This window comes from Silene latifolia, chromosome Y (genome assembly GCF_048544455.1).
Source record: "Silene latifolia isolate original U9 population chromosome Y, ASM4854445v1, whole genome shotgun sequence".
NCBI classification, from domain to species: Eukaryota; Viridiplantae; Streptophyta; class Magnoliopsida; order Caryophyllales; family Caryophyllaceae; genus Silene; species Silene latifolia.
In genome coordinates this window covers 347,835,530-347,907,618 of record NC_133538.1, presented here as the reverse complement: position 1 = coordinate 347,907,618, position 72,089 = coordinate 347,835,530, and the positions used below count along the sequence as shown (strand labels likewise).

Sequence of the window (72,089 nt, the reverse complement as noted above, 5' to 3'; positions counted from 1 at the left end):
ATGCTTTGTACGCGAGAGCTGAGGTTATGACTACGGATGACATCGTTAAGATGTTGGAACACCGGACGCTCTTACGAGACCCCGAAGAGAGTGAATGAGGACAAGGATAAGAGTAAGGAGAAGGAGGTTGATCATGCTAAAGTCAGCCTCTATATTGCGAGGTTTAACCCGAAGGAGTACAAGGGAGTTGAGGAGCCTAACCATCTTGATAGTTGGCTGAGGGAGATGGAGAATATACTAGATTTAGTTCGTTGTCCGATGAGATGAGAGTGGATCAGCCGCATTTTATCCGAGGGAGGCAGTGGCAAGTGGTGGGATTCGGTGAAGGTGAGTGCTAAGGAATTGTATACCAACCAAGGGTTACCTGTTATACCTTGGGAGGAGTTTCGTAGGGCTGTGAGGAAGGAGTTTGTGCCGGAACATGTGAGGAGTAAGTTGAGGGAGGAGTTTGATAAGTTTAAGATGACTACTGAGATGTCTGTGGCTGAGTACTACAGGCAGTTCAATGAGAAATCTAGATATGCTGAGGACATGGGTTTGAGTGATGAGAATCTGGCTTTGAGATTTGAGAGCGGGCTAACCACGAAAATTATGGATAAGTTACCCGTGGGAGTCCTTACTGATGTAAAGGAAGCGTATGAGAGGGCGGGGAGAGCTGAGAGACTAGTGGAGATGGCGCAGGAGAGGTCGGGTGGTGAGAAGAGGAAATCGGAGAGCGAGGGTGGTGGCCAATCTAATTACAAGAAAGGCAACCACAATCAGTCTAAGGGGTTTTCTTCTGGATCAGGATTTAGTGCTGGGGCTTCCTTTGGGCGAGGCCGAGGGAGTGTGAGTAACAGTGGGAGTGACTGCTTTGGATGTGGTGGCGTAGGCCACAAGAGACATGAGTGCACGAGTGCACCGGATCTTTCCGAGAGACACGCACGAGCTTCGCGAGCAACGCACCCGGTGGATCATGGCCAAACCGGGAGGTCGAGCTACCAGAGTGGAGGCAACCGCAACGGCGGTAACTCATATCAGAAGACACCGATGAACAACAACAACAATCAAGGGTCGGGTGCTAAGCCGACCGCATCAGCCAGTACTGTCCAGGGAGGTGGGCAGAAGACCAGTGGCAAGTTATTCATGATGGACAAGAAGGCAGCTGAGGAAGATGCGCATGTTATCACCGGTACATTCCTTGTTAATGGTATTCCTACGTTTGTTTTGTTTGATTCGGGGGCTTCTCAGTCGTTTGTGTCTTCGAGTCATGTAAAACAGTTGGGTTTGAGAGTATATGAGTCTGTTAATGAGCAAGTTTTCATACCGTCGGGTGAGTCTGTACCATGTGGGAGGTTGTTTAGAGATGTATCCTTGATAGTTGGGCAAGTTGATTTCCCTGTAGACTTGCTAGAGTTTCCTTTTAACGGCTTTGAGATGATAGTTGGGATGGATTGGTTAGGAAAGTATAAAGCTAAGATAGACTGTCATCAAAAGAAAGTGTCCTTGAGAGGTCCTAAAGGTGTTAGTGTGTCTTACCGGGGGTTTCTAGTCAGACCCAAAGTTAAGTTGATTGCAGCTGTCACCTTGAAGTCTTATCTGAGGAAGGGATGTCCTTTGATCTTATGCCATGTGAGAGATGACCGGATAGAGAGTCCGACAGTTGATGAGATACCAGTGGTGGGAGAGTTTGCTGACGTTTTTCCTGATGAGATTCCGGGGTTACCACCGAGGAGAGAGATAGATTTCACCGTTGAGTTGAAGCCAGGGACGGGGCCAATCTCTAAGGCACCGTACCGTATGGGTCCTAAGGAGATGGAGGAGCTTAGGAAGCAGTTGGATGATCTGATAGAGAAGGGATACATTAGACCAAGTGTATCACCGTGGGGAGCACCAGTTCTATTTGTGAAGAAGAAAGATGGAACTTTGAGGTTATGCATAGATTACAGAGAGTTGAACCGAGTGACGATAAAGAACAAGTATCCTTTGCCAAGGATAGATGATCTGTTTGATCAGTTGAGTGGTGCAACAGTCTTTTCTAAGATTGATTTGAGGTCGGGGTACCATCAGGTGAAGATTAGAGATGTGGACATACCGAAGACAGCTTTCACGTCGAGGTATGGCCATTATGAGTATGTGGTGATGCCGTTTGGGTTGTCTAATGCGCCGGCAGTGTTTATGGATTTGATGAATAGGATCTTTAGACAGTTCTTGGACCAGTTTGTAGTGGTGTTTATTGATGATATCTTAGTCTATTCTAAGACTAAGGAAGAGCATGAGGAGCATTTGAGGATCGTGTTGCGGACATTGAGGGAGCATGAGTTGTATGCTAAGTCCAAGTGTGAGTTCTTTAGAGAAAGTGGCTTTTCTGGGCATGTGATATCTAAAGATGGGGTAGTCAGAGATCCGGCGAAGATTGAGGCGTGACAAAAATGGGAGGCACCAAAGAATGTTCTTGAGGTTAGGAGTTTCTTGGGTTTAGCCGGATACTACAGACGGTTCGTGAAAGATTTCTCCAAGATAGCTAGACCGATGACATGTCTTGATGAGGAAAGAGAACAAGTTTCGTTGGGATGAGAGTTGTGAGACGGCATTCCAAACATTAAAGGAGCGTCGACCACGCTCTGTCTTAGCATTGACCGAGGGGAGCGAGAATTTTGAGGTTTATACCGATGCTTCAAGAATGGGCTAGGTTGTGTGTTGATGCGAGAATGGTAAAGTGATTGCCTATGCTTCTAGGCGATTTGAAGCCCTATGAGGAGAATTACCCTACTCATGATCCGAGTTGGGTGCGGTGGTGTTTGCTCTCAAGATTTGGAGACATTACCTTTATGGGGCGACCTTTAAGGTATTTTTCGATCACAAGAGTCTCAAGTACATCTTCACTCAAAAGGAGTTGAACATGAGACAGAGGAGGTGGATGGAGTTGATTGGCGATTATGACATGGAAATCATCTACCATGAAGGGAAGGCCAATGTTGTTGTTGATGCTTTGAGTAGGAAGAGTGTACATTCCTTGTGTACAAACTCTATCTTTGATGAGGTTGAGGATGAGGTAGCGAGCTTTGGGATTCATATGATGCGAAAGGAGATACCATGGGTGATATGACAATACATATGGAGTTTTATGATGACATTCGAGGTAAACAGGCTTTGGATCCTAAGATAGTTGAGTGGAGAGCGGGAGTAGAGAAAGGGACAGTGTCCCGGTTTTCTATTCATAGAGATGGTAGTTTGAGGTTTGATGGTAGGTGGTGTGTTCCTAATGATGAGGAGTTGAAAAAGACAATCATGACAGAGGCGCATTGCACACCATATTCGTTCATCCGGTGGAGACAAGCTATACAAGGATTTGAAGAAAACGTTTTGGTGGCCTGGATGAAGAAAGAGACAAATGAGTTTGTGTCCGTTGTTTGACATGCCATAGAGTTAAAGGGGAACAGAGAAGACCACAAGGTAAGATTCGGTCTTTAGAGGTGCCTGAGTGGAAGTGGGAATCCATTTCCATGGATTTTATTGTGGGTTTGCCAAAGAGTCAACAAGGTAACAACATGATTTGGGTGATAGTGGATCGGTTGACCAAGTCCGCTCACTTTGTTCCAATGAAAGATACATGGACTAAGGCACAATTGGCTATGGCCTATCGAAAGAACGTGCTTAAGTTACATGGAGTCCCTAAGGACATAGTGTCCGACAGAGATGCGAGGTTTATATCGAGGTTTTGGAAGGAGTTGCGGGAATCGTTGGGAACAGCTTTGAAGATGAGTACATTTCATCCTGCGACAGATGGGCGATCGAGAGAACAATCAAGACTCTTGAGGATATGTTGCGAGCTTGTGTGATGGATTTTGGTGGTAGCCGGGAGCAGAGGTTGGACTTGATAGAATTTTCTTACAATAACAGCTATCACACTAGTATTGGTATGGCACCGTTTGAGGCCTTGTATGGGAGGAGATGTAGGAGTCCAATCTGTTGGGACGATAGTCTTTGAGGCAAAGGTTTTAGGACCAGAGATGGTGCATGAGATGGTGGAACAGATTAAGATGATCGGGGAAAGGATGAGAGCAAACGCTCGGGATCGACAAAAGAGTTATGCGGATCTACATCGGCGGGATATAGAGTTTCAGGTTGGGGACAAGGTTCTTCTGAAAGTGTCTCCAATGCGCGGAGTTATGAGATTTGGGAAGAAAGGCAAGCTAAGTCGGAAGTTTATAGGGCCGTATGAGATCTTAGAGCGAGTTGGAGAGGTTGCTTATCGTTTGGCTTTACCTACCGCTTTGGAGAGAGTGCATAATGTGTTTCATGTATCGCAGTTGCGGAAGTATGTGAGTGACCCGTCACATGTGTTAGAGGCAGAGAGCTTGGAGCTAGATGAGTCTTTATCATATCTTGAGGTACCTAAGTAGATCCTAGACCGAAAAGTTAGAAAGACTAGGAGTGGTGAGACAGTTTTGCTTAAGATCTTGTGGTCTAACCACGAGACCGAGGAAGCTACATGGGAGGCCGAGGACATCATGAAAGAGCGTTACCCTTTCCTTTTTGATCAGGTATGTATGGTTACGGGGACGTAACCTTGTTTCTTTTAGGGGGGTAGGAGATGATCGCGAGAGTTCTTAAGAGTTTTATACACCTTTTATATGTTGCGTCGGGATGTTTGTCTTGGGTTTGTAGCATGTTTTGATTTGGCTTTTGAGTCGGGAAGGTTGAGGGAGTACCTTTGTTTTTGTAGTGGTTTGAACTTCGGGGACGAAGTTCTTTTTAAGGAGGGAAGACTGTAATACTCCGTATTTATAGTCTTGGGGGTACTCTATCGAGTAGCCCTTACTCTGTCGAGTAAGGGCAAGTTGCGCGCAGATAAATAGTTTCGACTGTTGGGCACTCGATCGAGTAGCTGGGGCACTCGATCGAGTAGGGGGATACTCGATCGAGTACCTTGGGTACTCGATCGAGTGTCCCATTTTATCGGGGAGTTTTCTCGGGTTTTGTTAATTACGCGATTAAGGTATATAAACATATTCGGCATTGTTCTAAATCACTTTTTACAAAACCTAAAACCTGTTTAAGAGAGAAAGCAACTTGTCTTCTTCCTAATCGCGTTCTTGACAATTCCGGAGTTCGACGACGGTCGGTTTGCATCGTAGTTCGTGTCGTTGGATTCCTTGCGTCGAGGGTAAGCTTTTAATGTGATTTATATAATGTTTTGTTAAGATTAGTGAAACCCTAATTTAGGATTTGGGGGTTTTTATGAATAGTAATTGAATAGTAGTATCTATGTGTTGTATGGTAGGAGGAGAGTTCATAGAAGAGGCGTTTTGAGACAAATTGTAGATACCGTCTGCGTGTTGTGCTTTCCAGGTAGGATTTCCTACTCGGTATTAGTCCCATAATGGGATATTGGTGATGTGCTGTAATTAGTTGTTTGATATGATGATTGTGATTGTAATTGTGATTGTGGTTGTGGTTGTTGATGGTTCTCGAGATGCGTTCTCGGCTGAGTGGGGTCACTTGCGGGAGTGATCTCACGCCCTAGTTTCGCCTTACAGGAACCCGCCACGAAGGGATGTGCACATTAATGAGCGGGGTTATCGCTCGTACGATGAGCGGGGCTTAGGTGGGAACAGGCCGCGTCCCCCAGGCGTAATGGTCCAAAGTGGACGATCGGTGATTGAGACGGTTGGTTGGATGTGTGTGTGTGTGGCGGTTCAAATTTGTCTGTTTGTCTTGTTGTTGTTATCTATATTGATTGTGTGATTAGTACGACCGGTGTTGTTTTGTAAACTGCGGTGATCCATTCGGGGATGGTGAGCGGATATTGAGCGGTATAGAGATGATACTTTTGGGATAGGCTGGGATGGCCACGACATGACGATAGAGTCTTCCACGTAGTTTAGTTTTATTTATATTTCATTGAGAACACGTTAGTTTGGAATAATGTATTATACTTTCAGTTTGGTTTCGAGGATTGTATTCATTCATTAAACTATTATAATAAATGTTGTTTCTGTTTTGTCTATTTGATTATCATACCTCGGGCAACCGAGATGGTGATGTCTTCATACCTGAGTGGTCCTGGTAAGGCACTCGGAGTATGGGGGTGTTACAAATGGTATCAGAGCGACGATCCTGAAACCTGTAACCAATGAACTTAATGAACATAGAGGGTCAATTAAAAAGAACCCGGGGTAAAAGTTGTAGGAGCTAGTGCAAAGGCTTGGGAGACGTCCTAAAGTCGCAAGGGGTCGCCCTACAACTTTGAACCGTCACGGGGAAAGTGTTTGTCGAATATATGTGTGCTTGTTTAACTTGTGCAACAAAGTGATGAAGTGTGTTGGTTGTTTGGTGTTGAAGTAGGAGGTTGAGCATGTGAAAGAAAAGTAATGTATGGTTGGAATAACATGTTGAGTGTTTGCAATGTGGCTTTCATAGCATGATGAATTGATTTTTGTTGATAAGTAGAATAGATGCGTAGCATATAATTTATGATATCATGCGGTTTTATAAAGTTTAACATGTTAGTATATGACGTAACATGCATGTAGCCTTTACGTATTAGTGATACTTGATCGAGTGAGACTAACTCGATCGGGTGGGTTTCTGGCGATTTTGAGTCCAGAATCGCGTTTTGGGGCACTCGATCGAGTAGCTAGGGGTACTCGATCGAGTAGGGGGTCACTCGATCGAGTAGCCTAGACACTCGATCGAGTGGGTGAGAGATCGGAAGGTCCATTTGGTTCGGAGTTTGGGTACTCGATCGAGTACATGGGGGCACTCGATCGAGTAGCCCGTTACTCGATCGAGTGGGTTTGGATACTCGATCGAGTAGGTCCTATGCAGCGCGTTATCGTGTTTTGAGGTTTAGTACGCGTGTTTATGTTTATCCCTTTCTTCTATAGCTTCAAGATGCCGCCCAAGAGAAATGCTTTGTACGCGAGAGCTGAGGTTATGACTACGGATGACATCGTTAAGATGTTGGAACACCAGACGCTCTTACGAGACCCTGAAGAGAGTGAATGAGGACAAGGATAAGAGTAAGGAGAAGGAGGTTGACCATGCTAAAGTCAACCTCTATATTGCGAGGTTTAACCCGAAGGAGTACAAGGGAGTTGAGGAGCCTAACCATCTTGATAGTTGGTGAGGGAGATGGAGAATATACTAGATTTAGTTCGTCATTGTCCGATGAGATGAGAGTGGATCAGGCTGCATTTTATCTGAGGGAGGCAGCTGGCAAGTGGTGGGATTCGGTGAAGGTGAGTGCTAAGGAATTGTATACCAACCAAGGGTTACCTGCTATACCTTGGGAGGAGTTTCGTAGGGCTGTGAGGAAGGAGTTTGTGCCGGAACATGTGAGGAGTAAGTTGAGGGAGGAGTTTGATAAGTTTAAGATGACTGCTGAGATGTCTGTGGCTGAGTACTACAGGCAGTTCAATGAGAAATCTAGATATGCTGAGGACATGGGTTTGAGTGATGAGAATCTGGCTTTGAGATTTGAGAGCGGGCTAACCACGAAAATTATGGATAAGTTACCCGTGGGAGTCCTTACTGATGTAAAGGAAGCGTATGAGAGGGCTGGGAGAGCTGAGAGACTAGTGGAGATGGCGCAGGAGAGGTCGGGTGGTGAGAAGAGGAAATCGGAGAGCGAGGGTGGTGGCCAATCTAATTACAAGAAAGGCAACCACAATCGCCTAAGGGGTTTTCTTACGGATCGGGATTTAGTCTTTGGGGCTTCCTTTGGGCGAGGCCGAGGAGTGTGAGTAACAGTGGGAGTGACTGCTTTGGATGTGGTGGCGTAGGCCACAAGAGACATGAGTGCACGAGTGCACCGGATCTTTCCGGAGACCGCACGAGCTTCGCGAGCAACGGACCCGGTGGATCATGGCCAAACCGGGAGGTCGAGCTACCGAGTGGAGGCAACCGCAACGGCGGTAACTCATATCGAAGACACCGATGAACAACAACAACAATCAAGGGTCGGGTGCTAAGCCCGACCGCATCACCGATCTTGTCCGGGAGGTGGGCAAAAGACCAGTGGCAAGTTATTCATGATGGACAAGAAGGCAGCTGAGGAAGATGCGCATGTTATCACCGGTACATTCCTTGTTAATGGTATTCCTACGTTTGTTTTGTTTGATTCGGGGGCTTCTCAGTCGTTTGTGTCTTCGAGTCATGTAAAACAGTTGGGTTTGAGAGTATATGAGTCTGTTAATGAGCAAGTTTTCATACCGTCGGGTGAGTCTGTACCATGTGGGAGGTTGTTTAGAGATGTATCCTTGATAGTTGGGCAAGTTGATTTCCCTGTAGACTTGCTAGAGTTTCCTTTTAACGGCTTTGAGATGATAGTTGGGATGGATTGGTTAGGAAAGTATAAAGCTAAGATAGACTGTCATCAAAAGAAAGTGTCCTTGAGAGGTCCTAAAGGTGTTAGTGTGTCTTCTTACCGGGGTTTCTAGTCGGACCCAAAGTTAAGTTGATTGCAATTGTCACCTTGAAGTCTTATCTGAGGAAGGGATGTCCTTTGATCTTATGCCATGTGAGAGATGACCGGATAGAGAGTCCGACGATTGATGAGATACCAGTGGTGGGAGAGTTTGCTGACGTTTTTCCTGATGAGATTCCGGGGTTACCACCGAGGAGAGAGATAGATTTCACCGTTGAGTTGAAGCCAGGGACGGGGCCAATCTCTAAGGCACCGTACCGTATGGGTCCTAAGGAGATGGAGGAGCTTAGGAAGCAGTTGGATGATCTGATAGAGAAGGGATACATTAGACCAAGTGTATCGCCGTGGGGAGCACCAGTTCTATTTGTGAAGAAGAAAGATGGAACTTTGAGGTTGTGCATAGATTACCGAGAGTTGAACCGAGTGACGGTGAAGAACAAGTATCCTTTGCCAAGGATAGATGATCTGTTTGATCGGTTGAGTGGTGCAACAGTCTTTTCTAAGATTGATTTGAGGTCGGGGTACCATCAGGTGAAGATTAGAGATGTGGACATACCGAAGACAACTTTCACGTCGAGGTATGGCCATTATGAGTATGTGGTGATGCCGTTTGGGTTGTCTAATGCGCCGGCAGTGTTTATGGATTTGATGAATAGGATCTTTAGACAGTTCTTGGACCAGTTTGTAGTGGTGTTTATTGATGATATCTTAGTCTATTCTAAGACTAAGGAAGAGCATGAGGAGCATTTGAGGATCGTGTTGCGTTTAGACATTGAGGGAGCATGAGTTGTATGCTAAGTCAGTCCAAGTGTGAGTTCTGGTTAGAGAAAGTGGCTTTTCCGGGGCATGTGATATCTAAAGATGGGGTAGTCAGAGATCCGTGAAGATTGAGGCGGTGACAAAATGGGAGGCACCAAAGAATGTTGTTGAGGTTAGGAGTTTCTTGGGTTTAGCTGGATACTACAGACGGTTCGTGAAAGATTTCTCCAAGATAGCTAGACCGATGACAGCTTTGATGAGGAAAGAGAACAGGTTTCGTTGGGATGAGAGTTGTGAGACGGCATTCCAAACGTTAAAGGAGCGTCGACCACGCTCTGTCTTAGCATTGATCGAGGGGAGCGAGAATTTTGAGGTTTATACCGATGCTTCGAAGAATGGGCTAGGTTGTGTGTTGATGCAGAATGGTAAAGTGATTGCCTATGCTTCTAGGCGATTGAAGCCCTATGAGGAGAATTACCCTACTCATGATCTGGAGTTGGGTGCGGTGGTGTTTGCTCTCAAGATTTGGAGACATTACCTTTATGGGGCGACCTTTAAGGTATTTTTCGATCACAAGAGTCTCAAGTACATCTTCACTCAAAAGGAGTTGAACATGAGACAGAGGAGGTGGATGGAGTTGATTGGCGATTATGACATGGAAATCATCTACCATGAAGGGAAGGCCAATGTTGTTGTTGATGCTTTGAGTAGGAAGAGTGTACATTCCTTGTGTACAGCTCTATCTTTGATGAGGTTGAGGGATGAGGTAGCGAGCTTTGGGATTCATATGATGCGAAAAGGAGATACCATGGGTGATATGACAAAGACATATGGAGTTTTATGATGACATTCGAGGTAAACAGGCTTTGGATCCTAAGATAGTTGAGTGGAGAGCGGGAGTAGAGAAAGGGACAAAGGTGTCCTGCTTCTATTCATACAGATGGTAGTTTGAGGTTTGATGGTAGGTGGTGTGTTCCTAATGATGAGGAGTTGAAAAAGACAATCATGACAGAGGCGCATTGCACACCATATTCATTCATCCGGTGGAGACAAGTTATACAAAGATTTGAAGAAAACGTTTTGGTGGCCTGGGATGAAGAAAGAGACAGCCGAGTTTGTGTCCCGTTGTTTGACATGCCAAAGAGTTAAAGGGGAACAGAGAAGACCACAAGGTAAGATTCAGTCTTTAGAGGTGCCTGAGTGGAAGTGGGAATCCATTTCCATGGATTTTATTGTGGGTTTGCCAAAGAGTCAGCAAGGTAACAACATGATTTGGGTGATAGTGGATCGCTTGACCAAGTCAGCTCACTTTGTTCCAATGAAAGATACATGGACTAAGGCACAATTGGCTATGGACTATCGAAAGAACGTGCTTAAGTTACATGGAGTCCCTAAGGACATAGTGTCCGACAGAGATGCGAGGTTTATATCGAGGTTTTGGAAGGAGTTGCGGAATCGTTGGGAACACTTTGAAGATGAGTACGATTTCATCCTGCGACGGATGGGCAGATCGAGAGAACAATCAAGACTCTTGAGGATATGTTGCGAGCTTGTGTGATGGATTTTGGTGGTAGCTGGGAGCAGAGGTTGGACTTGATAGAATTTTCTTACAATAACAGCTATCACACTAGTATTGGTATGGCACCGTTTGAGGCCTTGTATGGGAGGAGATGTAGGAGTCCAATCTGTGACATTAGGCAGATAGAAAAGACAAGTAGATAGTAAACCGTCTCCCTGTGGAGATCGACCCTACTTACCGCTGACTTCTGTTAGTTGTACTTAGGTATTTTATTTTTGGTACGAAACGACAGTATCAAATTATGGCGCCGTTGCCGGGGAGGCAACTATTTATTTATTTGTTTAATTCTGTCTGTTTTTAGCCTCAGGGGATTTTTCCCTTGAGGCAGTTCTTATCTTTTTCCTTTAGTGCTGTTTTGATAGGCCTTACAGGTACTACCTAGACAGTTCTAGGTGAAAGATCGTCAAAGGAAAGGCTTGAGTACCTTTGACCCGTCACCTATGTCGCATTATATGGCACAGCAGGTGATTTACTGCGGGAGATGTGGTGCTGCTGGGCATGATGCAGTTTTTTGTTTGGCAGAGAATGACGAAGTTTACGCGTTCCAACAGCGTAGTCGAGCTAGTCAAGCAGCTGTAGTTGTGCCGCCACACCCACCCTATCAATGGCCACCGCAACAAGATCCTCCTGATATACAAGAAGAAGAAATTGCGGAGCTGAAATCTCTATTGGAGACACTTGCATCTCAAATGCAAGTGAGGCAAGATTATGATAAACGCACTTTTTCGCGACTTGATAAGCTCGAAACTGACATTGCTCAGTTAGTAGCTGAGATGCAAGAAGAAGAGGTATACCTTGCTGAGAGCGGTTTTTCCCCTGAGGAAACCGTGTTGCCCAATGCTGAGGATGACCTCTATGACTCGGATGACGAGTTTCTATCATATTTCAATGCCTTATGCGAAGATTTCAGCCTTGTCCAGGAAATATCACTCGATCGAGTGACTTATATTAGTCGATCGAGTGAAATTTCAGAAGAATCAGTCGATCGAGTAGTTCAAATCACTCGATCGAGTGAAAATCAAGAGGAAAGTGCTCGATCGAGTAATAATTCTACTCGATCGAGTGAGTTGGCCATTGGGAGCTATGATTCATCATGTGGGTTTGATTTAGATGACGATTTTGACGATGATAACGGTTACGATGAATCCCCCTTATTCAAAACCGAGTTAGATGCACTTGAGGCTGAGATTTACGGGACGAATTCCACTGAGGGCGACGAAAGGACAGCTGAGTCGGTATTTGCTCCTAGCACGGATGAGGTATTACATTCTTTTGTCAGTGATTCCATTGTTGAGAGCAACCAACCTGAGGTAGTAAACGATGATTTTATTATTGTTTGTTTTAATAGTATATTGCCTCGTTTGACTCGCGCTATTTCTTTTAATGCTATACCCCCTTCCATGTGGACATATAAATTAACGAATTTTCACCATACATGTCATCTCAAAATTGCTAATCTGAATCGGGACCCTAATATATCGTCTATTGCTCCCGCGCTCATTTATTTTGTGGATAATTTAGGAGCTCACATAGGAAATTTGTTAGACTTAAACGGTTGTTTAAATTTATTTCCTATTTCTTCAATCCACTATGGTGCTACTTATGCTTCTGTGTAGCACATGCGCAGATGTATGATCTCATGCTGCGCGCTTTGAGCTGTTTTGATTATGACTAATTAGAGAGGCTCAAAGAAAAGAAGGTCGAGCTGGGACCTGACTGAAGCTAGCGCTACCCGGGAGGCAACCCGGAGATTTGTTTTAATTTCTTATTTTATTTCAGTTGTAATAAATGGTCTTCGTACCATAAACCTATATCAGTATGCTTGCTTAGTTAGTTTGCGGGCTGTTTTTCATTGCGTCTTTGCAGGAATTCTACTCGATCCTTAAGCTGCAGAAAGACGAGTTACTCGATCGAGTAACTTTCTACTCGATCGAGTAAAAAAAAATTACTCGATCGACCACTTTTCTACTCGATCGACTACTATTCCTCTCGATCGAGCTGTTTTGGACGCCCATTGCTTGGATTGCTTCTTGTGACGATGTTTCGGAGCTATTAGTGACCTCTCACGTTGCTGCTGGTATGGGGAGGTCCCTTTATTTGCGCATTTTGTGAGCTTTTCCGTATTTACTCTCTTTCTCCTCCAGTTTGCATTTCCTTTCCATGTTTTGGTACAATGGGGGCATTGTACAGTTTGGTTTGGGGAGGTTATGCATCCATATCCGTGTCTGCATTTTGTTTTCATTGCATTTCAGTTATCACGTTTAATTTATGTTTGCATTGTTGTTTATTTTTGTTAAAAATTCAAAAATTCCATAAAAATTAAATAATTGTTAAAAATTCAAAAAAAATTCATGTTTATTTTTGCATATAGATTTCCATGATGAAATTGCCCTATATTTGTCTTTTTGCTTAAGCCTTGCAATAAACTATATATTCTTTTAGCTTTGTCTTATTGCATATCTACGAGTTAATGTTTAATTTAGCTGAACGAATAGACTTGACCTTAAATTTTGGCAACCTACTTATAATTTCTAAGGAATTAGAGCCTTATAAACTGGTGTCATTTGTGACCAGTTTCATGTAGGATTGTGAGTAGTTACTCCTTGCATATCATGTATCATCAATTTGCACATATATGAAATTCAATTGCTTTTTGCCTACATACATTCGGGTTAGTGGTTGGTGTCACATGCAGGGAGGTGCTTACATTTTCCCTTTCTTTCATTTTTACCCATTAAACTCCACATTAGCCAAATTTGCCTGTTGACCCTTAGCTACATTCCAAATTTAGCCTGCCTTGTCAAGCTAGTTTAGATTGTTCTGCGGTATATTGTCTATTGTATCAAGTTTGGCTTGTATCTATTAATTCGGAGTTGGTAACTTATGAAGAAAAGGAGGATGATGAAAAAGACGTGAAAAAGAAAAAAAAAAGAAGTTGAAAAATAAAGGAATTCGAAAATGAAAAAGAGAAAAAAAATTCGAAAAAGAAGAAAAGAAGAAACCGAAAAAATTAGAAAAAGAAAGGAAAAATTTGAAAAAAGAGATGTTGTTTGTTGATTAGTCGGTTTCTGCTCCTATGTTCTATCTTATATCATTTGAGGAGTGTTTCTAGTTCGGTTTGGTGAGATTTTATGCCAAATGAAGGGCATGTGCTTAATTCATAATTGAGTTGGAAACGGATGTTGATATATGGTTTTGTTTAGGTACTAGCTTGGCCGCCTATACCTCCACATTTCCATAAAATGTTTTACCTTTTCTTACCCATTGCCTCACTTTACCATATTTTTGTAAGCCCTCGGCTGTGACAGGACCTCGTTTGGTTGGGATGTGTGTACCGTAGCTAGAATTGTCTATCATATTAGTTGCATGCATGTTTATGTGGGTTGTAGTCTAGGTGAGCGACTATTTTTCTTTCTCTCTTATATATATATATATATATGTTCACCCTTTGCTTCATGAGAGAAGAGTGACCCGTGAGAGTCCATTGTTAAAGGTCTTGCAAGGTCGACGGTTTAGCTACTTTCATAAACATCCTATAACTCGTTTGCATTTGATGGTTTGCTATAAGTGCTAGTTTGCTTGCATTAAATTGGCTTAAGTGGGCATTTGTAGCTAGCTTTGAGTTATCTTTTTCCGTTCCATTAGTTGCATTTTAGTTTACTCGGGGACGAGTAAAGGTTTGGTTTGGGGAGATTTGACACGTGCATTTTATATAGTCTTTTTAGCCTATTTTATGCACGTATTTCTATGCTTTTATCGTGGTTTTATGCTACGAAATGCCCCGAATATGCTACTTTGGTTTGTTTTGTCCTAATTGCAGGAATGAACCGGAAAGTAGTGAAATCAAGCCTTTTACCGTCCGTTTAGCATGCATTTGTAGGAAGAGTGAATTTGGAGCAGGAATGTAGCTATCTTGAGATGCGCAAAGAAGGAAGATAGCTAGGCGAGCAAAGGAAGAACTTCAAATTGCTAGTGCCTACTTTGAAGAGCTATATTTCGAGTTCTACGACAGATATTCAGGTGATTCCAATTGGAGATGTAAGCTTGTCCTCTTAGCTTTCCAATGCCACCGGAATCACCCTCTTTGCCCAAGTAACGAAAAAATGGAAGCCGTTTGAAGTTCAGTGCGCAAAGAAGGAAACTGTTGTTGGAAAGTACTCGATCGAGTAGAATTTTGCTCGATCGAGTCCTTTTTCTACTCGATCGAGTAGCTGCATTTATTGATTTACTCGATCGAGTATATTTTCTACTCAATCGAGTGGTTTAAGCTTTAGTTACTCGATCGAGTGGTTTTAAATCACTCGATCGAGTGGATTTGCTATGGGTTGGGCCTTTTAAGCTTTTTTCCGTCATTAGGTTAGTTAATAATCTTATTTTTCTTATAAATAGGAGGGATTTCGACATAATAAGGGGGCTTCTTCTCTCTAATTATTTTGGAACTTTATCATACACTGTTACTTTGCTACTGTTCTTTCTTCCGGATCTATTTTAGTAATTAATTCTTCCCCTTTCTTTTTCTCTTTAATTTATGCTTATGATTATTGTTCTCCCTTTATTTTTTGTTTCCCCCTTAATCATGTCTAGCTAATTTCCCTTAATATGTTAGGATTAGGGAAGCCGTGGTAGCGATATGATAGGACCAACTTAATTAGATTAGTCTTGCGATAAGAATTGTATTAGGCAATATAATTGTTATTAGGTTGAATGAATGCATGCAGGAGACCAATTTATCTAGTTAACCCCGACCTGGATCGAAAGATTGGAAGGGAAGGCTTGCTTAATTACAATAGGTAATACCTAATTTGGGTGAAAGCTAAGTTAGGAGTCCCTAGGGCGGTTTAAGGACCGAAAGGTGACGACCATAGCTCTTCTTATCAACAGTTTAATCGACTCAGTTGACCCGATAGTGTAGCTGCCACGGTAGACCGACTCCTAGCATATTCCTCTCCCTTATCTGTTAATTTCTCTTTTTTCTTTACCTCTTGCTTTAATCTCTTAGTCTAGTCAAAACATTTCAAACCCCCAATAGTGACATTAGGCAGATAGAATAGACAAGTAGATAGTAAACCGCCTCCCTGTGGAGATCGACCCTACTTACTGCTGACTTGTGTTAGTTGTACTTAGGTATTTTATTTTTGGTACGAAACGACAGTATCAGCCGTCATGTAAATCTCATCCATGTTTTGCTTTGTTCCTTGCCCATGTTGTTTCGGGTTTTTAAATCATTATGCATAGCTTGTTTTGGGAGATTGCATTTGATGGGATATGGTTTCTTGCTTGAGGACAACCAAGGGCTTAGCTTGGGGGAGTTTGATAAGTTCAAATTACATACATTTTTACCCCTTATTTTAGCTCCATTTTATATGACATTATGCACTAACCTTAGTGATTTTGAGCTAATATTGTATTTCTAGTTTCATTTTCATGTTCTATCATATTTTGTAGGTACTAAAGCTTTAAGGAGCTTAATTCCACATATTTACAAGCACTAAGATACAAAGTTATGTTGAAGAGAGGAATGGACCAACAATGAAGTAAAGCATGGACTTGCATGAGCAAATATGGTGGATTAATTTGAGAAATGCACAACACAAATCAAGAAATAGCAAGCCCAATTACAAGTCCACAAAATGCTCAACTTAGGATTCTACATGGGATGCTCATGAAGATGCTCTTTGGATGTTAAGTATGCAATTAACCGGAGAGTTAAGAAGAATTAAGGAGCAACTTTGGATTCCACATAACATTTAATCAAGCATTAAAGAGAAAATACCCGGGCAATGGTAACCCCGATCGGGGTTGGGTGTCCCCGATCGGGGACGTGGGATTCTCAATTGTTTGCGTTACACACTCAAGTCCTATATAAAGGAGCCTTGACACAAGCATTGGACACCATCTTTCTACACAGTTTTACATAGCAATTCTCTCTAAATTTAGTAGTTAGTTTAGGTTAGCTCTTAGTTTAGTTTAGTTTAGTTTAGATTTACTTTATTTTATTTACATTTCCTATTTACATTTCAAGTTATAAAACAATTTACATTTACTAGTTATTTATATTACAAGTATTGTTCTTCCATTTCCATTTCCATTTCAAGGTAATTCTATTCCTATTTTCATTATGTTTTCCATTTCAATTGTCATTAGTTTAGTTTACATTTACATATTGTTAGAGTAGTTTCTTTTGTCTAGGGAATGAAGGGAGCCATGCATAAAAAGTATTTGTAACATGATAAACTAGGATGATATAATTTTGTCTAATTGTTTCTATCACATGTTTGCATCGTCACGTTTAATCTTTGTTTAAAGGCCTTATTCATTGATTAAGTTTGTTAATTCATTCTATAAGTCAAGAGGCACGGAATCGGACTATACTAAGCATGTGTAGTAGGACGACCTAGTAATAAACGAGAGTTTCTCTAGGACCCGGTCAATGGTTGACACTAATATCGTGAGATGGGTGTCTCTCAGCCTATACAACGATTCATCAACTCTTATGTTCAATTTAAGCATTTACATAATTTGCATGTCTGACCCGAATTCCCTAGACTCCTTTTATCATATAGTTTACATCTTAATATTTGCTAATCATCAAACCAACCAACAAACCAATTCAAACGTAATCGACCTTGATAAAATTCACCCCATAACAACTAATTTATAACTCCCTTCCCTCTGTGGATTCGACCCCTACGTACTACATTAATTTGTGTCTAGGGTATTTATTTTTGCATAGGTGTGCGATAGCCTATCATTGTGCGATGGAGTTTGGTGGGAGTTAGGAGGATAAACTTGATTTGATTGAGTTTTCATACAACAATAGTTATCACACGAGTATTTGGATGGCACCCTTTGAGGCTTTGTACAGAAGGAAGTATAGGAGCCCAATTTGTTAGAATGATAGCGCTGAAGCTATGGTTTTATGACCAAAAATGGTACAAGATATGGTTGAACAAGTACACTTGATTTGACAAAAGATGAAAGCAGCTCAAGATCGGCAAAAGAGTGATGCGGATTTGCATCGCAGGGATATCGAGTTTGAGGTGGGTGACAAGGTCCTTTTGAAAGTGTCACCTATGCGCGGCGTTATGAGGTTTGGCAAGAGAGGGAAGTTGAGTATGAAATTCATAGGTCCATTTGAGGTTTTGGATCGGGTAGGTGAAGTAGCTTATCGGCTAGCTTTACCACCATCTCTTGATCGGGTGCATATGTATTCCATGAGTCACAACTTCGAAAGTATGTGAGTGATCCATCTCATCTGCTTGAGGTGGAGAATATTGAGCTGGATGAAGCTCTTAGTTATGCGGAGGTGTCAAAGGAGATATTGGATCGTAAGGTGCGCAAGATAAGAATTAGTGAAACCATCTTACTTAAGGTGCCATGGTCTAATCACAATGTTGTAGAAGCTACATGGGAGCTGGAAGAGGCAATGAAGGAGCGTTATAAACATCATTTTTATCAGGTATGCTTGGTTGCGAGGTCGTAACCTTTGTCTTTTAAGGGGGTTAGGAGATAATTGCATGTGTTTTGGGTAGATTTGAAGTCGGTATGGCTGTGTTTCGGTTTGTGTGATCTTTTAGATTTGTATGGTTAGAAGGTTGGGTTATGCATGGTTGTATCAGGTATGGTGTGAACTTCCGGGACGAAGTTCGCTTTTAAGGAGGGAAAACTGTAATACCACAGAATTATGGACATAGTAAACTTGGTCGAATAGGCTGTACTCGGCCGAGTGATTCGTCGAGTGCTTTTAGACAGGCTACTGTTTTGGGTGCACTCGGCCGAGTTGTAAGGAACTCGATCGAGTAAGGCGTAATCGGCCTGACGAGTTATTTTTCACGGGTTGATTAGGATGATAAAGAAGTCATATATTTCGCTAAGCACGTCGTTAATCATTTTTCTGAAACCTAAAAACATTTCTAATCTCCTCCCTAATCATCTTAATCATATCCTAGCATCTTGTGGGTGGATTCTTAAGCATTTGGAGTCCGTAGTTCCATGTTTTACCGCATTAGTAAGTACTTGTTATCTCTAATTAGTTTTAATCACTTTTGTTTAAAAATAATTAAGCCCTGGAATTGTTCAATTAGGGATTTATCTTGATGCTGGAATTGTTGTGTATGAATGTTAGGTGAAGATTTCGTAGAGGAGTAGTTCTAACTTGCGTGATTGTTGTTGTCTGTGAAATTTGCGAATAAGGTAGGGTTTCTCTACTCAGTCTTCTGTCTAATTGATTGTGTGTAATGTGATAATGTGTGAATTTCTTGTTGTGATAACATGGTAATATTTGATGGTATTGGTGATTGGTGATGTTGGTATTGATTGTGAAGCTAGATGGTCTTCGCCCCTTCTGGCTCCTATAACAAGAGGGATATGCACATTAATGATCTGGGATCGCTCATTGCGATGAGAGGGGCTTAGGTGGTAAGGCCGCGGTCTCCCACTGGCTGTGTGGGTACCTATTGCGATGGGTTGCCTGGCATATCTGGGCTACGGCTCAGTTAATGATACTTGGAGGTTGGAGTTTGTTTTGTTGCAGGATTGCAATTGGATGGTTATTGTTCTTGTTATAGAATGTTTTATTGTGCAGTTGACTGGCCCATTTTTCTGTTGTTGCAAAACCTGCGGTAATCCATTGGGGGTGTTGGAGCTACTGTCCTCCACAGTTAGTGTGATAACGTATATATACTCTTATAGGTTCACAGGGTATACTTAGTATTTTATCAGTTGATTAACGTTTATTAATAACGGTTGGCTTGCTAGAAGTTTGACGTTATTATCATACTGATGGCGGTGATCAACTGGTCCTAAAAGTCACACCTATGTGATGTGTTTGAGAGATGTGATTATATGAAAATATAATCACATTGATGCCTTATATGACTAAAAGGTTAGTCCATGTATTTGACTAAAAGGTTAGTCAATGTGATGATGAGTCGATTATTTAATTCAATTAAATAATATCAGCTGAGACGAATTAATTGTTAATTCGTAAAATTGAATATAAACTGTTATATTTAATTAATGTATATAATGTTATCTTAAACGAATTAAGATGTTAATTCGTAATTAAACGTAAACGGTTATATTTAATTAGCAAATTATAAATATGCGATATTTATAGTTAATGTATATTTTATACGAAATTGTCATAATAAATGTTGACAGACCGGAATTAATAAATCGACTACAAACGGTCGTGTGTGGACTTATTAATATGTGACGACATATATGACAATTGATTGATATACACATTTTATACAAATATTATAACAACCAAAATAAGAAGATTTTCTTCTTATTCCTTTTGTGTTGTTACCCGGTTTAAGGAAGGAAAAAAGGAGAAAAAAAAGATCTTCCCTCTTTCTCTCCTTTACACGGTTATAATAGGAGAAGGGAGATCATTTTTCTCTCTTAATTTTTGACCTAATTCTATCATCACAAAAACCCTAAAAACCATTAACAATTAGGGATCTCTTTCTAGCAAGAACGAGGGCATTTCTCAAAGTATTTTGGGTGCAACGATTAGGAGAATATTGATCTCGATATTTGTTCTTCGGCCTAATTGCTAGGACCAAAGGTTGATTCTAATCTCTACTCTTTTTGTTTATGCAATTTCGTTTATGACTAGCAATTTCATAATTATAATTTCGTTATAATCCGTTTTCTTGATGAAGTATACCGATATTTCCTACAGGTGGTATCAGAGCATAGGCCACGAAATTATTTTATATGATTTTCATAAATGGTTTTAAACAAAAAAATTTGAGAAAAAATTTTCGGCCGATTCAAATTTTTTTTGCCGAGATGATTTTTTTTTTTTTTTTTGATGCCTTGTTCCATTTTGATTTATTGATATTGTTGTTTTAATATGTTAAGATGATAATATGATAAATTTGTAGATGTTTTGATTTAATAAGAATTAAATTGAAATGTAAATGGAAATTGTTTTGTTTGATGATGTTCATTTGTTTTTGCTATATAGTTTTGGCATACAAGTTAATTTAATAATGTTCAAATCAATTGTGATGAATCAAATATTCATATAATCGATTTAATCATAATTTAGATATTCATTTTAAGAGATAAAATTGAATCATCTAGTTTGGATCCATGTTTAAATTAAATGTTGATGATTATGCCAATCTTGTTCTAGTAGCAACATTAAACAAATTTGTTCTTCATAAAAGTTTTTTTTCGAAAAGGAAAGGAAAAAAAAACTGTTTTTTTGTTTTTTTTTTTTGGCAGAATGCCGAGAGCAGGAAAAAAAAAACTGTTTTTTTCCATTTTAGGGCAAATGCCGAATTGAAAAGAAAAAAAACTGTTTTTCGTTTTTAGGGCAAATGCCGGATTGAGCTGAGAGCATTGAAAAAAAAAACTGTTTTTCTTTTTAAGAAATGCCGAGAGAAAAAAAAATTCTGTTTTTGTTTTTTTTTTTGGCCAATAATTGTTATACATTATTTCTATAATGTATGATTGTTTGTTGTGAAAAGGTTCACAAATTTTAGATACCCAATTATTTTAAAGAGGTTTAAAATAATGTTGGATTAATTCATATCACTAGTTAATGTGAATTAAGATTGGAATTATTGTGAGTAATTGAGGAATTGTCACATAGTTTTGATAATTTTAAAATAGGTGGTTTGGATAAATTACTCTACATAATTAAAGAATTATGTCTTGAATTATTAATTTATTGTTGATGGATTTTTATTTAGTTGTATGAATTGTTGAATGGTTTTATTTACGTATTTTTGCAATCGGTGTAATTTTGTATTACCTAGTGTGGCCTTAGTTGATTATGTTTGCATAATGATGGAAACATAATCTTGATGTAATTTTGAGATCTCGTATCTCCTTTGGTTTTCTTTAAGTATTATGTTTTTGAAATTAGAATGTAAATAGGTTTATTTTGTAATTTATTAATTGTAATTTTGAGAAGACTAAAGATGGAGATTGGATTGCTCACTCCCGCTACATGGACCAAGATGGAACATCAAGACAAGCTTCTCGGGTCCTAGGAAGGATTCCAAAGTTGTATTTATGTTCATTTTGGTAGATATGCCACACTAGGACTTTGTTTTTGTTTTACGTTTTTCCATTCTCGTTGCTTTTCTTCACATAATATTTAGTGCATCATATTCCGCCTAAACCAAACCACCTACTAAAATGCATGAAAATTGACTCATATAGATTGAATGTTAGTTATCATGGACATAAATATGTCACACAATTTTAAGCCATCATCTTAGTTTATTCATTCTCGCATGCTAGATATTAGTTCACTTAAAATGAATTAAAATAAAGTGGGCCTGGTGAGACTAGTTGCTCACAACGCAAGGCAAAGAGCAAGGGCGGTGACGTTGAGTGCCACCATTGTCACAAGACTGGGCATTGGAGGAGGAACTGTCTCGTGTACCGTGAGGACATAAAAGCAGGCCGCGTAACTCCTGTTGTTATGTCATCTTATATTCATATGATTGAGATTAACCATGCAAGTTTCACAACTTGGGTACTTGATACTGGTTGTGCTTCTCATCTGTGTAATCATTTGCAGGGCCTAAAAAACATCACACCTCTCGCAAAGGGTGATGTGGACCTGCGAGTCGGGAATGGAGCAAGAGTTGCTGCAGTCTCAAAGGGAACATACGTAATCCAGCTCCCGAGTGGTTTTGAGTTATATTTATATAACTGTTACTATGTACCCAGTTTATCTAAGAATATTATGTCTGTTTCCGTAAATGATAAAGACGGTTTTTCATTTTCAATAAAGGACAATAGCTGTATTTTCTCTTTTAATGAAATGGTTTATGGCAAAGCAGTTTCCATGAATGGAATTTATATCTTAGATCAAACCACAGATATATTACATGTGAATAATAAGAAATTAAAGGTTGGTGACAAAGATCAAACTTATCTATGGCATTGTCGAATGGGACACATAAATGAAAATCGTGTAAAGAAACTCATTGAGAATGGGACTATCCCCACATTTGATTTCTCTTCATTTGGCACGTGTGAATCATGTCTTATCGGGAAAATGACTCGAATTTCCTTCAAAGATGTTGGAATTCGCGCTAATGACCTATTAGGACGCATACATACTGATGTATGTGGACCTATGTCAATTACCGCAAGAGATGTCTATAGATATTTTATCACTTTCACGGACGATTTGAGTAGATACGGATATGTCTACTTAATGAAGCATAAAAGTGAATCCTTTGAAAAATTCAAGTAATACCAGAAAAAGGTTGAGAACCAACTGGGAAGAAAGGTTAAAGCACTCCGTTCATATCGGGGTGGCGAATATCTTTCAAATGAGTTTGATCAACACCTTAAAGACTGTGGAATAGTTTTACAGTTAACTCCACCTGGAACACCTCAATTAAACGGTGTGTCCGAACGGAGAAATCGAACACTACTTGATATGGTTCGATCTATGATGAGTCACACGGTAGTACCTGATTCATTATGGGGTTTTGCTCTTTTGTCAGCTGCTCTTATACTTAACCGAAGTCCGTCTAAAGCTGTCGACAAGACTCCATATGAAATGTGGAAGGAAACGGTCCCTAACTTGTCCTTTATTCGGGTTTGGGGCTGCGAGGCTTATGTCAAGTGGAGACACGAGGATAAGCTCAGCCCGCGATTGGTCAAGACATACTTTATTGGTTATCCAAAAGGAATGTTTGGTCATTACTTCTATTCGCCTACTGAACATCGAGTTATTGTTGCGGCTAGTGCAAAGTTCTTAGAGAAATAATTTCTCGAGAACAAGTCAAGTAATAGAACTTTCGAGCTGTCGGAGATTCAAGAACCAACAACCGAGGAACAGATGGAGGAAGTTGTTCCTTCAACTAATGATACAGTTAATATTCCTCAGGAACCTAGGAGGTCGGGTAGAGTTTCTAATCCTCCAGACAGATACATTGGTATGGTCGAGGAAAATGACGTTTTGCTCCTAGAGAGTAATGAACCCGCTACCTATAAAGGTGCCATGACTTGTTCCGACTCTAAGCTATGGCTTGATGCCATGCAATCCGAGATGGACTCCATGTATGAGAATGACGTATGGGATCTGAATTACATTATATTTTTTTTGGTCTGTAATCGCCTACGTGAGCTCATAACTCTGGCTATTATATTGTGAAGTTGATTGATGGTGGGTTCAACGAGCCCTAAGTCAAACGGTTGGCTGATCGATCACAGTGCGAGTTATAACGATACCTCGTAGGACATTCTGACAATGTAATGGATTCCTAAATGTTTAAAACATTCGGTGTCAGGTCGTCGATTGGACGTCCATTGTGTTCCTAGAGTCGATTCTTTTGACTATCGATTGTCTCTTGAGATTAAGGCCGTTTTGGGTGACTTTGGTTTCTTTCTCATGGTCGACCGTAACAGGAGGCTAAGTAGATTTTTACTTTGGGTCATTTCATCTTTGTGCTTATATCTGCAGGATTCGAGTTGAAGAAAATATCCAACCTTTATCAGGTTTAGTCATTTCTCAGGGCCACTCGAGGAGTTGTAACTGAAATGCATGGTCATGCTCGAATGATGATTCGTTTATCAGTTAAGTTACTCTCCAGTCGGGAAAACCACTCTTGATATTGATCACTTATAAAATACGACCTTTGTGAATACTGATTTTGCAAATTGTTTTACATTGAGTGGGAGAAATTTTAGGATATGAGAATCGGTTATCACACATACACTTGTGAGGGCAAGTGAGAGATTGTTGGAGCTAGTGTCCTGTACAGTTAGTGTGATAACATATATAAATCTCTTATAGGTTCACAGGGTATATTTAGTATTTTATCAGTTGATTAACGTTTATTAATAATGGTTGGCTTGCTAGAAGTTTGACGTTATTATCATACTGATGGCAGTGATCAACTGGTCCCTAAAAGTCACACCTATAGGATGTGTTTGAGAGATGTGATTATATGAAAATATAATCACATTGATGCCTTATATAACTAAAAGGTTAGTCCATGTATTTGACTAAAAGGTTAGTCAATGTGATGATGAGTCGATTATTTAATTCAATTAAATAATATCAGCTGAGACGAATTAATTGTTAATTCGTAAAATTGAATATAAACTGTTATATTTAATTAATGTATATAATGTTAGCTTAAACGAATTAAGATGTTTATTCGTAATTAAACGTAAACGGTTATATTTAATTAGCAAATTATAAATATGCGATATTTATAGTTAATGTATACTTTATACGAAATTGTCATGATAAATGTTGACAGACCGGAATTAATAAATGGACTACAAACGGTCGTGTGTGGACTTAGTAATATGTGACGACATATATGACCATTGATTGATATACACATTTTATACAAATATTATAACAACCAAAATAAGAAGATTTTCTTCTTATTCCCTTTGGGTTGTTACCCGGTTTAAGGAAGGAAAAAAGGAGAAAAAAAAAAGATCTTCCCTCTTTCTCTCCTTTACACGGTTATAATAGGAGAAGGGAGATCATTTCTCTCTCTTAATTTTTGACCTAATTCTATCATCACAAAAACCCTAAAAACCATTAACAATTAGGGATCTCTTTCTAACAAGAACGGGGGCATTTCTCAAAGCATTTTGGGTGCAACGATTAAGAGAATATCGATCTCGATATTTGTTCTTAGGCCTAATTGCTAGGACCAAAGGTTGATTCTAATCTCTACTCTTTTTGTTTTTGCAATTTTGTTTATAACTAGCAATTTCACAATTATAATTTCGTTATAATCCGTTTTCTTGATGAAGTATACCGATATTTTCCACAGGGGGATGGTGAGAAGATATGTAGCAGGTTATGATTGCTAAAGCACTCTCGCGGGACGGATGGGATGTTGCTGAGTCTAGTTTTTGTCATAGCCTCCGCTGATCGCTAGTAGACTTTATTTTATGATAGTTGGTTGTATACACTTTTCAGTTTTGGAGTTTTTGTTTGGGCTTGTAATCGACAAAAACTTTTTTCATTTTAATTACATGTTTTTTTACGGTCTATTTGATACATTCTACGTCGGGCAACCGAGATGGTAGCACTCCCATTCGCTAAGGTAGGCCTTGGTAAGGCACGTTAGTAGATGGGGGTGTTACATAGGGTTTAGAGTATTAGGGTTCTTTCTAATGTGGTATGTGGTACTATAAATATATCGTATTGTTGTTATTAGAAACATCAATAATAAACTCTCTTTATGAATTATAACTCTCTATAATTTATAAATGTGTAGGTAACAAATCCCGTCAAAATTAAATTCCTATAAGCGGTACTCATGATCTAGTTCAAATCACGTCATTATTAAATTTGCCCTTTGCGGCTCCCTTTACACCACAACAAGTTTTAGATATGTCCTTAATTACAACGATCTTATGTTTAAATCTCATAAAACTTTTTTCTTGGATGTTGAGAAAACCGGCACCAGCTACTTTTAGTGCGCACCAGGTTATAAACCCCCAAGTATACGTGATAGTCTGCATATCACATATATTAGATTAAGCATCCCTGTTTACCAGGTTAATAGAGTCGAGATCTAGAAGAAGCCTCAGTAAACTTCAGGTATGTACAAGCTAAGATTGTTCTTGGTATAAGAATTCTGGCATAAGATTTGGATTATCCTATGCATTCTTTATTCTCCATTTCTAAAACCACATTTGCATGAGTATATTTGTAGGATTATATAGATGCGAAAGCAGAATTTTAGGAAACAATTTCCTAACATCTACCCTAGGATCACAATGCATAAGATAATATAAATCATAATAAAAGGCGAAAAGAATTCCACAAATAGCTTATAAAAGAGATGTGAGAGCCCCACTTGTTCCTCCTCTACTCGATCCTCAAGCACAACCCGGAAACTCACGTCTGCTAGAACGGAAGAGATGGATCACTATCGTTCTGTTACTTTTATGGGTGCTTGAGGCAGACGATTAACGGGATGTTTTCCTTCAGATCCATGGATGGGAAGATTGATCACTCCGTCAATTAAGATCGAGGTCCCTACACATTCAGGATGGGAGGCTAAAATATTCACCGAATAAGAGGTTTGTTGCCGTCGGGTGAAACAACGCCTAAATTTTGTCAGTTATACATATATGACACAGAAGAAGACATTGAAAATCGAAAATACGCACTCAAGTATGTGATATACGAGACTAATATGTTAGAATATTAGTTTAACGAATTATTTCTAAAGATCGATCTTTTGATATTTAGTTACCCAGTATAAAAAAACACACCTTATTATTAATTACTTATAAATGCAGCCACAATACTCCAGAGCGATTTAACTATGAGCTTATAGAATTGCTGCAAAAGATGGTCGACGAACATAATCCTATTGCAAAGACATTTAGGATGGCTAGGGACAGATTGTCTTCCGATGAAAATGTGGAGGTGAGCATCAAACTCATCTCTAGAAGAGACAGAGAAGGGAGAACATATAATCGTCCAACAATTTCAGTGGTAGCAACATTGATCGAGGGTGATTTAGGTCTAAACATGGATAAACGAGATATTATTGTACAAAAGTCATGCGGAAGTTTACAACGTATATCTGAGCTACACCCGTCATTCATGGCCCTCTAGTATCCTTTATTATTTCCTTGTGGGGAAGACGGTTACTGATTGGGAATTTCTCATGCTAAAATTCCCTTGGAAATAGCAATTCTGAAAATCCGCGTGATAAATTTACACTTAGAGAGTGGTATGCATTGCGTATTCAAGATAGACCACTGTCCGTTGAGTTTCCAACTCTGTTACAATCCGGTAAAGTTTATCACCAGTTTGTAGTTGATGGATTTGCATCGGTTGAATCTCATAGACTAAAGTTTATACGCTTCAAGCAAGATATTTTACGCGTGGACAATTACAATAATCTTAGAAGAAGCTGTTGAACTAGGGGACATTGAGCCATCTTCCGCCGGTACTCGTCTTATTGTTCTTTCTTCTTTGGTGAGAGATGGGCCATATATGAGAGTAAACAACCTTGATACTATGACCATTTGTAGGTGGTTCGGTTACCCTGATCTATTTATCACGTTTAGGTGTAATTCTACGTGGCCGAAAATCACCTGGTTTGCTAGGAAAAGGGGCCTTAAACCTGAGGATCGTCCTGATATTTTGTCTCGCGTATTCAAGATTAATCTTGAAGAGTTGATGATTGATTTAAAAGAGCGCCATATCGTTGGTAGGGCCAGAGCAGTTACGCAATCTTTCATCTGTCATGTTTAATTTTTAGACATATTTAATCATGCCATAATATATAATCTAAAATGTTTGCATAATTCTATCACAGTGGTATATACTATTGAATTTCAGAAGCGTGGTCTTCCACATGCTCATATCCTTTTATTCTTACGCCAAGAAGACAAGTTCCTCGAGGCTGCAGATATCGATAAAATCATTTCTGCGGAGATTCCCGATCCGGTTGAAAATCCTGTGTTACATGTTGTCGTTTGCACACACATGATTCACGGATCGTGTAGGGACTGCAAAGCCGCAATCACCGTGTTTGGTTGGGTCTAAATGCTAAAAAAACTTTCCCAAAAAGTGTACCAAAAGAACCACTGTTGACAAGGACGGTTATCCTGTGTATAACAGAAGTAAAAGAGGAACAAAAATATATAAGGACGGAGTGGCACTTGACAATGGATCTGTCGTTTCATATAACCTGCAATTGTTGTTGAAATATCATGCACATATCAATGTGGAGTGACGTAACCAGTCTCAAGCGATCAAGTATCTTTTCATGTATATAAATAAGGAATTTGATCGAGTGACAATGCAGTCTTCTTATCGACGCCGCAATGACCAATTTCCTTGACAGGTGGATGAGATTAAACGATACTACGATTGTAGGTACCTTTCAGCATGTGAGTTTGTCTGGAGGATATTCGCGTTTGACATTCACTATAGGACCCCCGCAGTCGAAAGGCTGCGGTTTCACCTTCCTGGCGAACAGAGCATCGTGTTTGATGATGAAGATCCTATTGACGAGGTCTTAGAGAAATCATCGATGGGAGTGTCAAAGGTTCTATCTTGGATAAAAATTAATAGTAGTGAAGAGGAAGACTTGCAGATAGCTAAGGACTTATTGTACTTTTAATTAATTTGTGTGGAATAAAGATTAGCGAGAGTGGACCCTTAGCAAACAGAAGTTTAAGATAGGCAGGTTGCAACATGTGCCGCCGACTTGCGGTGAATTTTATTTCATTAGAACCATGTTGGACCATTTAAAGGGACCCAAAAGTTACGAGGACATAAGAAGGGTTAACGAAACTCTACATGCCACGTATAGGGAAGCGTGTTATGCATATGGCTTGATCGGTGATGACAAAGAGTACATTGATGCGATAGAGCAAGCAAGCGAATGGGCCTCTGGAGTTTATCTTAGAAACCAATTTGCGACTTTATTGTTATCCGGGACGTTGTGCATGCCAAATAGAGTCTCGGAGAAAACTTGGTTTCTTCTAGCGGATGATATTACAGACAACGTAATATTCTTAAAAACCTAGGTACTGCTTTAATATATTGCTTTGTTTTTACTTCATTTAATTTACATTATTTGCACATAATAGTTATAAGGTTAAATTGATTACTACTCTCTTATATAATTCACTTTTTGAAACTTATTCCCTTATATAATTTTTTTTCGAAACTTACTCCCACTATATGTAACTTTCTTCAAATATTTCTCCCATATTAATGCTTTCGTGTCATATATAAAAGAATATTCCGTCCAAAATTTGAAATTTGGTACTAACTCTTGGTGCTTATGAATGTATTGTCCTTTGCCTTATTACATGACCAATTTAAATTAATCTCCATCTTCCCAAATTCGTTAAACAGTGATAGATAGCTTAAGGGATTTAACAAATTTGGGAGGAAGGGAGTTGATTTAAATTGATGATATAATAAGGCAAAGGGCAATACAATCATAAGCAATAAGAATTAGTATCAAATTTCAAATTTTGGACGGAATATTCTCTTTTTTGTGACCGTAATAATTAAATGGGAGCAATATTTGATAAAAGTTACATGTGGTGGGAGTAAGTTTTAAAAAAACTTATATAAGGGAATGAGTTTCAAAAAGTGGATTATATAATGGAGTAATAATCAATTTACCCTAATTATAAATACGTTATGATGAAACCTTTTGGGGCCCAATTTCCCTACAACTGGGCCGAGGAACCAGAAGTCAGTTAGGGCCAGGAAGGGTAGCTGGCAGGTTGCGGATAGTAGAATAATGGGAAGTAGAAGGAAAACGCGTGGGCTAGGCGGCACCCGGTGGATGCTTTGGAAAGCAAGCTAGTTAACCCTAATAGGGTTAATCACTGTAAAAGCAAGGGAAAGCATGAAAGGGAGATTCATTCAACATCCAACACAAGAATTACTGCAACTACAAACTAGCAATTAGCCGTCAGCCCTAATTGTACCCGTGACTTAATTATACGATTGCTAGTGAACAAAATGGTGGGATTCCGTCTCCCCCCACGGTTGTTTCCCTCTTAGGGTTTTTCCGCGTCACCAAACTTTGTGTCTTTCTCTCTTTCAAGTTCAATCTCTTTATGTACTTCCCATACAATCAATCACGTCATACAACCAATCAAGCGATTATAGAATAAGCCTACTTTAACTCACCCTCAACCAAAAAGCGGTAAATACACGCAAACAGTTTGGCGCCCACCGTGGGGCAAGGTAGTCGTCATCTATAGTCGTCACAACGCAGCGCCATAATGTTAGGGAACAAGCAAGGAAGTCCAGGTCCAACAACTAGGCCTGAGAAAAGTCAGACATCACCCGTGACATCAAGCCTGGTAACCACGGCAACAGCGGTTCCATCCTGAACGGAAAAGGGGGCAGAATCCACTCAGGTGGAGCCAGTAATCTCTCGCCAGGAAACGAGACCCGTCAATCACGCTAAACACCAACAACCACCACCTAGCATAACACAAACTATGGTGGGCACGCTGGATGCCCTAAGGCAATCCATGGAGAGTTCGAGGGAAGAAAAAAGAAGCATGAGGGTCGTGGCTGCAAAGGGGAACAGAGCAATGTGGCCCAGATAGATGTAATACGTTGTTATACCTTGGGCACCACATCTGCAGATAGAGATAAATTCAGCAGAGCCAAGCAGCAACCGCAACGCACCAGGCGGGCCCATTCCTCAGCCAGAAGCCACTATGCCCGTTCTCCTCAGACCTGGTAACCAGGCTAGATTTGAGAAGCACACCCGCAGGCAATAGCATTGTCCCAACAGGGCTAGGGTTCCTGACACCAGATACCACCCAGGCAAATCTGACGAATGTTAATACAGCACCCACATCAGGTAATATCCCCTCAGGTGATTTGTTACTACGAACCGTGTACCTTTTGTAGCATTCGACAATCAGCAGGTCGTCGGGTGGTAGCAAAGGGCCACGATGACACCAACGCCAGGTTATTACCAGGCCAAGGAACTAGCACCTGAGCAAGGTCATTAACAGGCTGTAGCGGCAACACCTATGCCAGGCTATTATCAGGCCATGGCAGCGGCAACACCCGTAGCTCCACAACAGCTGAATCTGGCGGCACTGTGGACTGGGAGCAATATACAGGGCTCCCGACAATTTATACACAATCAGTACGCCGGCTACAACACCTATCTGGAGTAGCAATACCAGGAACTGCGTGCTATGATGAACAAAATCCCAAGGATGCCCATCCCTATGAAGATGATGGTGATAATAACAGTTGGGGCCATTAAGGAAGCTTGCATGTGTAAGGGGTTTGGCTCAACATTGTGAAGTGCCGCCTTGCAATGGTTCGTGAGTCTGCCAAACAAATCTATAGCTTCCTTCGCTGAACTGGTCAACGCTTTCACGCAACAATTTGTCAGCAGCGGGAGACAAGAAAATCAGACTAGCGACCTGCATTGGACGGTACATGCATTTGAAGAAACTCCAAAGGACATTGTAAGCAAGTTTAACAAGGAGAAGATAGCAATCAGTGAATGTGATGTGCCGATAGCCATAGAAGCGTTTCGCCATGAGTGTAACACCCCGTTATTTTCCTATATATATTTACAAATGTTGCTTTCTTGTATTTTGTTCATTTTGCGACTCGAAGTCAAAAATCTTAAAAATATATTTTATATTTATTATGACTATTTGCATGTGAACATAAAACTATTTTGAGCTTTTTAAAATAAATCGATTTTGGGCTATTTTAAAAGTGGTTATTTATGAACCCGGTTTTGATCGCCTTGGACTTGAACCCAATTCAATATTAATAATAAAATAATAAAATAATAAAATAATAATAATACACACTCCTATGAGATGTGTAATACGGCATCCCTTGAAATTTAGGACACGGGACACGTTATATAAATTTAATAAAATATATATTATATAATTATAAACGTTCGATTTTATTTTTATAAAAGTATTTGATATTAAATTTAAATAAGTGAAGCTAAAACTTGCCTTGATTATAACTCATTTTCATTTACTATCCAAACGAATCTTTTAATCAATCTCTTTCGACAACTCATTTCACTCTTAAAGAACATCATAGTGCGTGATGCGTCGTTTTGAGTGTGATTTTGGCTTGGTTGTCTCGTTCTCGGTGGTACCGGTCAATGCTAGGTCGTCGTTGTTGGCTAAGCGGCTAGTTGTTGGTGGGTTTTGGATGTCGAGTTTGAGGAATAAGTATGTAAAGAAGTCAATGTTGGTAGTATTGAAGAGTTGGTCGATTCCAATAGTTTGCAGGTAGTGTAATTTTTTTGTTTATACGAGAAACGGATTGAAATTATAAAAGAACAAAATTGGTGATGGCATGAGCTAAATAAACGCACATGGCTATGGAATAACATGGGCTTTGCAAGTTTGTTGTTTTTATGAGGATTAAAATAATCAAGGTTTCTATATTGCGATTGACATTCGGGTTAGCACTATTACTTATCTTTGGAGATGAGCTTTGGATTATATTCTGGATTTATGTGAGTGGTATTGTTTTAGATTAACGTCTCTTTGGTTTTAGCGAGTGAGGAAGTAACCTAAGAGCATCCGCAAAGGAGAGAAATCACCTCTTCATTTGCCTTCTCTTTTTTCAAATGAGCAACCCCATTGTTGCACCAACCTTCCCATAAAATGGGGCTCCACTGTTTTTAAGGGAGGTCCAAAAAAAAAAAAAAAAACAATTTCTGTTACTTTTGGGAAGGTTCCCAAATTTTTGTGTGTGAATTGGGGAATCTCATTGTTGCATAGATATAGTTATGAAATGGGGAGAGTAATGGAAAAGTTAGTGTAAAATAAGGTGGACGAATAAGAAAAGGAAAGTGAAACTATGGGGAGCCTCACCTTTGCGGATGCTCTAAAGTCCCATTGTTTAGGCATGGTGTAACTCTTTGACAGAACGTTAAAGATTGATTTACGAAATGATTCATATATAGAGTGAGAGCTTAAGTAACTACCTTTGATTGCAAAATTATATAAACGTTTCAGGGTTATCTTAATGTTGAATAATATAGTAATCGGATAATTTCTATACTTGTAGCCTGTGGTTTTGAGGTAAAGAAGTTTTGGATTAAGCTAGGTCGGATTGACCGTCTCAAGACTCAAGATGTAAGGACTTTTACCCTTTTTTCTAAAACTAAGGGGGTGTGGTTGGAGCTTTTGGAATGGATTCAATCCATTCTAGTGTTTGGTTGGGGTGATTTGGAATGGAGTTAGATAGCCAATGAATTCTAACTTCACCCCAAGCCCTTGGAATCCCATACCCATCTTCCTACCTTGGATTCAAACTCCATTCCTCCCTTCTATAATTTATGGTGAACCAAACAAGATTAGGCAAGTATGGATTTAGAACTCCATACTACTATACTATCAAACTCCATTCTATTCCATTCCAACTTGTTGAACCAAACGACCCCTAAGAGCATGCTCGGTTTAACGTTTATACTGTTTTGTAATATTTTAACATCGATGAATTTTTACTTGTACTTCTAAATTTTGAATATTACACATTGGAATGGTTTCGGCTCAGGCCGCTTTGGAAAAATTTGGTTTTCATCGGGTCTAGAAGGTTTAAGGTCGTCTTTGAAGCTCCTGGGATTACGTTCTGAAAACTAAACTCTTGGCCCGAGTTTCATTTGAGTTTCATTTTGAATATATCTCTTGTTTTTACTTTGGTTTTGAAGCTTTGTTAATTTATAACATTGTTTGTGAATTTGTCAATATTTGTTATTTTCTTAAACTCCACTTTGCTGACGTCCTTATGTTTTGGTTGTTCCCCCGCTGGAACCTGTACGTGTCTGTGATTTTGGGTACAGTTGATAGGTACACTTGAGATGCTGCATGGTTGCATATTGGATCTGGGAGTAGTGCGAGCGAGGAAGGATTTTGAATAAAGAACTTCGTCTTAATTTACTTATACATCCTTATAGGATTTATTGATTTTGGATCTTCTTTATTGTTTGGGATTTTGTAAGACTTAATGTCTACCGCTGCAGTTTATAACTTATTATTTATTTTGATATTGTTTTCAGACATATACTTTGGTTTTCAAATATTATCTCTATATTTACCTTGCACTTAGCTTTGTTAGCTAAGTGTGGAGTGACAGCTATGAATTTTCCATCTTTGGTTTATCCTTTTTGGACATGAAAATTCAGAGCTGTTAGAGTTGGTATCAGAGCAAAAGGTTTTCCAATACAAAGTTTTACAAAATTTGAAACAAACAAAAAAAATTAAATTTGAAACAATTTGAAACATTAAAGATTTACGACTTTTTCTTAAAAAAAAAAAATGAGAGTGGGGTAGAAGCAGAAAAAGGATTACGCATCTGAAGTAATACCTCAGACCTTGTAGTTTTTGAGCATATACATATTTTTTCTGAGCATATTACCATTTATTAATATAATTTTTGAGCAATATTATATTTTTTTAGTGTAATGTTTTAGTAAATGTGCTCAAAAATTTTATACTAAAGGAGAACTTAAAAACTTTAAAATAAAACTCAAAAAATAAACAATAAGAGGTACTACCTCAGACGTATAATCTATGAACTGAGGTAGGAGGGTAGTACTACATATGCATTAGATTAATTTATTATTACTTGTAAAATGTGGATTAATGATGTGCTAATACTCTTCGCTAGTTGTATGCATTAATGTCATGACAGTAATCGTGAAAGTTGGGTAGGACCTAAGACTATATTTATGGGTAGGTTTAACAAGGATTAGGTCTTGAATAAAGACAAAAAAGTAATTAAAATGAAAAAGTAAAATAAAATAAACATCAAGAACTAGTGCACCTTCAGTCGTTTCAAACGGTCCAAAATGACCTAGTTTACCTCTACTCTAAGAGCATACATATTGAAGAGTATGTCATCTTCCTCTTATTTTCTCTCTTTCCTTCTATATTTTTGACACCTCATTTCCCATTATCTCCATCCTCCTCCTAATTTTCTTCTATTTTTTCATACATCAAAGTGGATCCTCTTATTTATCCTCTCTTAAATTTTTAATGACCAAAAAATAAAAAATAAAAAAATTATATGCCATATGGTGGAAATGCATGACTATTGGCACAAGGGCCTAGGTTGTACTTCCTCTAAAAATAGAGGAAGTCTTCATCTTTCTCTTTCAAAGAGGATGTCTAAATTGATCCCATATTGAAGAGGACATCCTCTAGAGAGAATGTGCTAAGAGGATGCATCATCCTCTTCAATGTAGATGCTTTAAACCGTGTTTAAGAGCATCCACAATAGAGAGGATGTTATCTTCTTCCTATTTTTTCACTCCTCCTCTATTTTTTTGACACCTCATTTTCTTTTTCATCAATCTCATTTCTCACCATTATCATCCTCTTCCATTATTTTTTCCCACAATAGAGAGGATCCTCTCGTATTACATTTTTTATTTTAAATAATCTCAAAATTTTATAAAAGATAAAAATAAAAGAATTATTATGCAAAAGACAAATAATGATTGGTTTGTGGGCACCAGGGCCAATGTAAGCTTTCCTCTAAAATTAGAGGCAAATAGAGGAAGTAGGCATCTTTCTCTTGCTAAGATGATGGGTAACATGTGCCTTATAATAGAGATGATATCCTCTCAGAAAAAAGAGAGTATTAAGAGGATCTCTCATCCTCTCTATTGTGGGTGCTCTAAGAACTCCTACAATTAAAAAAAACGAAGATATCCAATGCGAGGTCACAGCGGTATCCAGGCCACGTGGAAACTGTTGGTATACTTTACCAGTTTACCTCTACTCTAAACATGAATCAAATTTTATTTTTACATAGAGAATAAAAATTATACCCATTTACATAATTTTTCATTTTCTACAAATAGAGACAATATTTGATATACATTAGAACTCATTTTAATTTCAATAAGTCGCCCTTGTGACGAATAGAGACGGGTATATTCGTCACAAGATTATGACGAGTCAAATATTACTCACATGGGTAGATAAGACAAAAATCAAAGTGCCTAATGAGTCCAAAATGATCGGTCTTTATCTTATGTGGGTATTTTTTTGATCCGTCACAGATACTGACCATCACAAATGAGAATTTGTGTTTTAATTTTACTTATTTTCTATACTATTATAGTATTACCATTTAAAATAAAATAAAAATATTTTAAAAAAGTATGTGATGTTAGGTAGGTTAAGGGAGGGCGGCAGAAACAATGGATAAAACAACAAAATCAGGAACTAAGTCTTGTAAGTAGGTTCAGGGGTATATATTAATATTTTAATCCAGAAACTAGGTCTGAGTAAGGTTATAGGAACAACGGATAAACATGGTCTAATAACTTGAAATTGTATAAACAATTTCTAATTCATACTTGCCTTCTATGTTGCAATGTTGGCTACTGTCGGTAATAATGTAAGTTTCTAGAGTGATGGGTGATGAATATCTATGTAGTTGTTATACGAAGACGAGTTAAGCCTCAGAGATATTATGGATTTGCTGGTCTTGGATTTGCTGGACTTGGACATATGAATACACGTGGGTTTAATTTGTTACGTTTAATAATTTAATTAAGTAATTATTGACGATACCTCTTTGAGTTCATGTTAATATTTGCCATGTAGTTGTTACGTTTTTTACTATAAAAATAATGTTGATTCATATACATGACAATGCCTCCTTGAAGAGAACCTAAAAACAATGTGGATATGACTATTTTAATATCACAAATAATTGTCCAAAGTGCTGCCATTCTCCAAGCTGTGCAGCAAATGACAGTAAAGACTCGAAGTATAAATGAAAGGGTTGAAATGAGAATGATGTTTCACCTATTGTCATTGCTATTTTTGAAGTGCTATAGGAAAAAAAAAACACTTGACCTTTTGAGTATAGATAACGAGTCATGGAATGAAGTACTAGGTTGGGAAAGCGGTATGTTTTACTATTAGAATGAGATATATGGTCAATATTATTGGTGATATTATTCCGTATATCATATTCCTTCTTTAGCACATATTGTTGTATATTGTTATTCTGTTTCCTAGTTTGTAGGATTAACTTTAGGAAAATATATTATCTAACTATGTATATAAGTTGGGTGTAATCAGAAGCTTTGATATGAATGAATAACAAGCAATTCATCTTCCTTCCTGTTTTACGTAATTTCACATGGTATCGTGAGCACTAAACGATCCACACAAAAAAACAAAAACAAAAACGAAGATCAATAAATCAATCCCGTTTATCATGCCTGGAGAAGACCAGAAATCTATGGGTGGTCCAAAGACCATACCAGTAACGTCACCACTTTACCTTCATCCCTCCAATGGTCCTAACCTCATTGTCACACAAATCGTTTTTGATGGCAGCAATTACGATTTGTGGGCAGATGCGGTCAAAAATGGGTTGGATGCTAAAAATAAATTAGCTTTCATTGAAGGGAAGGTGAAGAAACCTGAAGTTAATGGAGATGAAGAAGAAAGCGTTGAAGCCGTAGCATGGAGGCATTGTAATGCTACGCTAAGGGCGGGGCTTCGGAACGTGATAGACCCGAAACTACACGCGAGTATTTCGTTTAATCAACCAATAAAAGATGTTTGGGAAGAATTGAGAGGAAGGTATTTAGCGGGAAACGCGCCTCGTGTCCACCAATTGAAGGGTGATTTGAGTGAATGCAAACAAGGGAAGGACACCATTGTTGAGTATTATACTCGTCTGAAGACAATCTGGGACGAGCTAGCAAATTACAGCAAGATTAAGGGTTGTACATGTGGAGCGGCAGCCTCAATTGCTAAGGAACATGAAGAAGAGCGTGTACACCAACTCCTAATGGGATTGGATTCCAGATTGTATGGAAATATAAAGAGTAATTTGTTGATGGAAGATCCTATTGCGCCTCTGAATAGAGTTTATGCTCTTGTATTGAGAGAAGAGCGACATGTTACCATGACCAAAGTCAAGGAAGAACAGATAGAAGCTGCCATGGCTGCAAAGAGCTATGGTGGAAAGAACAAAAGCAGCTACAACAAGAAAGAGAACGATGAAAGTAATTCATCACTGCCACCATTCTGCACGCATTGCGAAAAATATTATCACACAGAAGCTAATTGCTACGATAAGCATGGCTATGACGTGGTTAAGGAACGAGAGAGGGGGCGTGGCGGTAGAGGCAGGAGTAATGGTCGCAGCAGAGGAAGAGGTAGAGGCCGAGGGCAAGGCCACTACCAGGCTAATGCAGTAGGGAATAGTTCCAGTTCAGGCGCCAAAGGAGAAGACTCGTCAAAGTCGAATTTTCCATTTACCAGTGAAGAAGTCGAGCGGATTCGAATCTTGTTGAGTGGTAGTCCAGATGGTACCGAGAAATTACAAGGTATGAAAACTACTATTAATGTTGAGTGGATGATCGATAGTGGAGCCTCCCATCATATGACGGGACGACGAGAATTATTAGAAAACTGTTGGACACAGGAGGTATCAACAGTAAGTTTACCAGATGGGAGGCAAGTGAAGGCTCAAGTACACGGCCACGTCAGATTGAATGCCAATTTTGTTTTGCAGGATGTTCTATTTGTGCCAACGCTTACTTGCGATCTTATTTCCGTAAAGCAATTAATTAGTGAAAATAATTGTGTAATAACATTTTATTCGGATTGTTGTGAAATACAGGACCCGACTACGAGGATGATGATTGGACGCGGTGAGCATCGACAAGGGGTGTATTACTACAAGCCGAAAGAGGAAGAAGTCGTAAGGCAAGTGACTGTGTCGAAGGAGGGACGATTATGGCACAATCGACTAGGACATCCGTCGAAAAGTATTTTTTCTCGTTTTTCTACTTTAGTTGGATGCAATTTAAATTGGACTTCAGATACTATTTGCGATTCTTGTTGTAGAGCAAAGCAGACTCGTGTTCCTTTTCAATTAAATAATAAGCGGTGTGATGCTATTTTTGGTCTTATTCATGTTGATATTTGGGGCAAATATAGTGTGGCTAGCTTAACAAGGGCGCATTATTTTTTGACAATAGTAGACGATCATAGTCGGGGAGTTTGGGTATACCTAATGAAAGACAAAAGTGAAGCGGGTGATTTCATGAAAATATTTTGTCAAATGGTAAAAACCCAATTTGAGACTTGTGTCAAACGTATACAAAGCGACAATGGGACGGAATTATTGTCAGGTTCTATGCAACATTATTATGAGGAAAATGGCATTCTGTTTCAAACTAGTAATACTGACACACCCCAACAAAATGGACGGGTTGAGAGAAAACACCGTCATATACTTGAAAAGGCACGGGCATTGCGTTTTCAAGCAGGTTTACCTTTACTTTTTTGGGGGGGAATGTATATTAACTACAGCTTATTTAATAAATCGGACCCCTACGCCTCTGCTAGATGGAAAGACCCCCTATGAAATTTTATATCGCAAAGTACCCACTTTTGATAATGTGAAAGTATTTGGATGTCTATGTTATGTCCATAACAAAGACCGACCGAGGGACAAATTTGGGGAACGGGGAAAGCGATGTGTTTTTATTGGTTACCCGCGTAGCAAAAAGGGTTGGAAAATATACGATTTGAAGGAAAAACGAGTCTTTGTGTCGAGAGACGTTAATTTCTTTGAAAATGTGCATCCTTTCCTGGATTCGGATAAGGAGAAAAGTGCACAGTCAGGGGCAAATAACGAAGGTCAGTTTTTTATACATGATGTCGAGGGTGTTGATACCCATGTTGAGAGGGGGAGCAATGACACAAATCCTGGGGCAGGACATGAAACAGGGGAAGTGGACAATGATGGTACGGTCACGGTGGAAAGAGGAGAAGACAATATACGTGCGTCCCATAACGAACCACAGGAAAATAGAGAAGAAATTGATCAACCTGTGAGTTCAGATGCAGAGCAGCGAATGGGAAGGGGAGCACGTGAAAAATTTGAACCTTCATGGAAGAAGGATTATTACTGCAAGTCCATGAGAATAATCACACCCACGTCGCATGCTCACCACGGACGAAGCTCATCCTTGTTGTCAGGTATGCGCTATCCGTTGGCAAATTATGTTATTACTAATTGTTTTTCTAATTCCCACCAAGCATTTCTAGCTAAAATTGATAAACATAGGGAACCAAATCATTATCATGAGGCAGCCAAGATCGCAGAATGGAGAGAAGCAATGAAAAAGGAAATAGATGCCTTGGAACAAAATGGGACGTGGAAGATAGTTAAATTGCCGGAAGGGAAGAAACCCATTGGGTGTAAATGGGTATACAAAATCAAGTATCATGCCAATGGGACAATAGAGCGATACAAAGCGAGATTGGTGGCACAAGGATTCACCCAAATAGAAGGAGTTGACTTTCATGAAACGTATGCGCCGGTGGCAAAGATGACAAGCGTTCGATGCATGTTGGCCATTGCGTGATGAAAGGATGGATTATCGAGCAATTAGATGTAAATAACGCCTTTTTACATGGAGATCTCGATGAGGAAGTTTATATGAGGATTCCCCAAGGTTTTGAGAAGAAAGGAGAAAATAAGGTTTGCAAATTAATGAAATCGCTTTACGGATTGAAACAAGCTTCTCGAAACTGGTTTGCTATGTTAACAGAGGCCATGAAGAAGTACGGGTTCACGCAGTCATTGGCAGACTACTCCTTGTTCACGTTCAACCGAGATGGAATTTTCATAGGGGTGCTCGTATATGTAGACGACATGGTAGTGGTAACTAATGATGAAAGAGCCTGTGCAAATTTTAAAGCATTCCTGGACGAGAAATTCGGTATCAAGGACTTGGGAAGACTCAAATTTTTTTTGGGAATAGAGGTAGCTCATGGACGGAATGAGTTATTTCTTAATCAGAAAAAGTATGCAATGAATATAATAGAGGAAAGCGGCATGGCGGGAGCAAAGACAACATCTACTCCAATACAACCGAGACACAGTTTGGCTTTAGCCAAAGGATATGTTCTAAAGGATGTAATGAAGTATCGCCGTTTAGTCGGCAGGTTAGTGTACTTAACCATAACGCGGCCAGACCTCGTCTACGCGGTTCACATATTGTCACAATTCGTGAACGAGCCGAGAAAGGAGCATTGGGAAGCAGCCTTGGGAGTGGTCCGATATGTTAAACGAAACCCAAGCAAGGGAATTAAGTTCAAGAAAAGTTCTAATTTCCAATTGAATGGCTATTGTGACTCGGATTATGCGAGTTGCGCATTAACAAGGAGGTCACTAAGCGGTTATTTTGTGTCGATAGGAGGGTCTCCCATTTCGTGGAGAACAAAGAAACAAGTAACCGTCGCGAAATCCACCGCGGAAGCGGAGTATAGGGCGATGGGAGCAGTGACTAGTGAATTAATATGGCTCAAGTCTTTCCTGGCATCACTCGGAATTTTTCATGAAAAGCCAATGCATTTGTACTGTGATAATCAAGCAGCGCTTCATATAGCGAAGAACCCGGTGTTCCATGATCGAACCAAACATATAGAGATTGATTGTCATTTTTTGCGGCAACATTTGATATCAAATACAATCAGTACGTTTCATATCCGAAGCAAGGAGCAAATTGCGGATTTATTTACGAAAGCGCTTGGAGGTGAATCGTATGATCACTTGCAGTTCAAGTTGGGACTTGGATTACCAAGTGCTCCAACTTGAGGGGGAGTATTAGAATGAGATATATGGTCAATATTATTGGTGATATTATTCCGTATATCATATTCCTTCTTTAGCACATATTGTTGTATATTGTTATTCTGTTTCCTAGTTTGTAGGATTAACTTTAGGAAAATATATTATCTAACTATGTATATAAGTTGGGTGTAATCAGAAGCTTTGATATGAATGAATAACAAGCAATTCATCTTCCTTCCTGTTCTACGTAATTTCACATTTACACTGTGTATAGAATAATAGTCATGGGGCATATTCTGCACCCGCTGACCGAGTCAACATATTGAGCAAGGTCAAAGCCAAAAGACAGCAAGTCAACGTATTAGACAGCCTAACCGACGCAGCCTGTCGGCCTGTCACTTGGGTCTCGGTCTCGGCAACTAGCCGGCCGAGAGGCATATCCGCGTACTCACATCCAAGTCCCCTCGGCATGGAGTCAACCAGGCCCGCCGGCCTGCCATGGGTCCCTCGGCCGAGGGTAGAACAGTCTTTCCACCTGCTAGCCACTTGGCCACTACGTGACAAAAGGTGAAAATCTATAAATACTCCACTTCTCTCATTGAGAAGAGGATCCCAAAAACTAACCGAAAATCTGGTATAAACTCCCTTATCTCTCTACAATATACTTTGCCAAGTTAACACACAACTTATCTCTTTAAGTTTACTGACTTGAGCGTCGGAATGAGTACGCTCGGTACTAAGCCGAGCCCTCAGTTTGTTCATTCTTACAGGAGAGAGCGAAAGGAAGAGACAAGCAAAAAGACGTCATTCATCAAGCTTACGTGGTCATAAATCCTGCTCCGGAATTACACCCGGAACAATTGGCGCCGTCTGTGGGAAAAGATACTAAAAGCTAGTCACCTCCCTTACAAAAAAAAAACAAAACAAAACCATTCAAAGAGCTAAGAAGATGTCAAAACAACAAGAAATAATTGTGAGTGACGAAACTGCATTCTACCAGGATGACGCGTTCCCTAATTCTGAGATCGGGCAGTCCCCCACCGGCCGAGTCATTGAGCCATTGAAGTACGGGATGCCAAGAGAGCCAGAAACACCGCTGCCGACCGGCCAAGTCACTGTCATGGGACATGTGGTCGATGCGGCCAAATTGAAGCTATTCCTGGACCTGATGGGTGGTACGCCGGTTACCCCTGTCACTACGACAGGGGTGGCAGCGCCTCCACAGGTGACCAGGGCCCATAAAGTGACTCCGAACAACTTGACCGGAGCAATACAAGGAGCTGGGCATGCTAGGACGCCGGCGGAGCCCGTGGTGCCAGTGGCAGACCAAAGTCCTTCCCCCACTCGCGGGAGGACAGCATCGCCGCGGCAACAACGAGGCCCGCCCCGAAGAAATGAAAGAAGTCCGACTCTCCAAAGTCGGACAACAAGAAGCCCTTCCCGCCAGACGGAGAGAAGCCGGACTAAGGTTGCGAGGAGCCGATCGCCGCGTGTCATCCGACACGTGGTCAGACAGCCCCTCAGTGCCTATGTCCTCGAAGTCTCTGTGCCGACTAAACTAAAGTTGCCGCCCCTATCATACAAAGGGTATAGCGACCCAACCGACCATGCCGAGGCTTTCGAGTCGTACATGTCGGTATGGGAGCAGCCTGATGAGGTATGGTGCCGAGTCTTCCCAACAACCCTACATGGGATGGCCCAGAGTTGGTACAAGGGGCTACCTAACGGCTCGGTATACTGCTATGCCGACCTGAGAGACAATTTCATAGCCCAGTACGCGTGCAACAAGAGAAAGGTCGTGGAGACATCAGATCTCCTCACTATCCGACAGGGGGAGGACGAAACCCTTCGGAGCTACGTGAAGAGGTTCGACGCAAAAGTTCAGCAGATCCGTGAGCTGAACACCGAACTGGCGGCCTTCACACTGATGAAAGGCCTCCCAAAAGGCGAGTTCAAAAACGAGCTGATCAAGTGCGAGGACCTCAACCTAGATACCGCCAGAAAAATGGCCGACCGAGCCGTAAAGGTGGAGGACTATCACAAGACCTGGGTAGGCCACAGCGAATCTGGGCACCCCGAGAGAGAAGAGCCGCGGAGAACGTTGATGAAGGTCGCCGTGACATGAATCGGTCACGGCCTGAGAGATTTAATAGGAAACAGAACTCGGCGGGCGCCGGGGGGAGTTCGGGACCATACACCCAGAAGCGGTACAGCAGTCTCACCCCCTTGGTCCAATCACCGGTCGAGGTCTTTGCCCTAAGCAAGAATGAAAGGCAGAAATGGGCAAGGCCCCCCAAGGCGAGGGGGGACGGCGACCTTAGCCAGTTTTGCGATTACCACGGCCAAGCCGGCCATAAGACCGACAACCGTGTCGGCATCGAGAACGCCATCGAGGAGCTAATCCGAAAGGGGGCCCTCGGCAAGTATGTAGCCGGAGGCCCGAAACAAGCTCCGACGGGACGAATAGAAAATCGGTATTCCGGCGAATGGGAGTGATCCGAGGTTGTCATCGGGGAACGAGAACGGTGGGTCAGCTAATGGGCACAAACGGCATCTGAATGAGCTATACCAAGCCATCAACTTTGTGCCCAAAACAGCGATCCCCGCTTCCACAATCCCCGATATAACCATTGGGAAGAAGGACTACGAGGGAGTCGTCGCTCCGCACAAATGACACCTTGTAGTCCACCTAGACATAGCCAACCACTTGGTCAAAAGTTGCACGATTGACACGGCGCCTACACAAACATCATGTTCGGGAGTGCTTTCTCAATCTCGGTCGAAGATTGAAGACCGAGCCCCTACACCAACCCGCTATCTGACTTCTCGGGGCGGCCTGGTGCCCCAGGGTCAATCAGATCTGGTGATGTTTGGCCAAGCCGATGCGGCCAAGAATGTTTTATCTGAGTTTGTGGTCATTGATGGTTCGTCTGTCTACAATGTTCTCGTAGGCCGAGTCACTTTGAGCGAGGCCGATGCGATGATGTCCATCCGGGCCACGACATTGATGTATGTCTCGGACCGGGAAGCGCAAAGCTCGTCTCAAAGGATGAAAGAGACGAAATAGTCAATGTCCAAGTATCCGCCAGGGGGTGCAACATGCAATCCCTCAAAGTGGCGAAAAAATCGAGAGAAAGGGAAGAGCCCATCCTTACGGCGGGGAGGGTGATCCGATGCACACCAACGTCGGCATGGTCGAAGGAGCCGAGACCGAGGAAGTGGAAATTGACCCGGGCACACCGTAATCGCGGTGTCGGCCGGAGCCAAAATCGAGCCGATCTCCTAGACTGGCGAGGAAGAACAAACATGTCTTCGCATACTCGTGGCCGAGATGCCGGGCGTGAGCCGGGAGGTGATCGTTCACAAGCTGAACGTACTCTCCACCGCTCGCCCTATCAAGCAGAAGATGAGGAACTCCTCGGCCGAGAAAGATGAGGCCATCAAAGCTGAAGTAGACAAACTATTAGAGGCAGGCTTTATCATGCCTTGTACTTACCCTGAGTGGCTAGCAAATGTTGTAATAGTGAGGAAGTCATCAGGGGCGTGGAGGATGTGTGTTGATTTTTCCAATCTTAATAAAGCGTGCCCTAAATATTGTTATCCCTTGCCTCGAATAAATAGTTTAATTGACGCAACGGCAGGCTACACCATGCTAAGCCTGCTAGACGCCTTCTCAGGGTATCATCAGGTGTTTATGGCCGAAGAAGACATGCCTAAGTGCGCATTCATCACCGGTAACGGCACATACATGTATAAAATGATGTCGTTCGGTTTGAAGAACGCTGGCGCAACTTACACTAGGCTGGTGGACAAAGTGTTTCAAGATCAAAAAGGGTGAAACATCGAGGCTTACGTCGACGATGCTATTGTAAAAAGCAAGTCTGACAGCGAGCACTTGGCCGATTTGAGCGAGACATTTTGTTCACTAAGGAAATATAAGATGAAGCTTAACCCAATGAAATGCAACTTCGGTGTCCGGGCCAGCAAGTGCCTCGGCGTGCTTGTCAGCGCCAGGGGAATTGATGCCAATCCGAGAAAGTCCAAGCAATACTAGACTGCTGGGAGCCGAGGAATCGAAAAGAGGTTATGATGCTTGACCAGGGAGGATGGCGGCTCTCGCCCGCTTCATCTCTCGGTCGGCCGACAAGAGCACCCCATTCTTTAAAGTACTAAAGGGGAATAAAGACTTTAGTTGGGGGGAGGAACAGAGCACGGCTTTCAAGCAACTGAAAGCCCACCTTCTAACTCTCCCGACCCTGTCCAGGCCGACGCTGGGGGAGACGCTATATCTATACGTAGCGATTACCTCGGCCACGGTCGGTCTTGTAATCGTCGGGAAGAAAACAAGCAAGAACACCCAATCTACTTTATCGGCCATACACTGCTGGCGCGAAAGAAATTATCCACTTATCGAAAAAGCAGCCCTCGCCGTCATCGTTGCCGCAAGGAAACTGAAACCCTACTTCGACGCACATCCCGTGACGGTCTTAACCGACCAGCCATTGGAGAAAGCGTTAGAAAAATTCGAAAAATCCGGCAGACTTATCAAATGGGCAGTGGAGCTTTCCGGCTTTAGCATTCAGTACAAGCCGAGACCTTCGATAAAGGGGCAAGCACTTGCAGACTTCCTGGCTGAGTGCACATATCAAGAAGAATCACATCTCGGCGTATGGGAAGTGTATACCGACGGGTCCTCCACGGCGAACGGCTCGAGCGGCATCCTTATCACCAGCCCTAACGGGGACGAGTTTGAGTACGCCTTGAAGTTTACCTTCTCGGCCTCAAACAACGAATCCGAATATGAGGTGGTGATAACTGGAGTCGAGTTAGCTAGAGCTGCCGGGGCGGAGCATATCGTGTTGAAGACAGATTCACTCCTAGTGACTAATCAAATCAGAGAAGAGTATGAGGCTCGAGACGATGGGATGGTAAGGTACCTGGAAAGGGTAAAAGCTGACACCGCAAAATTGAAATCTTTCCAAATACAGTGCATCCCCAGGTCTGAGAACAACCGAGCCGACGCTCTCTCAAAACTTTCCAGTTCAAGCATCAAGAATGCCAGTCAAACCGTGCTGGTGGATATCAGAAATGCTAAAAGCATCACTGAGACCGCCGGCATGGTGGGCGACATCGAAGCCGAGACGACGTGGATGACTCCGATAATGAAATACAAACTGACAAAAGAGTTACCGGAGGACCGCAGTCTCTCTCAGAAGATAAGAAGGATCGCCGCAAGGTACTTGGTGTTCGAAGGAGAGTTATACAGAAGGTTCGTAATAGGACCACTTTTGAAATGTGTCGGCCCAGCCGACGCGGAGCTTATACTGACAGAGATTCACGAAGGCATCTGTGGACACCACATGGGGGCGAGAACGTTAGCCCACAAAGCTCTCCGAGCCGGCTACTTCGGCCGACCATGCTTTGAAAGATTCCGAGCAAAGACCAAGAAGTGCAAGAATTGTCGGATGCATGCTCCGTGTACATGCACCTTCCCGAGACCTGCAACCGGTACTTAGTCCCCTACCATTTGCACAATGGGGGATGGATTTACTAGGACCATTTTCGACGGCCTCGGAGGAAGGAAGTACCGATCGTCGCCATTGACTACTTCACCAAATGGGTCGAGGTCGTCGCGGTACCTGCCAAGACCACGGCGGCCGTAAGAAAGGTGATTTAGGAGAACATCATAACTCGTTTTGGGTTACCCCAAGTCATGGTATTTGACCACGGCCGAGAGTTTTGGAGTGACATGGTGATGAACTGGCTGGAAGAGCTCGGTATCAAATTCGCATACTCCTCCGTCTGCCACCCTCAGAGCAACGGGCAGGCGGAGGCAGCTAATAAAACAATACTGAACGGGTTGAAAAAGAAGGTTGAAGATCTAAAGGGAAGATGGGCTGATGAACTACCCGGCATCCTGTGGTCACTTCGAACCACGGAAAAAGAAGCAACAGTGGTACGATCCATTCCACCTAGTCTATGGGTCCGAGGCCGTCACAGCAATTGAAGCGGCGGTGCCGACATTTAGAACGCAAACCTTTGACCCAGTCGAAAATGAGGAAGGCCTGAGAGCCTCCCTAGACCTGGTCGAAGAAAGTCGAGATACGGCACGGCTCAACTTGGCAGTATATCAAAACCGAATGAGAAGAGCATACAACCGTAGGGTCCACAAAAGGGACTTAAGAGTAGGAGATCTAATCCTAAGAAAGTCGGCCGCAACAAACAAAGAAAACATCCATGGTAAAATGACGGCCAACTGGGAAGGACCCTACAAAGTGGTTGAAGAAATGAGGCTGGGGACGTATCGGCTGACAGACATGGAGGGAGTGCCTCTAATGAGCCACTGGAACACAGACAACCTTAGAAAATACTTCATATAGCGGCGGAGGTGTCCGAGACCGTTGTGGGCACCCCGACGCATGATTATATCTAAGGAAGAGTGATCCAAGTTTTCCATCAAAGTGAAGAGTCCCCTCCGTAGTCGCACCAAGGTAGACGCCACGGCCAAAGCTGGGCAGTCACCGCAATGGCAGTTGATACTCGCGAAAGCGACCAACATGCTTAGTAGACGCCAATCGGGCAGTCACTACCAATGCAGTTGATACTCGCGAAAGCGACCAACATGCTTAGGAACGTATAAGTACAGTTGAGAAACGCAAATCGACCGCCTCGGCCAATCCGGAGTGGCGGAGGAAGCGATCAATATGTCTACAGATACGAACGCTGTCGAGCCGTAACCTCGATTGCCTCGGCCAAAGCCGGGAGTGACGGGGAAACAACGACCGATACGCTAACATGTTCACAACGGCAGTTGGGAAGCGCAAATCTGACCGCCTCGGCTAAGACCGGGAGTGGAGGAGGAAGCGACCGACATGCCAACATGTTTAAAAACGTTTAAGTACGCGGTTGAGATACGCAATCTAATCGCCTCGGCCAGGCCGAAGGTAAAAACGAAAAAGCGCTCAATATGTTAAAAACGTAAGAAGACAACTCAATGGAGAATGAGATCAAAGCCTTGGCCAAGCCGGAGGCAAATAAACAAACTTTATTGAAAAATGTTTACAAGGCAAAACAAAGTCGACGGCCGTCCCCATAGGGATAGCCTAAACACAACCTACCAAAGTTTATCAAAAAAAAAGAGAAGGTACAACAAAAGGTTACAAACATAAGACTTGAAGCGCCAAAAGGATGGCAGGGAGGAAAGGCTCAATAGTTGGCCCCCGAATAGCTGAAGCTGTCAGAAGGGCCGGGTGAATTTGGTGACGACCGCCCGTCTCCCTATGCTTGTTCTTTGCTCGCCACCGTGCGATGCAGCATCACCAACGGTGGGCGGCCCAGAGGAAAGCTTGGCGGCTTCACTTGCCTTTGCCCTCCGAGCCTCCTCTCGGCCTCCTTCACCTTAGCATCCCGGGCCGCCTTCTCCGCAGCCTCCTGAGCGGCCTTCGCCGCCTTCGCCTCATCCGCGGCCTTGGCCTCCGCAACAGCGGCCTTCTCATCCAGAAGCCGGTCAAATTCTTGCCACGGGAAGAAGCCTTCAGGAACGAGCTCTTTAATTGCATCCCTGGTAGCATCTTCAGCTTGGTCCCGGTACTGGGCACACATGTCAGGGATGATGACCGTCTTCAGCGTCTCAATGTCCTTCTCCCTCTGAGCAAGGATAGCCTTTGTGTTCTTATGCTCCTTCGCCTCAGCCGAATGCAGAGTCTTCCATCTCTCCTTCTGCTCAACCACGACCTTATAGCCGCCCTCAAATTTGTCTTTCTCCCCCCGCAGCTTAGCAGCGTCAGCCTCAGCCTTAGCTCTCTCGGCCAGGACCGCCTTCTCAGCGTCCTCCCTAAGCTTTCGCTCAACGAGGAAGTCCTTCATGGCGGCCTGGAAGTCCTCCTTCGACTTCTCGGCCTCCTTTTTAGCAGCGGCAAGCTCGAGCCTAAGTCGTTCAAGCACAGGGGTAGCTCGAGCCATGACCTTTTCTTGCTCCATAACATGAGCGTCGGCTAGTTCAGCCCACTTCACCAGCCTCTTGGACAACCTTATGCCTTCCGCCGTAAGCTGAGCGGGGGAAACCTTCTGGGATGAGGAGTCGACGGTGACATTTCTATTGCCCGTGTGCACAGACTGCTTCTCCAATTGCCGCTCAGTGAGAACGACAGCTGGCGGCGGCTGATCTACAAAAAATCCAAACAAAGCATCCATGTCAACATTCATCGACATATCATAAAGCCTGTCATCAGGGACGCCTAGGGAACCTGCTAAATCCGAGCCATGGGTTAGATATGTACCAGTCCTAGCCTTCTTGGGCAGAGGGCCTGACCCCCCTTCTCTTTCCACCGCTTCGGTAACGAAAGGGGTCTTTTCCTTCCTCTTATTTGAAGGAGGAGGACCCTCCACAACGGTGACCTCCTCTTCAACATCGACGACCACCTGCTCCTTTTGGATTACGGGGATTGAAGATTGAGCTGGAGTTGACGCCGTTGACGTCGTTGCCGCCGTAGACGTTGTTTTTGGTCTCCGGCGCGGCACGTTACCGCCGATCTCCGCTCGAGCCGCCGCCACATCCATTGCCTTCATCGCCTGCTCTATAAGCTCGTGCGGGGCCAGTCTGCGATCACGTGGCGCGGCCTTAGGATGCAGCTCAACAACTCTCCCGCCCTGGTCGAGTCCCAACCTTTTTAGGATATCGGCGAAGAGATCCTGGACGAATCGATCTGCAAGAAACAAAGCAAGAGTTAAGTAAAAGAAGTAAACCGGCAAATCTGAGAAGCATAAAAAGCAAAAGTAGGCCTCACACTGACCCCACTCACCCTGGCCGAGGGCCGGTATGAGGCCGACGTGGCAAAGCAGCTCGTCTTGAAGGACGATCTGCGTCGGGGGCATCCATCCCTTCGGCGTGCCATCCTTCTCAGCCTCGAACAGGCTCATTGCCTGCTCTTCGTCCTCCTTAAGATAGACCTTCTTGGCGTCCATCTTAAGCTTATTCCGGGAGACATATCTATCATGCTCCACCTGATTCTCACACCGCAAGTTGACGCGGCTCTGAAAAGACCGGGGCAGTGGATAGTCCTCCGGCACCTCAACATATACCCACCGCCCCTTCCAGTCCTTGCAAGATGTCAGCTTGGAAACGGTGACGAAACCCGGCTCGGTCTGTATACTATACCACCCCGAGCCACCTAGGGCAGTCTGCCGAAGATGGTGGAGCCGGCGGAAGAGGTTCACCGTTGGGGCCTATCCTTTAAAAAGACATAACCATACAAAGCCAATAATAGTCCTAATGGCCAACGGATGCAGTTGTGCCACAGTGACGTTCATAGCTTTGATTATGGCGGCGACGTGTTCATTAAGAGGAAATCGGAGCCCATACTCCAGATGTCTGATGTACACGCCGATACAGCCTTCGGGAGGGCAACAGACCACCTGATCACCCCCAGGGACAACGATTCTATACCCCCCGCCGAAGGAGTAATGGTCTTCAAAAAGATCAGGACCGGAACAACTAGCGAACTTATTCGTCCAAACAAGATCAGGATTGATCGAGCAGGCTTCACCGTGCCACGAATAACGCGACCTCTCTCGCGGCCTCTCTGAGTCGGATTGGGTCTCTTCATCATCATCATCATCGAAACCCTCCAAAAATTTCTCCTCAATTTCAGGAGAAGGCGACTTGGGACCCCCAAACCCTATCGGGGTGACAACCAGTGACTCCTGCTCATCAGGACGCGACGGTTCGCCCCCCGGCGCAGAGGTACTGGGTTGAGCATCAGCAGAAGACATGGTGACAACAATTATTTAAACAAGTAAAAAGTTGGGAAAAATTTGGCTGTTTACCTTGGAAGAAAGTGTTACGCCGAGTAACGCTTTGAAGACTAGAGAGAAATTTCTTCGAAAAAGCTAAGAGAGAGGAAATTTTTTGAGAAAATGAAGTTTGATGGCCAAAATGAGGGGATACCTGCTCTATTTATAGAGTAAAGCCCATTCAGTGGACCAATCAGAGCAAAGCCCATGAAGCGTCCACCAATCAATGCCAAGCCACGTGTCAGGCATGCAGCCACGGAATGTCAATCGACATAAAGTTACCAATCTTCTTCGACACGCTCCTTGGTATCTACTTGCTAACGGCCAGCTGATCAACCAAGCTTGGTAGCACCGGCCGGGGGCAATCAAAAGCACACGGCACTCTCAACCTTGGTCTCGGCCAGCGCCATTTTTTTCTTTTCCACATTGGATGTCCATTACACAACCATGTGAAGGGGGGATATGGTACGGCCTGAACAGAACCAAGCCGAGGAAGAAGAAGCCGGGGAAGAAGTTCAACTTGCGCAGAATACGCTCAACACTCATCGAAGGTCCATACCACGGCATAGACTACGCTGGGGGCAAATTGATGGGGCATATTCTGCACCCGCTGACCGAGTCAACATATTGATCAAGGTCAAAGTCAAAAGACAGCAAGTCAACGTATTAGACAGCCTAACCGACGCAGCCTGTCGGCCTGTCACTTGGGTCTCGGTCTCGGAAACTAGCCGGCCGAGAGGTATATCCGCGTACTCATATCCAAGTCCCCTCGGCATGGAGTCAACCAGGCCCGCCGGCCTGCCATGGGTCCCTCGGCCGAGGGTAGAACAGTCTTTCCACCTGCTAGCCACTTGGCCACTTGGCCACTACGTGACAAAAGGTGAAAATCTATAAATACTCCACTTCTCTCATTGAGAAGAGGATCCCAAAAACTAACCGAAAATCTGGTATAAACTCCCTTATCTCTCTACAATATACTTTGCCAAGTTAACACACAACTTATCTCTTTAAGTTTACTGACTTGAGCGTCGGAGTGAGTACGCTCGGTACCAAGCCGAGCCCTCAGTTTGTTCATTCTTACAGGAGAGAGCGAAAGGAAGAGACAAGCAAAAAGTAGCCATTCATCAAGCTTACGTGGTCATAAATCCTGCTCCGGAATTACACCCGGAACAAATAGTATTCTACTTATGAAGAGGTTTATATTTGTGGAATTGGCCTTCTTGGAAAGAATTGTTACTTAGGGTTTTATATCTTCAAATTTAGTAATGAGACTTGACGATATGTGATAATCTTAAGTTGTATGGATAAATATATGGGCGAGATTTTAGGGAAACATGTCAACAGGAGATGAAAAGGAGATAATTAATTGCGGATTATATATGTGTGTAGTCACGGCTTTATGTTAGTGTATTAAGGTTATACTTGTCAACAACTTGTAGATCATTTATTTAGTGGAGAAAAGTCTTTCGAGTTGAAAACTTATGAGGTGACTTTGATGACCACATATCATTTGTGATGATTAAGGCATTGGAATAAATGTTTGATGTAAATTAGAGACTTGTTTAAATGATGTTTTAGGTTATGTCAATGTGTTGAGACATGAAAGTTGCCGAATTTTCTTGGGTATATATTTTAAACTTATCAAGTCTGAAGGTATAAAAGAAATTTGGAAAATAAAATGACCAGATGAAACATAGGAAACATTATCAACTTAATGTAATTAGCTTTTATGGAAAAATAGGGGAGATTAAATTGAAGTGGAAATTTCATATTATGATGGGACAAATTTGAATAAAGGTTATACAATAAAGGATAATGAGTACATTTATTGTTTTGTGATCAGAATTTACTTTGTGGTATAAGGTAAACATAATTATCTGGGTGATACAAATTTTGAGTTTATGTGGACATTGATATATAATGCTTAGGGAAACTCTTTATTTGAGGTATACAAATATGAAAATGTTTTGTGGACGAAGCCGCTTAAGGTATGTTCTGCGTGAGATTACATGGAGACTTTTGCACGACAAGACTGGTATTGAAATATATGCATGTTACTTTTTAAAATTGGGGATTTTGAGGAGTGGGTTTTGGACGAGTGTAGCCAGTGGTGAAAAATGTTGTTAAAAGGGGGTGATAATATGTGTTATTACTGTTCCACGTTTGTAGATTAAATCATTTATGAGCGGTCTCCCAACTGGATGTAGTGATCGAAATGTTCAGTGTGGGAGGTAGAAAATATTGTGCTTTGAAATCTCGTATACAATTATTTATATGAAGCTCTTAAGAAAAGTGGTCTAGTTAGTTGCAAGAACTGAATCATATTCTATTGATAGATGATTTTAAATTGCTAATTACATGGATTTTTAAATATTGCGTAGATGTTAGTTGATTTAGAATTTTTGCTTTTAAACATAGTGCACATCTAAATAGTATAAAAGTTGGGTTTTTCTTTGGCTTCTGATTGGCTGATTGATTTGAGAGAATTGGGTGCATATGGGACCCCCCATGATTTATACAACATTTAATTACTCTCTCTCCTCTCCTCTCATCTCCTCTCATCAATTCAATTTATATTTAGATTAATCTTAATCATATATTCATATTCATATGTTAAAAAACTTATGATAAAAAAAATTAAACACATTCAATCTTACACTAAAGATAAAATAAATGGAAATTGTATAGAAAATTAATACAAACTGGATAATTCCATTTCTTCAGAAGCTTTTACTTTCATTTTTTCCAAAACAAATCTTTATTGAAAATTATACGTAGTTGAAAATAATCAAGTTACTTCACCAAAAAAAAATATCAATCAAGTTAATTTGTCATTACTATATGATATTTATGATTGATCAAATTTTTGTCATTAATTAAATTATTAAAAAAATATTTAAAATATTTATTTTATTTTTCTAACTGATCAAATATTTAATAACCAGCAAAAAAAATAAAGTTGCGTATATAAGCCATTCTTTATTTAAAATAAAAAATACCAGAAATATTTTAAAGGAAAAAAAAATTAAAAAGAATGAATTTTTTGTTGAAATCAAAATAATTTAACTATGGTTCATGACACAAACACAATAATCATCAGGAAATAATTATGAAAAATAATTTAAATAGTAGTCCAAAGAGAAAGTATATTTAAATTGAAAAAAAATACTAAAGTACCTCATTAATATAGAAACAAAAAACTAAATATAAAAAATGCTAAAAAGGAATAAGTCTTAAAAACATATTTAAATTAAAAAAAAAAGAGAATATTTTCTTGGAACACAAATACATGGATGATTTAATACTAACAAGAGCATCCGATCTACAATAAAGAGTATAACAAAAGTAGTGAAAATATACTAAAACAAGGAAAAAGATATATAATAATGATTAAAGTGTGAAAATATAGTTAAAAATGAAAATTTTAACATAAAATAATACACCGCCTCTTTTGAAATTAGCTCTTCAAAAATTATGGAGACCCAGATACAATTAGCAATAGATCTACAAATTTCGAGGCACAACAACGCAAATATATAATTATTCGCATTGATCACGCTAGAATCGTGTTCTAATATAGTGACATGGAAAATAGGTGCGATTGATTTGAAATGTTGGATGAGTAGTAACCGTCTTATGCTACTGTGGAGGCGGAGTAATTGGGGAGGGAGAAGGGACGTGGAATGTTGTGAAGTAATGGACAAATGTGTACAATTAGGCTAAGTAAAGAACAAAGGCCGATTAACATTATAGATAGTAAGGGGATAACATTAGGATGGATAATTTTTGAGATGGAGATAGTCAAAGAAAAGAAGCAAGATGAAAAGTCGGTTAGTAATTGTGAGAGGAAGAGGGCGGCTGCGGGGTATAGGTAATATGAAGTAGGGTAAAATTCTTAGAAAGAGTTGATTTTTGTATTTATATATCGTAAATTATAGTGTAAGACGGTCTCATACGGCGAGACAGTGCACTTTTGTAAAAAAGTTGTTCATTTATTGCTAAAACCGTCATTTTTTCCTAAATTATATGTACATTAATGATGAAAACCGTATTATCTCATCAGAAGGAAAAAAGTTAATTAAATTTTACGTATGTTGAATTTTCAATTATAGACTTACTTATATTATCAGGACATTCATATTTAGTAACGCTCATTTATATGCTCCTGAGTCCTGTGTCCAATAATAGCGCATGTTATCATGACCCGTGCATTTTTTTGCACGGGTTTAAAACTAGTTGAAGATTTATCTTGTGGTTTATGCGGGTTTGATGCATATTGGTGGGTGTTACGTCTAGTGCATTAAAATTTGGATTTGGAATTGGAATTGATCTTAGTGCATGAGGTGCACAGGGGTATGCAATTACTTTTTAAACTCGTGAATTTTGACACCCTATGAAAAAGTTTGTAGATTTTGAGGGCAAATATATATAGTTTTTTTTTTTTGCGCAGAGGTGGTGTAAACGAGAATGAGGTAAAAATATGTTACTCGTGTATAAGTAAGTATTTGAATGTTTGTAGAGCTATGATACATGGTTAAAGTTGTCACAATAGTGGTCGTATTATCAATATAAATCGAAAATAAAGATATGGGATTTAAGTCTTTGGATTATGATTAGAGTCTCTCACGCTTGATTTTTTGTGTGAGGGTTGTAAGTGTTTCCATTTTTGATAAACTTGTAAATTTATTATAAGGTTCGCCGGTGGAAGAGTTTGTTGGGAAAAGAAAAGGGGATGGAATTTAGCATTTAAATTTAATTGAGGTTGGAATGATAATGGAAAACGTTGTTGTTGTTGAACAAACAGATTATAGCTCCACCAAAATAGGAACCGAACCCTAGTCTTCAGCTTATTGTTTTTCTGTTATGCAATTTTCACATGTGCCTATACTTTCTCATAATTTGTAGCTATTAGTTCCTCTTTATTAGATGTATAGCTAACCTACTGTAACTATATAAAGAATGCTTGTACATCAGTTTTGATTATCAAATACAATACACTTTCTTCTTATATCTTATATGGTATCACGACCTTAATCGATCCTAACCATCGTCCTTGTTGTTCTTCACGCAACCACCATGTCGACCCACCAAAACTCGCTCATTCCCAACACCGATGAACCAACTAAACCACTTATCTCGATCTCCTTCCCGACTTGTATTAAACTTACACCATCTACCTACCGTGCTTGGCAATACCAAATAACTCGTCTCCTTCGCGGGTATGGTCTTTTCTCCTACCTCGATGGAACCAACCCACCTACACCCACCACCATCACCCCTGCTGTAACCGAGGCTAAACCGAACCCGGACCCGATTCCCAACCCAGCCTTCACCACTTGGTTTAAGCAAGACAATCTCATCTTAGGAGCCTTAGCCGGTACCTTACACGAATCCGTCGCCACGATAATCCTTGATGCCAATACCTTACACGAGGCATGGCAAATTCTTGCCAAAACCTACGCTAATCCTTCTCGAGGACACATCCTTAAACTCAAGGATCGTCTTCGTCATCTTACCCTTGGAGATAGCACCGTCTTCGAATACATGCTTGCCATAAAATCTTGCACCAACCAACTAGCACACCTCGGCAAACCCATGGATGCCGAAGATATCATTGACCAAATAATCCAAGGTCTTCCATCTGCCCAATACAAGACCGTTATCGACGCCGTTCGTGGTCGAGACACACCTATTTCTTTTGAGGACTTCCATGAACGCCTCCTTCAACAAGAACTCTTAGTTAAGCGAGAACCTACTGTAACCAATTTTTAACCCACTGCCAACGTTGCATCTCGCAACTACAACCATAATCGCACCTATCAGTCCAACTACAATCACAACCGAACCCAACCCTTAACTCAGACCACCCACCAATCCAATAACCAACACAACCCGAGACCCTTTAACGGTCGTTGCCAATACTGTCGCGAGACGGGCCATGTCATTAGTGATTGCCCTAAGTTTAAACGTGACTATCCTATGGTCACATTCCCGCCACCAAAAACAACTCGGCCTCAAGCCCACACCGCCACTGCTTCCACTCCGTCTACCTCTGCCTATCTAGTTGATAATGGTGCTAGTCATCACATAACCAAGTACCTCGAAAACCTTGCTCTCCATAGTCCCTATGATGGTCCAGACGACCTAGTTATAGGAGACGGGTCAGCTCTTCCGATTACGCACCATGGTTCATTTTCTACTCTTTCTTCATCTCGTTCCATTTTCTTTAATAATGTGCTTGTAGTACCATCAATTTCTCAAAACCTTTTATCCGTCTCACAATTTTGTCTTGATAAGAATGCTATAGCTTTTTTCTCACCCATTTCATTTTGTATTAAGGATCGCTTGACGGGTGACATTATCATCCAAGGACCGTTTCAAGATGGCGTCTACCAATGGCAACCACCCACCTCCAAACCGAGTGCCTACACTAGTCTTAGTTCGTCTCCCGGCAGCTTGTGGCATGCTCGTCTGGGACACCCTTCCAATGCTACCCTTCGTCATTTAAATTCAATTTACAATTTTCGTATTTCTACTTATTTACATTGTAACTCATGTTTAGTTAATAAAAGCCACAAATTACCTTTTGCGACATCCACCTTAAGTTCCGCTGCCCCTTTTGATTTAGTCTTTTCAGATGTGTGGACATCACCAGTCCTCTCAATCGACTCCTACAAATACTATGTCATTTTTGTCGATCATTATTCTCATTATTTTTGGCTGTATCCGATTAAACACAAATCTGACACATTAATTACCTTTACTCGTTTCAAAAATATTATTGAGAATTATTTTCAAAAACCTATTAAACAATTTTATTCCGATAATGGAGGGGAATATAAAAAGCTAAACCCTCTTCTCCTTGATACCGGCATTACCCACCTCACATCCCCACCACACACAGCCGAGCACAATGGTTTTTGCCGAAAGACGTCATCGCCACATTGTTGAAACTGGTCTCGCGCTCCTTACCCATGCTCAAATGCCCAATCAATTCTGGCCTTATGCTTTTGCGACGGCTTCATATTTAATCAACCGTCTGCCAACAACCACACTCCAAAATAAAACACCCTACCAAATACTCTTTAATAAAGACCCAAACTACAAAAAATTACGACCGTTTGGTTGCCTTTGCTATCCATGGCTCAAACCATATACTATTCACAAACACGATCCCAAATCCGCTCCTTGTGTCTTTGTTGGTTACTCAAACACTCAAAGTGCGTATCTTTGCTATGAACCCGTCAACCAAAAATTATATACCTCCCGCCATGTCCGTTTCGTTGAGCATATCTTTCCTTACACTGATCTTGTTAAAACCAAACCCTCATCCCTTCCCTCTGCTGAAAAGTGGTGCGGCTTAGCTCTTCCTCTACTTGACCCATCTCTCCCTATCCCTCACACTCCTACTGCCACCCACACTCCTCCACCCAATCGACCTCCCTCCCCTGACCCGCAACCTGCCTCCCCACCCGTCACTGCCTCCCGTCCTTCCTCCCCCACCTCGCCATCAACCCCCTATGGCCCTACACCCACCACAGCAGCCCGTATCCGCACCCCTAACCCTTATCATACAACCTCACCCTCTACTCCTCCTCCTCCACCTCCACCTCCTCTCACCTCTTGGCCTACAACCCGCCTATGCAACAACATCGTAAAACCGAACCCGAAATATGCTAAAAATGCTACCGTACCCATCTCTCATGTCACCCCCACCACTACTAAACAAGCCCTAGTCGATCGTCGGTGGCGCAATGCCATGATCGATAAACATCAAGCTCTTCTCCATAACGAAACTTGGACCCTTGTCCCTCGCTCCCAAGCCCAAAACATTATTGGTTGCAAGTGGGTATACCGCTTGAAGTACAACCCAAATGGCACTCTAAAGCAATACAAAGCCCGCCTTGTTGCAAAGGGTTTCCATCAACGGCCTGGGATTGACTATTCCGAAACATTTAGTCCTTTTATCAAACCCGCCACCATTTGTCTCGTCCTCTCAATCGCTGTGGCCAAACGATTGTCTCTCCATCAACTTGATGTCAATAACGCCTTTCTTCAAGGTAAACTCACTGATTCCGTATTTATGGACCAACCACCAGGGTTTATGGACACGGATAGACCTGACCATGTATGTCACCTTCGAAAAGCTATTTACGGCTTGAAACAAGCCCCACGAGCTTGGTACACCGAGCTCAAAACATATCTTTTAAGTCTCCATTTTAAAAATTCCGTCACTGACCCATCGCCTTTTATTCTAAATACCAATCACACTATTTTATTTGTTCTCGAATATGTTGATGATATAGTTATAACCGGTCCAAACCCGTCACATATTCGAACCCTTATTAATGACCTTTCCCGCAAATTTTCCTTAAAGGATCTCGGCCCTTTAACGTTTTTCCTTGGCATTGAGGTGACCCCGACCAAGATTGGCCTTCACCTTAATCAAACCAAATATATTTCCGACTTACTCCACAAATTCAAAATGGATGAATGCAAACCCGCAACTACACCCATGCTAACCCACCCTCCACTTGTCAACGAACCCAACGAACCCGTTGAAAACATCACTGATTATAGAGCAATTGTTGGGAGTTTACAATATTTATCCTTAACTCGACCAGACATTGCCTTTCCCGTAAACAAGCTCGCCCAATTCCTCACTCATCCAACTTCCTCACACTGGCTCGCCCTAAAACGTGTTCTACGATACCTAAATAGCACACTCCACCTTGGCCTTCACCTTCACCACTCCACACCTCTTAATCTCCATGCCTACTGTGATGCGGACTTTGCCGGAGATTCCGAAGATTATGTCTCCACCACTGGTTATATAGTTTATCTCGGCAAAAATCCAATTTCATGGTCTTCGAAAAAACAGCGGGCATTGTCATGTTCGACTACTGAAGCGGAGTTCGGAGCCGTTGCAGCCACCTCCTCGGAAGTTCTATGGCTTGTCTCTGTCCTACATGAGCTCGGTATAGCTCATCCCTCATCGCCCGTTATCTACTGTGACAATCTTTCAGCGACACACTATTCGGCGAAGCCCGTCTTCCACTCACGCATGAAACATTTGGCCATATCGTTTCACTTTGTCAAAGAACAAGTCTGGAAGGGTTCAATTCGTATCCAACACATTAATGGCAATGATCAGTTAGCTGATACGTTAACAAAGCCGTTGCACAAACCACGTTTCCTCACGCTTTCATCCAAGATTGGTCTCCGTCTCCGACCGTCCATCTTGCAGGGGACTGTTGAACAAACAGATTATGGCTCCACCAAAATAGGAACCGAACCCTAGTCTTCAGCTTATTGTTTTTCTGTTATGCAATTTTCACATGTGCCTATACTTTCTCCTACTTTGTAGCTATTAGTTCCTCTTTATTAGATGTATAGCTAACCTACTGTAACTATATAAAGAATGCTTGTACATCAGTTTTGATTATCAAATACAATACACTTTCTTCTTATATCTTATAGTTGTAAGTATGTTAATATTCGAGTAATTTGAGAAATATGCGCGACATTCCGGGATTTCATTTTCGAGTACCATGACCATCTGGGAAGTTAAGTTGAATTCAAAAACGTCATGAATGGTTTGACTGCTATCATTAATGGAATTTGATGTATCGTTTTGAAGTGATATATTTTGAAAAGAAAAAAAAGGTATTCATGGAAGTACTTACGAGATGAAAGTGTTTAGGTGAAACCAACAATGATACTAGAGATATAAGATAAAAAAAAAGTGGTTGTATCCTGTGAAAGCATGAGTATAATATGGTTGGTTGAAGTACCATAGCACGCTAATTGCTGTAGATAATGAAAAGCGAACCATTTAAAAAAAAATGATGGGTGATGATGTTAAGAGGTTATTTTGTAGATCATGAAATGTGTGATTGTTGTATTAACCGTTGAGCATTTGGAAAGGATTCTCATATTTGAGGTGATCAAGTAAGGATAACTATAATAGAGTAATTTACACTCTTTGTCTTTCAGGGGTGTAAAGGTAAAATTGAAGAAAAAAAATTGTGATGGAAAATGGGATTTCACTCTCTAGACTTTATAGTTAGGATATCGGTGTCTTACTGAAGAGTAATATAGTAAATGATGCGAGTGATTATTTATATGGTAGAGTTTTGAGAGTAAATGCTTACGGTTAGTTAATTTTCCAATAACACCAATATTTATGTTATTTCTCTTTGTATGTTCTAATATGAGATTGGTTGTTTGGGTATTATACGGTGGGTGACGTCTTGGCGAGATGTTGAAGTTGTCACATAAAATTGGTGATTTTGGGTTGCAGTAGGAACTTTGACAAGATTCATAAGGTTTTGGCATATATAGTTTATGGTCATTATCTATGTATTAGGAATTGATTACGGGTTTTTATTGTAACAGTTGCATTGATCCTCAATACTAGTGGCTATGAGTACATGCAGGGGATAATCGGCTTAAGTACTGATAATGTCTAGACATTGAGATTAATGTTTATTTGAGCCTTATTTTGATATAATATGGCCTTAGATATGGCCGGAATGATACTTTGGTTGTTTAGAATTATGTTTTATTATTTGCCTCCTTTGACTATGACATGGAGGTGAGTAATTTGGATTTTACTCTTAGTGTTGAATGGCTTTTAAAGGAACCTTTTATATATATGATTACAGGATGAGTTGGTTACGTTATGAGTATTCTGTGCGAGGTATATTATTAGACTGTATGATTTTGGAGTGTATCAGTGAGGTAGCTTACCGACTTGATTTACCGGCTAATTTAGAGAGAGTTCATAATGTGATTACCGGCTAATTTAGAGAGAGTTCATAGTGTGATTCATGTCCCTCAACTAAGGAGATATGTTAGTTACTCGTCCCATTAGATGGTCGATGTTGTTAAAATGGTGATTTATGACGAGGACACCCTTGTGCAAATGGTTAAGTTTGGTGGAACCGTATTGATGTAAAAGAGACAAGACTACTTGGGAATCGAATAGGCCATAAAAGACAAGTACCCTCATCTATTGTCTAAAGTAATTTTGCGTTTTGTGGACAAAGCTTTCTTTTCAGGGGGTTGATAAATTCAAACTCACTCACTTTTTGTGTTGTGTATCCTTTTATTTAACCCTTTCAGAATACAATTTTGGCTAAATGTTGTTTCTATGTTACTTATATGTTATATAATTTCTTGGTTATGATGTTACATGGACACTCATGTTTCCAACATGGTATCTTGGATTTCAATGTCTATTTGTGCTTCATGCACTATTTTGGAATTTATTTCTTTGTATTGTTAGTATTGACTTTATATTGGTTATCATTGAGAGTGATTATATACCCTGGTGGTATGTTTGTGCGCAACGCACACATTGGTTACTTACTTGTGCGTAATGCACATTTTTGAAAATTATTTTTGAGCTTTTGAAATTTGAAAATTTAAAAATATATGTGTCTCATGTGTGCGCACACACAAAAATGATTTCTTACAACCCGACATGCTCTTACCTTTTTTAGTGGTCCTTTTGCCTTGAAGGTCTAGTACGAGAAGGGGTGGTGTATTGCATTTGGGTAGCATCTTAGTGGAATTAAGAGATTGTGAAAGTGAGAGATGTTAGTTAACTATCTCGGTAAAAATTTGAGTATAAGAAGTAGATGAATTTTTGGAAGGCCCTTTTTTTATGAAAGCGTTTAAGTTTCGAGTACGAATCTTTGTTTTAAGGAGGGAAGTCTGTAACACCCCATTATTTTCGTATATATACTAGTTTTACACCCGTGCAAAAAATGCACGGGTTTAATTATATTAAATTAAAAATCAATACGAATGTAAATATAATATGATTTTAGTATTACAGTTATACCGATGAAAAAATTAAAGAGAATTTATACATTTAAATTAGACGTAAATAAAAACAACGCTTATGCATTAGCTCAATATTATAAAAATACACAAATTATTATTTAAGACGATATTATTCGTTTAAGTTTAACACGATTCAAATATTTGTACGTGTAGGCTGAATAGCATCATGCATGGGAAACTAAAATATTTGTCAACACCTCCATGTGGGGGTGATATTTACTCGTTTTAAATTTAAGTCGAATAGTAACCGATAAAAATATATATAGATCTGAAACTTATACTTACGATGTAAATTCTAAGTTTCTAACCATAGTAAATTATTAACCCAAGTTATAATATTTGTCTTATATTATTATTAAGTTAATCTTTGTTTAAAAAGCAAATGTAAAGAACAAATCAACGGAGGAAGTAAGCAATCGGAGGGACTCTGTGACTATAAATAAACAAAAACTAATCTAATACTCTCTTTATAAAAGACCAATGATAACATGATAAAAAATAAGATTTTTAAGAAAAAAAGGTAAAAGCAAGGGCAAATATAAAAAGTAAACTGGATATAATAAAGATTAATATTAATATTGGATTGGTGAGAGACCCACAACTTGGTATTTGTGTAAAATAGAAGAAAGATATAATGATGTTATTTGAAAAAAATAGCCCATTTATTATATAACGGTCGTATTAGATAAGTATTACGGAGTACTATTGATCTATATGAAGGGAGTATAGAACTTGTTCGGCCATAAAAAAAGGTCTATAAAATAGAACATGAGAAACCCTATTACTTCGTATATGCTTGAACATGAGAAACCCTCACAAATTCGCCGCTCGAATGTTCTAGGCGCTCGAATACTCATTACTCTCTATAGTAGTTTCTCAACTAATCTCTCGCACCACTCTCTAATACTCTCATATCTCAAAAATTTACCTCTTATAAATCCCATAGAGCTAATCCTACAAATTACCTCTCATTCCTCACTTGAGCATGTAATCCTACAAATTCAGGTTTATTTTATCCTTCGATTACAAACAATATATGATGCATTGTTTCATTTTTTTTGGCTAATATGGTATTTTTCAAAGTATAGGCTTATTATTTTCTTTTACATACGTTATTTCTTCTTCTTTTATAATTATTTTTAAAATTTTTAAGGTTTGTTCTATTTTTTTAAAATCTAAATCCATTTTTTTTATATGTTCATAAGACTAAATGAAGGTCAACCTCTATTTTTAATTTCTGGGTTTATAGTGAGCTTCTTAGATCTGATGATTGTATTACTCTATTTTAAAAAAAATTATTTTATTTTTAATAAAATAATTGAAACAATAATTTTTTTAAATTTTTTATTTGGTTATGGTGATAATTGATGGCTTTTTTTTTTTTATAAAATTACAAAATGGATAATTAGATCTGATATTTTATTAATATCGTATTTTTTTTTATGATTTATTCAAGTTTCTTGCTTTGGGAATTAATTTATGGGTTTTGGGATTAATTTCGGTTTTGGGAATGAATTTCTGGATTTGTGAATTGATTTTATTAAATCCCAGAAAATTTAACCTCAACCTATCTCCTATATTTCATATACATGAACCAAATTGTTTTTCTTTTAACAAATAATTTATATATGTATTTTTTTTTTAAAACATCATTTGTTTTAATTAATTATGATTATGATATATTTTAGTGATGAGCCTATTGGAAGCAATACATTACATGGAGAATTGGGAAGATGGAAAAAGAAGCTTGAAATTAATTCCACACATCCGTCCCTAGAATACAAATGAGTTACTTCTTGTTTTCTAGTTTAGATCAAAGTTATTCAGCATGCAATAATTTTTAATAGATGTAGTTTTTGTAATATTTTAATTTGTAATTTTTTTATGTTTACATTTTATTTGTAAATTTTAATGTTAATGAAATCACTGGTCAATTAATTGTTTGTGAGAAAAGCAAAAGTAGAAAGAGAGAAATTAATTCCTAAAAATATGCAACCACGTTTTTTTTAGCCAAAAAAGTCATTTTGCAACCCTGAAATTGAGGAGCCAATAGAAACACCTTAAATGCTTCAGCTTTTATAGATAGGGGATTTACAAATGTTGCTTTCTTGTATTTTGTTCATTTTGCGACTCAAAGTGGAAACACTTTCCAAAAGGGCTGTAAGAACTACATTACTTAACAAAATGGAATTAAATTAGGAATTTAAGACACAATTACGCGTAAATTGATGTCATTAATGCTTAATTTATGGTTTTCATTCTTTTTTTGGCACCTTAAATACAGCCCAAAGGGCTATATTTATCATTTCCCATAATAATAATAATAATACACACTCCTATGAGATGTGTAATACGGAGTTTTAAACTACTATTAGGGGGTGTTTGGTTCACGCGTAGGTATGAGTTTGGAATCGGGAATCATACCTGGGTGGTATCGGATTGGAACTTGATACCTCATACCTTGTGTTTGGTTCAATTTTGGGGGTATGGGGTTAGAAACTAATCAAAGCTAAAAACTATTCAAAATACAATATTTTTAATAATAATTTTTATACTATTAAATCATGTAGAGAAAATTTAATCAAATAAATATATAAAATGATTTTTTTATAATTGTTTTTATCACTTTTTAATTTTTGTAATTTGATACCATGGGTATCAATCTCATACCCACCCCCCTCCCTGGGTATGAAAAACCCATACCTCATGGGTTTGAGGTGTGGGTATCAAACCTTCAATTTTGTCAACCAAATACATGGTATGGGTTTGGTTCATTCCAAACCCATACCTCATACCCTAGGTAGCACGGACACTTCTCCTAATCAGCCGTCTCGTGTCGGACACCGACACTTCTCGGACACACGTCAAAACGTGTCGGACGCCTATAAAGCCGTGTCTAACTTTCTACATTTATTCGGGCACGTGTCCGACGCGTGTCCATGACATTTGGACATCATTTGGGGTGAATGATGTTCTTTAAGAGTGAAATGAGCTGTCGAAAGAGATTGATTAAAAGATTCGTTTGGATAGTAAATGAAAATGAGTTATAACCAAGGCAAGTTTTAGCTTCACTTATTTAAATTTAATATCAAATACTTTTATAAAAATAAAATCGAACGTTTATAATTATAAAATATATATTTTATTAAATTTAAATAACGTGTCCCGTGTCCTAAATTTCAAGGGATGCCGTGTCCGTGTTCCGTGTTCGCGTCCGTTTTGGTGCTACCTAGCTCATACCTATATTGGGTGAACCAAACACCCCCTTACATTTTGGACATAAACCCTTCAATTCGCATAAACCATCGCCATTCCGCCTCCATCTTTAACTTACTAGTTCATCTTCCATCTGCCGAAAAGTTTACGTGCCTTGCTTCTTGCGTCCTCAAGGTATTCCTTTCATCACTTTTGGTTTCGGCTTCTCCATTAATATTTGTAAAAGTGTCGACACAAGGGAGATTGTAGAAGATATCGTATTATTGAATGAATAAGTAAAGCAAACGATACATGACTTAAATACAAAACACAAAGAATTATTTGCCCTAACTAAAGCCTAAAAAGGAGGAAACTAAATATACAATATACTAAATTAGGTTAGATATTATACACCTAATATATACGATATAATCGGGATATCGTTTAACACTCCCCCTCAAGTTGAAGCACTTGGCAAGCTAATGCCCAACTTGGATCGAAGAGAACGAAAAGCTTCACCTCCTAAGGCCTTTGTAAAGATGTCCGCAATCTGATATTTACTGCATATATAAGAAATCGAAATTGTCTTGTTCATAATGTGATGGCGTATAAAATGACAGTCGACCTCGATATGCTTGGTGCGGTCATGAAAAACGGGGTTCTTGGCAATACTCAAAGTGGATGTATTATCACATAACAACTCTATTGGTGACGGATGATTAATCCCAAGCGACTGAAGAAACGATTTGAGCCAAATTATCTCGCTAGTTAACGCACCCAAAGCTCGATACTCTGCCTATGCACTCGACTTGGCAACTGTCGTTTGTTTTCGTGCTTTCCAAGAAATTGGCGAGTTTCCCAACTTCACAAAATACCCGGTCAGTGATCTTCTTGTCAATGGACACCTAGCATGGTCGGAATCCGAGTACCCACGCAATAATAAATCACCATCGCGTGCTATCACAATCCCCTTTCCCGGACTTCCTTTAGTATATCTTATAGCTCTCAAAATGGCATCCAAATGTTCCTTCCTTGGGGCATGTACAAACTGCGACAAAATGTGAACTACATACACCAAGTCGGGTCTGGTAATGGTCAAGTAAATGAGACGTCCCACTAGTCTTCGATACCTCATGGGATCACGCAACAAATCGCCCTCTGCCAAGGCCAATTGATGGTTCGGTTGAATTGGTATGTCAACCGGCTTTGCTGCTTCCAAACCCGCTTCTTTGATAATTTCTAAGGCATATTTTCGCTGGCTAAGGAAAAGACCTTTGGGACCGGATTCTACTTCAATTCCCAGGAAGTACTTAAGTCTTCCAAGATCCTTAATGCCAAAACTTCGGTCAAGAAATTGCTTGAGACGGTCGGTTGCTTCCTTGCTATCACTCACAATGATCATATCATCCACGTATACCAAAATGCCAATAAAAATTATGTCTTTATTATAAGTAAAAACAGAGTAATTACCCATAGATTGAATGAAACCGTACCTTGTCAATGAATCGGTTAATTTTGCAAACCAATTGCGAGAAGCTTGTTTAAGCCCATATAACGATTTCAATAATTTACATACCTTGGTCGATCTTTCCTTTTCGAATCCCGGTGGCATTCTCATATATACTTCTTCGTCTAGACTGTCGTGAAGAAATGCATTATTAACATCTAATTGGGTAATAGACCACCCTTTCGAGACTGCCACTGCTAATAAATAACGGACACTCGTCATTTTGGCTACTGGCGCAAAAGTGTCATGATAGTCCACCCCTTCGATTTATGTGTACTCTTGCGCTACAAGACGTGCCTTATACCGCTCGATTGTCCCATCTGCCTTATACTTGACCTTGTAAACCCATCTACACCCAATGGGTCTTTTTCCTTTTGGGAGATCAACAATAGACCATGTCCCATTAGCCTCTAAAGTATCGAATTCCTTGGCCATAGCATCCTGCCACTCTTTTATTTTCGAAGCTTCGCTATAATTTCGTGGTTCACGAATCTCGTCCACTTTAGCTAAAAAAACTCCTGTAATTATCGGAAAAATAATTGGTAGTGACATAATTAATCAAAGGATAATGAGTACCTTTCTTTGTGGATGTCGATTTGACGAAGTGATCATTGTTTGTGGGGTCTATAAGTCGGGTTGATTTGCATATGTAATATTTGCGCCAATATGGTTCGAACTTCTGGTGAGCACCACGTCCCTCTGTTTGTGTAATTACGGGCTGCTCAATCCCTTGCTGCTCTTCATCCTTTTATGTTTGTATTTCTGTATCTTGTACCACACTAGGCTCAACATTGTCTCTGCCCGAATTGTCTTGCACTGTTTCGCAAGTGTCGGAAGTGGAATCAGAGGTGTCATGAATTTCTTCCAGGAATGGTATTGCCTCAATTTCCTTAGTGGTATTATTATCAGTGATTGTCGTGGGTTGATCATTTACAAAAGGGAATACATTTTCATAAAAAAGAACGTCTCTCGAATCAAAAATAATCTTTTTCTTTAAGTCGTAAACCTTCCCACCCTTCTTGCTTGCAGGATACCCTACGAAAATACACCTCTTACCACGCTCATTGAATTTGTCTTTCGGTCTATCTTTATTGTGAGCATAACAAATGCATCTAAAAACTCTAACATTCTCGTAACTAGGTTGTTTTTCATGTAAAACCTCAAAAGGAGTCAATCCGTCAAGTAACCGAGTAGGTGTTCTATTTATCAAATACGCAGCGGTCAGGACACACTCTCCCCAAAAATCAATAGGTAAGTTAGTTTGGAAACGAAGGGCTCGTGCTTTTTCTAGAATATTCCTATGTTTCCGTTCCACCCTACCATTCTGTTGCGGGGTATCTACTTGACTAGTTTGGAAAATCATACTATGTTCACTGTAATAGTCTTTCATAACATTGCTCAAAAATTCCGTCCCATTGTCACTTTGTACTACTTTAACCTCCTTCCCAAATTGAGTCTTTGTCATTTGGCAAAAATTAATCAATAATTGACTTACTTCTCCTTTATCACGCATTAATCGAATCCAAACATATCTACTCCGGTCGTCAACAATAGTGAGAAAATAATGTGACCCTGACAAACTCTTCGTATGATAAGGTCCCCAAATATCACAATGTATTAAAGCAAAAATTTTCGCACTTCTCTTATTATTAGACTTAAAAACCGAACGTGTTTGTTTGGCCCGACAACATGGATCACAGACATTATCAGAATTCCAAGACAAATTAAAACCAACTAAATTCGAGAAAAGAGGTAAAATACTGCTAAACGGATGTCCGAGTCTTTTGTGCCACAGCCTAGAGTCAATTGTCGTGCTTGCTTGCGCCACCACATGTGCTCGTTCACCCTTAAAATAATAGACCCCGTCAATGTGCTCACCCCGTCCAATCTTCATCCTCGTAGATTGGTCTTGTATAACACAATGATCATTATAAAAGGTCACAACATAATTATTTTCCGTAATTAATTGTTGTATCGATATTAAATCACAAGTTAGAGACGGAACGTAAAGAACATCTTTAAGTGTAAAATTGTCATTCAACACAACTTTTCCATGTGCCTGTGTCACGATTTGTGAGCCATCGGGTAGGCTGACTATAGAAGCTCGCCCTCGCCAAATATTAACAAGCAAATCGCGCCTTCCTGTTATATGATGTGAACATCCACTATCGAGTAACCAATGACCATATCGAGTATCATTCATACCTGCGTTTTTCTAACCACCGTCTGCCTTATTAGCCAATAGAGATCGCAATTGAATGACCTCATCTGGGGTGAAGGTTTGTGCCTCATCACCAGTGACAGTGGCTGCATTAGCTTGCTGGTTTGAGCCACCATGTCCTCTGCCTCCCTTTCCACGGCCTCCATTCCTGCCTCGTCCACGGCCTCTTCCTTGGATGCGCATCTTTTCCCAGCATTTATCCTCCGTATGCCATACCTTATTACAATATGTGCATCGAATAACACTTGTGCTATCACCCTCTGTAGTGGAATCCCCGGTTACTTTCGCTGCCATAGCCGCATCTATTGGTTCTTCCTTTGCCTTGGTGACTGCACGATGACGCTCTTCTCGCAAAATTAGAGCATACGCTCTCGACAAAGCAGGGACTTCATCCTCCATCAATAAATTAGAATGGATATTGCCATAGAGAGCACCATCGAGACCAATTAGGAATTGGTGTACCTTCTCTTCCTCGCGCTCCTTAAGCATTTCCGCTGCTGCTCCACAAGTACAGTGTGGTACTTTACTGTAAGTTGATAATTCATCCCAAAGCGCTTTTAATTGAGTATAATACTCGACTACAGACTGATTCTTTCCTTGCTTGCACTCGTTGAGATTACTTTTGAGTTGATGTACTCGGGGTGCGTTGCCACTGGAATACCTGTCCCGTAGTTCTTTCCAAATATCAACAACAGACTCGGAAAAGGCTATACTAGGATGAAGTTTTGGGTGAATTGCATTTCGCAACCACGCTTTAACCATTGCGTTGCATTGTCGCCAAGCAACGCTCTCAAGAGTCTATGCCTCTCCTTCCTTAATCACCAGTTTCTTTACGGTACCCTCGATAAAACTTAACTTGTTTTTAGCATCGAGGCCGTTTCCTACCGCATCCGCCCATAATTGATAATTATCCCCGTCAAAAATTATTTGAGACAAGGATAGATTAGGGCTTTCACTTGGATGAAGGTACAACGGCGAGGAAGGTGGTATGTACTCGTTTTTGTGATCGGATTTAACAACAGTTCCTTCTCCCTATCTCATGTTGATAAATTTTGTGGTGGTATGATTTTGTATTGATCGAAAAAAAAGGAACCATGATCAATGAAGCTCAGATGCCATGTAAAAGTGTCGACAAAGGGAGATGGTAGAAGATATCGTATTATTGAATGAATAAGTAAAGCAAATGATACATGACTTAAATACAAAACACAAAGAATTAGTTACCCTAACTAAAGCCTAAAAAGGAGGAAACTAAATATACAATATAATAAATTAGGTTAGATATTATACACCTAATATATACGATATAATAGGGATATCGTTTAACATATATAAAAGCCTTATGTTGCTAGCACGGATTAAAAGGCATTAAATCTTTAGTTAATCGTGTTATTATATAAATAGCGTAGTAAAATAAGGATAGGGTGAGCTTTGAGTCGTGAGATTTAATTAAGGATAGACGCTTGTTTTTGATTCGTTTCGGCATCGATACTTAGAAGCGTGAGTGTGGGTCGTTAGGGTATCGTTAAGGGTATATTTGAGAGAATTCTATTAGCATATCGAATATATGATTGTGAAGATATTATATATTTCTATATACTGTTGCCTTATTTAGCTGTATCCTTGCCATGTATATAGGATATATTGTTGTAAATGTAACTATAT

At 40.5% G+C, this 72,089-nt stretch overlaps 2 protein-coding genes and 1 long non-coding RNA gene across 3 annotated transcripts; 2 read left to right on the top strand and 1 right to left on the bottom strand.

Annotated features, from left to right (window-relative positions):
• The first annotated feature begins 37,470 nt into the window (after positions 1-37,470).
• Positions 37,471-40,645, top strand: LOC141631584 (uncharacterized). The gene is made up of 3 exons (XM_074444237.1): positions 37,471-38,739; positions 38,890-38,975; positions 39,778-40,645. The coding sequence occupies exons 1-3, from the start codon at positions 37,471-37,473 to the stop codon at positions 40,643-40,645; spliced, it is 2,223 nt and encodes a 740-aa protein (XP_074300338.1).
• Positions 40,646-64,256: 23,611 nt separating this feature from the next.
• Positions 64,257-65,439, top strand: LOC141633646 (uncharacterized). Its single transcript, XR_012538425.1, has 2 exons — positions 64,257-64,506; positions 65,190-65,439. It is a non-coding gene; the product is annotated as an uncharacterized LOC141633646 (long non-coding RNA).
• Positions 65,440-70,418: 4,979 nt separating this feature from the next.
• LOC141631583 (uncharacterized) lies at positions 70,419-71,186 on the bottom strand. The gene has a single exon (XM_074444236.1). It carries the CDS (start codon positions 71,184-71,186, stop codon positions 70,419-70,421), a length of 768 nt encoding a protein of 255 aa, XP_074300337.1.
• Positions 71,187-72,089: the final 903 nt, after the last annotated feature.

Bases quoted from the DNA above. Each gene is read 5' to 3' on its own strand.
- LOC141631584 (XM_074444237.1), top strand. From the start codon at position 37,471: ATGCCTGGAGAAGACCAGAAATCTATGGGTGGTCCAAAGACCATACCA. The intron at 38,740-38,889 runs GTACACGGCCAC...TGTGAAATACAG, and splicing joins GGAGGCAAGTGAAGGCTCAA to GACCCGACTACGAGGATGAT. The intron at 38,976-39,777 runs GCAAGTGACTGT...TTACCCGCGTAG, and splicing joins AAAGAGGAAGAAGTCGTAAG to CAAAAAGGGTTGGAAAATAT.
- LOC141631583 (XM_074444236.1), bottom strand. From the start codon at position 71,186: ATGGTTAAAGCGTGGTTGCGAAATGCAATTCACCCAAAACTTCATCCT.